Source organism: Pleurodeles waltl, chromosome 5, assembly GCF_031143425.1.
Source record: "Pleurodeles waltl isolate 20211129_DDA chromosome 5, aPleWal1.hap1.20221129, whole genome shotgun sequence".
Classification (NCBI taxonomy): Eukaryota; Metazoa; Chordata; class Amphibia; order Caudata; family Salamandridae; genus Pleurodeles; species Pleurodeles waltl.
In genome coordinates this window covers 1068304403-1068376491 of record NC_090444.1, presented here as the reverse complement: position 1 = coordinate 1068376491, position 72089 = coordinate 1068304403, and positions in this window count along the sequence as shown.

The following is a 72089-nucleotide window of genomic DNA, read 5'->3' as shown; positions in this document are numbered from 1 at the left end:
GAAACAGCAAAAACAGAGTCCAGCACACTTCAACAGGCAAAAAGTTAGGGGAGATCATGCCAAAGATGCCTAGTCTAACACATGCCCCCCCCAGCTGAAAGTGGGGAGCCACTACCCAACCTTCTGGGAATTCTCATCAATAAGGCAGAAGAATCTGGACAGACCACCAGCATTGGCGTGTTCTGTACCAGGGCGGTGTTCCACTGTAAAGTCCATCCCCTTTAGGGAAGTAGACCACATCAACAGTTTTGGATTCCCACCCCTCATCTGCATTAACCATCTGATCAGTCTGTGGTCAGTCTGAACCCGGAAGTGAGACCCAAACAAGTAGGGTCTTAGCTTCTTCAGAGTCCAGACCACAGCAAAAGCTTCACGCTCAATTGCACTCCACCTACGTTCCCTGGAAAGTAACCTCCTGGTAATGAAGGCTACAGGTTGATCTAGGCTCTCTTCATTAAGCTGTGAGAGTACTGCTCCTATACCATGCTCTGAGGCATCTGTTTGCACAGCACATTCCTTGGAATAGTCAGGTGCCTTCAGCACAGGTTCTGTTCACATGTCGACCTTCAGGGCATCAAAAGCGTTCTGGCAAGCCTCGTCCAGATCACCTTCTTTGGTTGCTTCTTGGAAGTCAACTCATCCAAGAGGGCGACAATGCTGCCATATCCCTTGACAAACCTCCTGTAATAGCCAGTGAGGCCTAAAAAGTCCCTCACCTCAGTCTGGGTCCTGGGAGGCTCCCAAGCCAGAATGATGTCAATTTTTGGCTGTACGAGTGCCACCTGGCCACTCCCCACCTGATGTACCAAGTACACCACAAAACCCTGCCCTATTTGGCACTTGCTAGCCTTAATAGTGAGGCCCGCCTTTTGCAGGGCCACCAACACTCTACAGAGGTGTTGCAAGTGTTCCTCTCAAGTGGTACTGAGCACTGCAATGTCACCCAGGTGTGCTGCGCTGAAGTCATCCAGCCCAGTCAACACCTGGTTGACCAATGTCTGGAATGTGGCAGAGACATTTTTCATCCCAAATGTCATCACTTTAAACTGGAAGCATTCATCTGGGGTAGAAAATGTTGACCTCTCCTTGGCACCCTCAGTTAGGTAATCTGCCAATACCCAGATGACAAATCAAAAGTGCTGAGGTATTTGGCAGCTCCCAACAGATCTATGAGCTCATCAGCTCGGGATGGGGTGCACGTCAGATTTAGTGACCGCATTGAGAACCCGGTAGTCCACTCAGAACCGGAGTTCTGGGGTGCCACCTGGAGCAACAGCCTTTGGGTCCAAGACCAGAGGGCTGGTCCAAGGACTGCTAGAAAACTCAATCACCCCTAGGGCTAACATCTTAGGCACCTCATCTTTGATGCTGGCCCTGACCCTTTCAGTCACCCTGTAAACCTTCTGTTTAATGGGTGGACTGTCCCCAGTGTCCGCATCATATCTACACAAGTGTGTGACCCCTGGGATCAAGGAGAACAGAGAGGCGAACTGACCCAATAGCTGGCGACAGTCCCTCTGCTGTTTTGCAGTAAGAGAGAGGGAGAGGTTCCCTCCCTCCACAGACCCATATTTTTCTCCAGCAGACAGGAGGTCAGGAAGAGGCTTGCTCTCTTCCTCCACCCCGTCATCTGTCGCCAGGAGCATGGACAATTCAGTCCGCTGAAAGTGTGGCTTGAGACCGTTCACATGCAGGACCCTTAGAGGGTTCCTAGGAGTCTGCAAGTACACTAGATAGGTGACTTCACCATTGCACTCCGCCACCTCAAATGGCCCAGTCCACTTGTCCTGAAGTGCCCTAGGCTCCATTAGCGCAATACCCACACTTTTTGCCCAGGCTGAAACTCGACCAGAGTGGCATTCTGGCCATACCACCGTTTCATGTCTGCCTGGCTTGCTTCCAGGTTCTCTTGAGCGAGAGCTCTGAAGCGGGCAGTCTGGTTACTGAAGGCCAGCATGTAACTGAATACATCCTGGGGGGAGTTACTATGGGCTTTCTCCAAAGCCTCCTAGTAAAGGAGACTCAAAGGTCCCCTCACAGGGTGGCCATATGACAACTCAAAAGGACTAAAGCCAGGCTTTTTTGAGACACCTCCCTGTAAGCGAACAGAAGATATGGTAAGAGGATGTCCCACTTACGCCTCAAGGGCTCTGACAGGCCCATAATCATGCCCTTCAAGGTGCGGTTGAACCTTTCAACCAGACCATTGTTTTAGGGTGGTAAGGAGTGCTGAACGTATGGATTACCCCACACACCTTCCACAGAGACTTCATATCTGTGGATATGAAGTTGGTACCCCTATCGGACACCACTTCCTTGGGTAACCCCATGCGGGTAAAACCCCCATCAATGTACGGCCTACCACAGGGACAGTGATCGATTTCAAAGGAATGACTTCCAGGTACCTGGTGGCATGGTCCACCAAGACCAGGACAACCCTGTTGCCAATGGCTGTCTTGGGATCCAGAGGCCCCACAGTGTCAATACAGACCCTTTTAAAGGGGGTACTAACTACAAGAAAACAATGCAGGGGGGCTTTACATTTCCGCCCACTCTTGCCACTTGCCCGAGTAGTTGGGCAAGACTTACAATGAGCATCAGAATGCCTGTGCATCTGGGGCCAACAGAAGTGGGTGACAAGCCGCTCAATGGTCTTGTCCTGCCCCAACTGACCAACTAAAGGCACATCATGAGCCAGACCCAGTAGGAAGGCTCTGAAGCAAGCACTGGGACACCACCAGCACACTGGCTGACCCAGGCTCAGGAACCTTAGGCTCGCTATATAGGAGGCCATCCTCCCAGTAAATCAGATGTGATCCAGGCTCCTTGTCAGACGCCTGGTCTGCAGCCTGCTGCCACAAACCCTCCAGAGTGGGGCATGTTTTCTGTGCCTCACAGAATGTGTCCCTGGTGGGACCCCCTTCCTGCTGCCACTGTGACAGCTCAGGGAACTCACCCAGTTCAGCCACCTGTTCCCATGTAGGCTCCAGGGCCTCCCCCTCATGTTCAGCTACCTCGTGGACCGTGGGAACTTCTGGGGCCGATTTCCCATACCCCTTGCCCTTCCTCCTTCTGGCAGACACGTGGGCCACTCTTTCAAGCTCCAGGGGCTCCTCATCACCCTGACGGGCTGCCATAGACTGGGTAGACACACAGGCACACACATGGAGATCCAACATTTCCAAGTGTGACCTGCGTTCCACCTCCTTCCAAGGGAAATCCTCCAAGTCATTGCCAAGCACATAATCTACAGGCATGGTTGGACTCACAGCTACCTTTAAGGAACCTGAGACCCCCTCATTCAAAGGGAACCTGCGCCACTCTGCACAGGCGCTCTGAGTTGGCCACTGCAACTACTTGGTGAAGCACAACAGGATCTATCTGTTCTTCAGACACCAGGTGACTTCTCACTGTAGTCACACTGGCTCCTGTGTCTCTCAGAGCCTCCACCCTCTGTCCATTGATAGTCTCCCACTGCCTGTACTTCTTAGTGTTATCAGGCACGAGGGTCCTCTGGACCATCTCACTGTCCCCTAGTGAGACAAGGGTCATCTCAGCTATCTCCCACCCACCTGGAACCAACTCCTCCCCAAACGCTACACTGGCCAAACCCTGTGACTGAGCACCAGTGGGTGCCTGTGTCCACTTGGGACATTTGGGGTCCCCCCTCATGTGACCCTCCTGATCACATGCAAAGCATTTGCTGGATCCCTTCTCTGCACGTTTCCCTGTATAGACCCATGTTTTCTTTTCTACCAGGGGCTTGGATTCTTTACTCTGGGAACTAGGTTGAAGGATTTTAGAGAACTCCCCCTGTTTACCCTTACCCCCACTTCTTCCGATGGGGATCCTGCCCATCCTTGACATGGGCTCCCCCATACCTCTTCTGGACCCTAGTGCTCTCCCAACAGTCTGCTTCCTGGGCAAGCTTCTTGGGATCAGTCAGCTTGCTGTCAATGAGGTTCTGGTACAGGTCTGGAAAATAGAAGCTGTACAAGTGCTCTCAAGCAATCAAATTGTAAAGCCCCTCATATGTTTTTACCTTACTGCCCTTCACCTAACCATCCAGTGACCTGCAAAAAGAATCAACACATTTCAACTGTGTTTGGGATTCCTTCTTCTTATAGGACCTAAACTTGTACTTATACTGATCAGGGGTGAGACCATATCTAGTGATCAGGGCGTCCTTCAAGATAGGGTAGGTGAGCCCCTGGGGATTCCCTAAGGATGTCAGAGTATCCCTTCCCTCTATCTCGAAGTGCTTCCACAGACCCGCCCCCTAATGAGCTTCATATGGAGAGCAGACTCATACCTCTTAAACCACAACAGTATGTCATCCTCCCTCTTGTAATACTTCACAAGGTCCTTAGGAACGTGCATCCTCCTCTCAGGCTGCACTGCGTTATTGCTGCTACCATACCTACTAGACTGGCTCCTCTGATCCAGCTCTGGCCTTTCTCGACGCACACTCGCCCGTGCAGCTTTACTTTGACGCTACCCAGGTACTTTTGTGAAATGACAGCATTCTCACTGTTTTCTAAAGATTAGGATTCTTATTTTATTCAAAATTCATATTTTGAATTGTGTATGTCGGATTTTTTTTCGTTTTGGTCTTGTTTTATTTAGATAAATATTACCTATTTTTCTAAACCTGTGTTGTGTCAATTTGTAGTGTTTTCACTGAGTTACTTTGTGTGTTGGTACAAATGCTTTACACATTGCTTCTGAAGCTAAGCCTGCCTGCTCGTCCCAAGCTACCAAGAGGGTGAGCGGGGTTAACCAAGAGTGATTCTCCTTTACCCTGACTAGAGTGAGGGTCTTTGCTGGGACATGGGATAACTTGACTGCTAACCAAAGACCCCATTTCTAATATTGGTGATCAGCGATGAGGATAGGACTTGCATTTGTGCAATGACATACAGTAGCTAAGTATTCACTACCTACCCACAGTTGAAGGTCAACTTGATTTTTCATCTTTTTGCTTTTGGTTCTCTGATGTCCCCCTCAATATATTGTTGATATTTTCGGACTCTGGTTTTGGGTTGCACCTCTGAAGCCTTGGCAGAATGGAAGTCAACTTTTGGCACCTATTCATCTATAAAGAGAAGGAGCTAAGAGTATTCTGCAAGGAAAGGTGACTTGTTGTAAAGATGAAATCCAGAAGGGAGGATCTTGAGTCAGCCCTGTTTCAGTATGAGTTGAAACTCTGGCAGGCAACACTAACAGATGAGTCTGAGGTGGAGGAGGAGGACTACTTGGTTGAGGAAAGGGAACCAGTGAGAGATGAATGTCTCATAGCTCAGGAGCGGTGGATGGAAGAGCTAGATGAAGAGATTGAGGGGGCTGAGGCAGAAAGAGCCTTAGCCCAGGAAAAAGAAAGGATTGCAGCTCAGGAGCTGAGCTCTGAAGAGCGGAAACTGGAAGCCATGAGGGCTGAGTCCAGTTCAGATGGTGTCAGCAAAATTCTTGTATCCAGTACTGCTGAATAAGTGCACATGCCCAGAGATGTGGTGTCCTACTTGAAGAAGGAAGTTGACACACACCAGGAGGTTCAGGAGTATGAAGTAGTTCCCGTAATGCACAGGGTCCCTGAGGCGGATTGGGGGACTGGCAAAGAGAGTCATATTCCCGCTGAGGAGAGGGACATTTTACTGGCTCTAAGTGAGAGTGACAGGGAGAAGAGTTCCCCCCAGGTAGAAGTCCTGGTTATGGAGTGGGGAAACATCCCAGAAGAGTTTGGGTTGAGTGTCAGGGACAGTCGGGTACTGTCTCACCAGTCTCAGGAGGGTGATGTGGGGTGCTTTTTCAAGGCTGAGTCACTGAATAGTGGGGTGAAGGGTACTTTGGTTTTATCCATGTGAGGGGCTGAGTGATGTAATTGCTGGAGAGCATATGTCTAGTCTTATTTGCCAGAGCTACGCCAACACCAGGTGGAGTGTGAGTTCTCTGACCCCAGGGAGCTTACAAAGGAGGCAGACCTCTGGGTGAGTCCTAGGGAGTCTGAAGAGGCATTTGGGGGTTCTCCTGAAGGGAGTGGTCTAGGTGTTTACCAACCAGGTGAGGTGGGAAAGGATTATAGTGTCCCAGGTAGGTGCCAGTGTAGTGGGATGGGTGAGGGACCCCATGTCCAGTCTCAGCAGAGAGGGAATGGGCTGATGCCCAGGGTGCCTGAGGTCCTGGAGGGTTCCATGAGGGAACGCCAGGAGGGGAGCCTAGCCTGTACCGTAGGGCCATATGTTGAGGGGGACCTCACAGTGTCAGGAGAACTTGGGGGGGTGGCTGTAGCCAGCATCACACCAGTTCTGGTGTCTAGCAGTACCACTCCTAGTGAGGGGGTGCAGAAGACCATACATAGGGTTTAGAGGGGGCTGCGGACCCCAGTGGAAGACAAGGAGGGTCAGGGGTCAGCTCTGAGAGCAGAACCCCCCAGGAATGACCTAAATGAGACCATTTCTGGTTTGGAGGGGATCGAGACTCTGCCAGATGGGCAGGGGTCAGGAGACCTGCACCAGGCAGACTCTTGTGTGGCCCTTGGGGACGGTGTGTCCCTTGAGGGGGTGAGTGTGTCCCCCAGGAAGTCCTGGCGTGCCAGGCAATAGTTCAACCTCAGGGTGGTGACTCTGGGTTGGATAACCAGGTTCAGAGGTTAAACTCTAACCTGGTGGGGGTAGGTGTGCCCCCCCCAGGAAGTCCTGGTGTGCCAGTGTAGGAGGCTGGCCTGGCTTATAGTGGGTACCTTATGGTACTTCACCTTGTGCCAGGTCCAGTTATTCATTATTAGTAGATTAGTAGTCTTCTAGCAGTTTAGGATGATAGAGGTAGCAAGCAGAGCAGCTTAGGCTGAACTAGGGGCCATATGTATGAACACTTTTTCACATAGACACAGAATGGGTAAAAACCTTTGCTACATCTGGCCCTAGGAGACATGCAAAGCTCCTACTATACCACTGAAATCGTATAGCACTATATCATAAGAATCACAATACTCAGAGTTATTAAAATAAAGGGACTTTATTTTAGTGACAATGTGCCAACAATATCTCAGAGGATATACTCCCTTGGGAGGTAAGTAAAATACACAAAATATACACACAAACCAAAATCAGGTAAGTAAACAGTTAGAAAAGTAGTGGAAACACTGTAGAATACAATAGGATGGAATAGGCCTAGAGGCAACACAAACCATATACTAAGAACGTGGAATGCGAGCCACTTAGGGACCCCAGGCCTAGTGTACTGTGTAGAGGGTCGCTGGGAGTGTAAGAAAACACTAAGGGTGTCCAAGATACGCCTCCCCAAGACCCTGAAAAGTAGGAGTAAAGTTACCCTACCTCCCCAGAAACACACTAAAGTCGTGATAGGAGATTCTGCAAAGACCACAATGGCCTACAAAGCACTGAAGACGGATTCCTGGACCTGAGGACATGTAAAGGAAGGGGACCAGGTCCATGTGTCACAAAAGTGGCCAGGGGGGCAGGAGCCCACTAAACCCCAGATGAAGGTGCAAAATGGCTGCATCCGGGTGGAAGAAGCTGAGATTCTGAGACAACGGAAGATGCCAGGAACTTCTCCTTTGCACAGAATATGCCCCATGGCATGCTGGAGGATGCAGAGTTGTTTCCACGCAGAAATACTACAAACAAGCCTTTCTAGCTGCAAAGGTCGCAGTTTAAGAAAATGGATGCTGCCTGGGCCCAGGGAGGACCAGGAGGTCGCCCCTTGGAAGAGGAAACAGAGGGGGCACTCAGCAATACAGAGAGCCCATGCAGAAGAAGGCAGCACCCACATAAGTACTTGAACACAGATTCAAGAAAACTGAGCACTGAGGTTGTCTCAACACTACAAAGGAGGGTCCCACGAAGCCGGTGGTCAACTCAGCAAGTTGAGCAATGCAGGATAAAGTGATGGGGACCTGGGCTGTGCTGTGCATTAAGGAGTCCTTGCAAAAGTGCACAGAAGCCCTAGCAGCTGCAGTTCACGCAGTACACAGGATTACTGTCTGGCGTGGGGTGGCAAGGACTTACCTCCACCAAATTTGGACAGATGCACCACTGGACTGTCGGGGTCACTTGGATCCAGCTCCTGTGTTCCAGGGACCACGCTCATCACGATGAGAGGGGACCCAGAGGACTGGTGAAGCAGAAGTTTGGCGCCTGCATTAGCAGGGTGAAGATTCCGTTGACCCCTGGGAGATTTCTTCTTGGCTTCCAGTGCAGGGTGAAGGCAGACAGCCCCCAGAGCATGCACCAGTCGAGGAAAGAGTCGAGAAAGCCGGCAGGACTACGCGCTACAATGTCGCTGGTAGTCTTCCTGCTACTTTGTTGCAGTTTTGCAGGCGTCCTGGAGCAGTCAGCGGTCGATCCTTGGCGAAGAGGGAGATGCAGAGGAACTCTTGTGAGCTCTTGCATTCATTATCTGAAGAGAAGCCCACAGGAGAGACCCTAAATAGCCCTCAGAGGAGGATTGGCCACCTAATCAGGTAAGCACCTATCAGGAGGGGTCTCTGAAGTCACCTGCTTTCACTGGACACTCAGAGGCCTCCATTGCGCCCTCACACCTCTGCATTCAAGATGGCAGAGGTCTGGGACACACTGGAGGAGCTCTGGGCACCACTCCTGGGTTGGTGATGGACAGGGGAGTGGTCACTCCCCTTTCCTTTGTCCAGTTTCGTGCCAGAGCAGGGGCTGAGGGATCCCTGAATCAGTGTAGACTGGCTTATGCAAGGAGGGCACCATCTGTGCCCTTCAAAGCATTTCCAGAGGCTGGGGGAGGCTACTCCTCCCCAGCCCTAAACACCTATTTCCAAAGGGAGAGGGTGTAACACCCTCTCTCAGAGGAAATCCTTTGTTCTGCCTTCCTGGGATTGGGCTTCCCAGACCCCAGGAGGGCAGAAGCCTGTTTGTGGGTTGGCTGCAGCGGTAGCTGCAGTGAAAACCCCAGAGAGCTGGTTTGGAAGTACCCGGGGTCCATGCTGGAGCCCCGGGGATGCATGGGATTGGCACCCCAATACCAGATTTGACATGGGGGGACAATTCCATGATCTTAGACATGTTACATGGCTATAATCGGAGTTACCATTTTAAAGCTACACATAGGTATTGACCTATATGCAGTGCACGCGTGTAATGGTGTCCCCGCACTCACAAAGTCCGGGGAAATTGCCCTGAACTATGTGGGGACACCTTGGCTAGTGCCAGGGTGCCCTCACACTTAGTAACTTTGCCCCTAACCTTCACCAAGTGAGGGTTAGACATATAGGTGACTTATAATTTACTTAAGTGCAGTGTAAAATGGCTGTGAAATAATGTGGACGTTATTTCACTCAGGCTGCAGTGGCAGTCCTGTGTAAGAATTGTCTGAGTTCCCTATGGGTGGCAAATGAAATGCTGTAGCCCATAGGGATCTCCTGGAACCCCAATACCCTGGGTACCTCGGTACCATATACCAGGGAATTATAAGGGTGTTCCAGTGTGCCAATCAGAATTGGTAAAAATGGACACTAGCCTGCAGTGACAATTTTAAAGGCAGAGAGAGCATAAGCACTGAGGTTCTGGTTATCAGAGCCTCAGTGACACAGTTAGGCACCACACAGGAAACACATTCAGGCACAACTATGAGCACTGGGGTCCTGCCTAGCAGGATCCCAGTGAGACAGGCAAAGACAAACTGACACACAAGTAAAAAATGGGGGTAACATGCCAGGCAAGATGGTACTTTCCTACAGCCAGGCAATGGTTCAACCTCAGGATGGAGACTCTGGGTTGAAGGACCAGGTTCAGAGGGTAAACTCTAACCTGGTGGGGGGTACGTGTGCCCCCCAGGAAGTCCTGGGTTGCCAGGCAGTGGTCCAGTTTGAGGGTACAGACCCTGGACAGGAATGCCAGGTTCAGGGTGTCCTTCCTGACCTGGAGGAAGGGGCTACTGCTAACAGTGCCCCTACCATGTTGTCTTCTAGGGGGGAACTCCTAGTTGGTGGGTGCAGGACCCCAGAACGGAGGGCAGGGGGAGGGAAGCCTCACCCCTCACCCTAGTCTAACCTGAAGGTACAAACCCCAGGTTGGAAGACCAGTTGCAGGTTAACACCCCTGCACTGGTGGTAGAATTGTGCAGGACTGCTTCTATATGCACTCTGACAATTTTGGACTCTGGGGCTGCCGCTCCAGGAGAGAGGGTACAGAGTGTAGGAAAGTACCATCTTGCCTGGCATGTTACCCCCATATTTCACTGTATATATGTTGTTTTAGTTGTATGTGTCACTGGGACCCTGTGCTCATAAGTGTGCCTGAATGTGTTACCTGTGTAGTGACTAACTGTCTCACTGAGGCTCTGCTAATCAGAACCTCAGTGGTTATGCTCTCTCATTTCTTTCCAAATTGTCACTAACAGGCTAGTGACCATTTTTACCAATTTACATTGGCTTACTGGAACACCCTTATAATTCCCTAGTATATGGTACTGAGGTACCCAGGGTATTGGGGTTCCAGGAGATCCCTATGGGCTGCAGCATTTCTTTTGCCACCCATAGGGAGCTCTGACAATTCTTACACAGGCCTGCCACTGCAGCCTGAGTGAAATAACGTCCACGTTATTTCACAGCCATTTTACACTGCACTTAAGTAACTTATAAGTCACCTATATGTCTAACCTTTACCTGGTAAAGGTTAGGTGCAAAGTTACTTAGTGTGAGGGCACCCTGGCACTAGCCAAGGTGCCCCCACATTGTTCAGAGCCAATTCCCTGAACTTTGTGAGTGCGGGGACACCATTACACGCGTGCCCTACATATAGGTCACTACCTATATATAGCTTCACAATGGTAACTCCGAATATGGCCATGTAACATGTCTATGATCATGGAATTGCCCCCTTTATGCCATCCTGGCATAGTTGGCACAATCCCATGATCCCAGTGGTCTGTAGCACAGACCCTGGTACTGCCAAACTGCCCTTCCTGGGGTTTCACTGCAGCTGCTGCTGCTGCCAACCCCTCAGACAGGCATCTGCCCTCCTGGGGTCCAGCCAGGCCTGGCCCAGGATGGCAGAACAAAGAACTTCCTCTGAGAGAGGGTGTGACACCCTCTCCCTTTGGATTATGGTGTGAAGGCAGGGGAGGAGTAGCCTCCCCCAGCCTCTGGAAATGCTTTGTTGGGCACAGAGGTGCCCAATTCTGCATAAGCCAGTCTACACCGGTTCAGGGGACCCCTTAGCCCTGCTCTGGCGCGAAACTGGACAAAGGAAAGGGGAGTGACCACTCCCCTGACCTGCACCTCCCCTGGGAGGTGTCCAGAGCTCCTCCAGTGTGCTCCAGACCTCTGCCATCTTGGAAACAGAGGTGCTGCTGGCACACTGGACTGCTCTGAGTGGCCAGTGCCACCAGGTGACGTCAGAGACTCCTGCTGATAGGCTCCTTCAGGTGTTAGTAGCCTATCCTCTCTCCTAGGTAGCCAAACCCTCTTTTCTGGCTATTTAGGGTCTCTGTCTCTGGGGAAACTTTAGATAACGAATGCACGAGCTCATCCGAGTTCCTCTGCATCTCTCTCTTCACCTTCTTTCAAGGAATCGACTTCTGACCGCGCTGGAAGCCTGCAAACCTGCAACATAGTAGCAAAGATGACTACTGCAACTCTGTAACGCTGATCCTGCCGCCTTCTCAACTGTTTTCGTGCTTGTGCATGCTGTGGGGGTAGTCTGCCTCCTCTCTGCACCAGAAGCTCCGAAGAAATCTCCCGTGGGTCGACGGAATCTTCCCCCTGCAACCGCAGGCACCAAAAAGCTGCATTACCGGTCCCTTGGGTCTCCTCTCAGCACGACGAGCGAGGTCCCTCGAATCCAGCAACTCTGTCCAAGTGACCCCCACAGTCCAGTGACTCTTCAGTCCAAGTTTGGTGGAGGTAAGTCCTTGCCTCACCTCGCTGGGCTGCATTGCTGGGAACCGCGACTTTTGCAGCTACTCCGGCCCCTGTGCACTTCCGGTGGAAATCCTTTGTGCACAGCCAAGCCTGGGTCCACGGCACTCTAACCTGCATTGCACGACTTTCTAAGTTGGTCTCCGGCGACGTGGGACTCCTTTGTGCGACTTCGGGTGAGCACCGTTTCACGCATCCTCATAGTGCCTGTTTCTGGCACTTCTCTGGGTGCTACCTGCTGCTGAGAGGGCTCCTTGTCTTGCACGACGTCCCCTCTCTCTCCTGGTCCAATTTGTGACCTCCTGGTCCCTCCAGGGCCACAGCAGCGTCCAAAAACGCTAACCGCACGATTTGCAGCTAGCAAGGCTTGTTGGCATTCTTTCGGCGGCAAAACACTTCTGCACAACTCTCCACGGCGAGAGGGATAAATCCACCAAAGGGGAAGTCTCTAGCCCTTTTCGTTCCTGCAGAAACCTCAGCTTCTTCTGTCCAGTAGAAGCTTCTTTGCACCCGCAGCTGGCATTTCCTGGGCATTTGCCCATCTCCGACTTGCTTGTGACTTTTGGACTTGGTCCCCTTGTTCCACAGGTACCCTAGATTGGAAATCCACAGTTGTTGCATTGTTGGTTTGTGTCTTTCCTGCATTATTCCTCTAACACGACTTCTTTGTCCTTAGGGGAACTTTAGTGCACTTTGCACTCACTTTTCAGGGTCTTGGGGAGGGTTATTTTTCTAACTCTCACTATTTTCTAATAGTCCCAGCGACCCTCTACAAGGTCACATAGGTTTGGGGTCCATTCGTGGTTCACATTCCACTTTTGGAGTATATGGTTTGTGTTGCCCCTATCCCTATGTTTCCCCATTGCATCCTATTGTAACTATACATTGTTTGCACTGTTTTCTAAGACTATACTGCATATTTTTGCTATTGTGTATATATATCTTGTGTATATTTCCTATCCTCTCACTGAGGGTACACTCTAAGATACTTTGGCATATTGTCATAAAAATAAAGTACCTTTATTTTTAGTATAACTGTGTATTGTGTTTTCTTATGATATTGTGCATATGACACTAAGTGGTACTGAAGTAGCTTCACACGTCTCCTAGTTCAGCCTAAGCTGCTCTGCTAAGCTACCATTATCTATCAGCCTAAGCCGCTGTTAAGCCTACACTAATAAGGGATAACTGGGCCTGGTGCAAGGTGCAAGTACCCCTTGGTACTCACTACAAGCCAGTCCAGCCTCCTACACAGAGCCCAAGAGGGGAGGACCAGGGTCAGGCTGTCATCCCTGACCTGGTGGAAGGGAGAGTAGTCAAAGGGTGTCCGGCACCTGGGGCTACTGCCCCCCACAGTCATAGTGGTTAGAGAGCTTTTAGAGGCCTGGGGCCTGCCTCTCATCCCTGACAGCTATCAGTGGCCAAGGTGGCTTGCAGTCCTGGTGGACAGAGTTGCCCCTGGGGGGGGGGCAAGAGTCACACCCCTGGGGTGGAGTGGGTAACACCACTGGGTTGGCCCATGTGGTACTATCCGGCCCCTGGGATACATCTCTGAGCAAAGTGAGGTTAGGTGCTGCACAGATGGTATCTGCAGGGGAGGAGAAAGGTTCCCCATGGGTTAGCTTAGGGGCCCTGAGAGTATGGACAGAGGGATCCAACTGGAGTCAGGAAGGCATAGAACTGGAACATGCCCCTGCTGTTGTGGGCCTGGGTCCTTGTTCTATTACCTCAATCAGGGAAGTACATCAGGATAGTGATTGTTCTCCCATGGCTTTAGGCTGGTGGGGGGGGTGATGTTAGACCTGGCCCTTTTTGCAGGGTCATCCCCAAACCTTTTGCCTCCTTCCTCCTATTTTTCCTGGCCTGTTTTTGTTGGCTTTTGAACTCTGAGCACTTTACCACTGCTAACCAGTGCTAAAGCACATATGCTCTCTGTCTTAATTGTACTGTTAATTGGTTTATCCATGATTGACATATTTGATTTACTGGTAAATCCCTAGTAAAGTTCACTAAAGGTGCCCAGGGCCTCTAAATTGAATGCTACAAGTGGGCCTGCAGCACTGATTGTGGCACCCACGTAAGTAGCCCTGTAATCATGTCTCAGACCTGCCACTGCAGTGTCTGTGCGTGCAGTTTTAAACTGTAAATTCGACTTGACAAGTGTACCCACTTGCCAGGCCTAACCCTTCCCTTTTCCTACATATAAGACACCCCTAAGGTAGGCCCTAGGTAGCCCTATGGACAGGGTGCAGTGTATGGTTAAGGTAGGACATATACTATTGTGTTTTATATGTCCTGACAGTGAAATACTGCCAAATTCGGTTTTCACTGTTGCAAGGCCTATCTCTCTAAGAGGTTAACCTGGGGACTGCCTTTAAACATGATTAAAGCGTAAATTCCCTTTTGGGAGCAGATAGACATGTGGAGTTTGGCACCTCTGAACTAACAATTTAGAAATACATCTTTTAGTAAAGTTGATTTTAAGATTGTGTGTTTGAAAATGCCACTTTTAGAAAGTGGGCATTTTCTTGCTTGAACCATTTTTGTGACTCTGCCTGTTTCTGGATTCCCTGTCTGGGTTAGTTTGACAGTTGGGCTGTTTGCATCTCTCTCCAGACAGTGACACAAAGAGGGCTGGGGTTTAGCCTGCATATTCCGATGAACCATCTGTGCTAGGAGGAAGGGGAGGAGTGGTCATTCGCACCTGAAAGGGCTGTGCCTGCCCTCACACAATGCAGACTGCAACCCACTGTTGTGTGTCTGAGACCTTGCCTGGGCAAGGCAGGATTTCACAATCAAGTGACACTTTTCTTTGAAGTAAGCCTACTTCAAAGGCCAAAATGGGTAAAAGAAGAGGACCCAAACCCACAGACTTTAGACACTTCTTGGGGTGGACAATCTACCTCACAGACACTTCTGAACAAGAAACCTGCTGGTGAAGAATCCCTGAACCAGACCTGCCAAGAGGAACTGCCTGGCTGTCCAAAGGACTTACTGGGACTGCTTTTCTGACAAGGCCTGCTGCCTTGCTGCTCCCTGGCTGTGCTGAGAAGTGATCTCCAAGGGCTTGGATAGAGCTTGCCTCCTATTCGCTGAAGTCTCAGGACCAAAAAGACTTCACTCCTACAACTGGACTCCTTGTGCGGCGAAAATTCGATGCACAGCCTGCTAAAAATTACGAACAGACTGCCCTGCGGTGAGAAATTCACTGCACGCCGAACCGCAACGACACAGCCTGACTTTGCAAGGAGAAGATTGACGCAGTGCCTGCATTGCGACTGGAACTTCAGCGCACGGCCTACCGGATTGACGCACAGCCGACCCGGGATGATGCAGCCCGACTTCCAGAGAAGAATTGACACAGCGCCTGCCGTGCAGGTGAAATTTGCATGCAACACCCACTGGTCCGACGCAGCGCTTGTGACTTCGCTCTGCAAACCCAGGATTCCACGCACAGTCCCCGGAGTGCCAGAAAATCCCATAACCCGAAGAGGAACCAAGTCAGCGTGCTGGAAATCGATGCAAAGCCTTCCCCTGTGTGGAAAATAACAATGCAAGTCAGTGTGTGAAGGGGCGAAACCGACGCACACCTCCCCGTTTTCCACGCATCACATCCTCTGCGGTCCCTTGCGGAGATTTTGAACGCAAACCAGGTACTTTGTGCTTGCAAGAGACCTTTATTGCTTTTAAGAGACATTTATTTGTTTTGTAAAGACTTAAGACACTTTATATCACTTTTACAGTGATATCTCAACATCTACTCATTGCATTTTAATCGTTTTGACCTGCATCTTGTCAGATGAATATTAGATATTTTTCTAAATACTGTGTGGTGTATTTTTGTGGTGCTATAAGGTGTTATTGTATAATTTATTGCACAAATACTTTAGACAGTGCCTTCTAAGTTAAGCCTGACTGCTCAGTACCAAGCTACCAGAGGGTGGGCACAGGATAATTTGGATTGTGTGTGACTTACCCTGACTAGAGTGATGGTCCTTGCTTGGACAGGGGGTAACCTGACTGACAACCAAAGACCCCATTTCGAACAATGTCCTACTCTAGTGGGTTTGCGGCAGTAGGCTGCAGACCAGGTGGCTGGCCAGGAGCCAGGATCTCCCCTGATTTATTGGGAGGACTGCCTCCTGTACAGTGAGTCTAAGGTAGCTGAACCTGGGTCAGCTCGTGTGCTGGTGGTACCCCGGTGCTTCACAGCCTTCCTACTAGGTCTGGCTCATGATATGTCTTTAGCTGGACATTTGGGGTAGGACAAGACCTTTGAACAGCTTGTCACCCACTTTTACTGGCCCCTAATGCGCAGGCACTCAGATGCTCATTGCAAGTCTTGCCAGACTTGTCAGGCAAGTTGCAAGAGTGGGGGGAAATGTAAGGATCCCCTCCAACCTCTTCCAGTGATTAGTGCCCCCTTTCAAAGGGTCGGTATTGGCATGGTGGGGCCTCTGGATCCCAAGACAGCCATGAGCAGCAGGTTCATCCTGGTCTCAGCTGACCATGCCACCGAGTACCCACAAGGCATTTCTCTGAGGTCAATCACTTCCCCTGTGGTGGGTCATGCATTGATGGGGGTTTTTAACCATATGGGGTTCCCCAAGGCAGTGGTATCTGATGGGGGTACCAATTCATATCCACCTATATGAAGTCTCCATGGCAGGACTGTGGGGTAACATATAAGTTCACCACTCCCTATCACCCACAAACAATGGTCTGGATGAGAGATTCAACTGCACCTTAAAAGGCATGATTTTGGGTGTAGGAGGCTGGCCTGGTTTGTAGTGAGTACCCTAGATACTTACATCTTGTACCAGGTCCAGTTATCCCTTATTAGTGAAATGTAGACAGTGTTCTAGCAGCTTAGGCTGTCTAGAGGTAGCTGTAGCAGAGCAGCTTAGGCTGAACTAGGAGACATGCAAAACTCCTGCAATACCACTATAGTTACACAGTACTTATACACAAGTAAAGACAATACTCAGTGTTACCAAAAATAAAGGTACTTTATTTTAGTGACACAAGGCCAAAAATATCTTAGAGGCAATACTCCTTCTGGAAGTAAGTAGTACACACAATATATACACAGGAGACCAAAATCAGGTAAGTAAATAGTCATAGAATAGTGCAAACAGTAGAAAATACAATAGCATGCAACAGGCCTAGGGGCAACACAAACGATGTACTAAGAAAGTGGAATGCGAATCACAAATTCCCCCCTAGGCAAGTGTAGTGTGCAGAGGGGCTCTGGGAGTGTAAGAAAACACCAAAAGTAAGTAAAATACCCCACCACAGAGCCCAGGAAAGTAGGAGTAAAGTACTGAAAGTTTCCTTAGGACACACTGCAAGTCGTGATAAGAGTTCTTGCAAGAACCAAGCAAGACTGTAAGCAACACATGGTGGATTCCTGGACCTGAAGACCTGTGAAGAGAGGAGATCAAGTCCAGAAGTCGCAGAAGATTCCAGGAAGGACAGGAGGCCCTGTCAACCGAGAAGATGGTGCAAAAGAGTATTCTCCAGTTAGAAGCAGTCTGCAGAAGAGCACCAAAGAAGATGACTGTGGTTTCCTGCATGGTGGAGGAGATGTCCCACGTCGAGACGTTGGATGCAGTCTGTTTGTGTCCCTGGATTCGTCCAACAAGCCTTGGTTCAAGCAAGGTCGCAGTTTGCGTCAAAATGGCGCTGCCTTGCCCCAGGAGGGACCTGGGGGCCTCAACTCGGACTGAGGAGGCAGAGGGGACTCCCAACACTGGAGAGAGCCCACAGATGACCAAGCAGCACCCCTGGGAGTCCCAGGACATGGGGACACAGAAGGTGCAAATTGTGGTTGGTGCAGCACAACAAAAGAAGGTCCCACGCCGCCGGAGAACAACTCAGCGAGTTGTGCGTCGCAGGATGGAGTGCTGGGGACCTGGGTTAAACTGTGCATGAAGGATTCTTGGAAGAAGTGCACAGAAGCCCAAGGAGCTAGAGATGACGCGGTGCGCAGCGGTACTGTCAAAAACCGGGAAGGCAAGCTCTTACCTCCTCCAAATTTAGACAGCTGGACCTTTGGACAGTCTGCATTGGACGGTTTCACCACCTGTGTTCCAGAGAGCATGCTGGTCGCCAGGAGGGGAGTCCCAGAGACCCGGTCGTCGCCTTGGAAGGTGCCTGCAGTAGCAGGGAAGTGACTCCATCACTCCACTGGAGACTCCTTTGTTTCTTCTGGTGCAAGGTGAAGACAGGGAGTCCTCAGAGAGTGCACACCTTGGAAACTGTTACAAATGGTGGCAGGAGCTCTAATTGCAGGTCACAGGAGTCATCCTGGATACTTTGTTGCAGTTACAGTGGTTCCTGGAGCAGTCTGCGGTTGATCCGACGGTCAGAAGCTGAAGCAGAGGATGCAGAGGATTCCAGTAGGAGTCTTGCAAGCTGAATCTGAAGAGGAACCCGCAGGAGAGACCCTAAATATCCCTGAGAGGGGTATTGGCTACCTAACCAGGTATGCACCTATCAGGAGGGGTCTCTGACATCACCTGCTGGCACTGGCCACTCAGAGGTCTCCAGATTGTCCCCACACCTTGGAAAACAGGATGGCTAACGCCAGGGACACACTGGAGGAGCTCTGGGCACCACACCTGGGGTGGTGATTGACAGGGGAGTGGTCACTCCCCTTTCTTTTGTCCAGTTTCATGCCAGAGGAGGGACTGGGGGTCCCTGAACTGGTGTAGACTGGCTTATGCAAGGAGGGCACCATCTGTGCCCTTCAAAGCATTTCCAGAGGCTCTGGGAGGCTACCACTCCCAAGCCTGTAAAACCTATTTCGAAAGGGAGAGGGTGTTACACCCTCCCCCCAAAGGAAATGCATTGTTCTGCCTTCCTGGGACTGAGCTGCTCAGGCCCCAGGATGGAATAACCCTGTCTGTGAGGTGGCAGCAGCTATAGGTGCAGTGCAAGCCTCAGAGAGCTGGTTTGGCAGTACTGGGGATCCGTGGTGGAGCCCCCAGGATGCATGGGATTGGCCCCACAATAGCATATTTGAAATGGGGGGACAATTCCATGATCTTAGACACCTTACATGGCCATATTCGGAGTTATCATTGTGAAGCTATATATAGGTATTGATATGTACTGCACACATGTAATGGTATCCCCGCACTCACGAAATCCGGGGAATTGGCCATTGGACACCCTGGGGGCACCTTTGCTAGTGCAAGGAGGCCCTCACACTTATAAACTTTGCATCTGCCATCAGTCAATGAAGATTAGACATATAGGTGACTTATAAGTTACTTAAGTACAGTGAAAATGGCTGTGAAATACTGTGTGCACTATTTCACGCAGGCTGCAGTGGCAGTCCTGAGGAAGGGTTTGTCTAAGCTCCATATGGGTGGCAAAAGAGATGCTGCAGCCCATAAGGATCTCCTGAAACCCCAATGCCATGAGTACCCAGGTACCATATGCTAGGGACTTATAAGGGGGGTCCAGTGTGCCAATTGGAACTGGAATATGAAGTCACTAAACTATAGTGGCTAAGTTGGAAGCAGAGAGAGCATAAGCACTAAAGTTCTGGTTAGCAGAACTTCAGTGGCACAGTTAAGCACTACTGATAACATACACATTAGGCCACAAACTATGAGCACTGGGGTCCTGGCCAGCAGGATCCCTGTGAGACAGGCAAAGCATACTGACAAACAGGCAGAAATTGATGGTAACATGCCAAGAAAGATGGTACTTTCTACAATGGGCATCTCAGAGCCCTTGAGGCGGAAGTGGGATGTCATCTTGCCATGCGGTCTGTTCGCCTACAGGGAGGTGCCTCAAAAATGGCTTGGATTTAGTCCTTTTGAGTTACTGTATGGCCACCCTGTTAGGGTGACCTCAGAGCAACAGAGGGACTGTCGTCAGGTATTGGGTCAGTTTGCCTCCCTGTTCACCTTGATCCCAGGGGTCACACACTCGTGTAAACATGATGTGACAACTTAAACAGAAAGTTTACAAGGTGACTGATAAGGTCAGGGCTATCATCAAAGCTGAGGTGTCTAAGATATTATCCCTAGGGTTGATTGAGTTTTCTAGCAGTCCTTGGGCCAGCCCTCTGGTCTTGGTCCCAAAGGCTGCTGCTTCTCCTGGTGCCACCCCAGAATTCTGGTTCTGTGTGGACTACCAGGTTCTCAATGTGGTCACTAAAACCGACGCGCGCCCCGTCCCCCGAGCTGATTAGCTCATAGATCGGTTGGGAGCTGCCAAATGCCTTAGCACGTTTGATTTGATGTCTGGGTATTGGCAGATTGCCTTAACTGTGGGGACCACAGAGAGGTCAGCATTTTAAACTCTAGATGGACACTTCCAGTTTAAAGTGATGCAGTTTGGGATGCCCCTGCAACCTTCCAAGCGTTGGTCAACCAGGTGTTGAGTGGGCTGGATGACATTGCACTGTTCAGTTCCACTTGGGAGGAACACTTGCAGCACCTCTGTAGAGTGTTGAAGGCCCTGCAAAAGGCAGGCCTCACTATTAAGGCATGCAAATGCCAAATAGGGCATGGTTCAGTGGTGTGTTTGGGTCACCAGGTAGGGAGTGGCCAGGTGGCACCCCTAGAACCAAAAATTGACACCATTCTGGCTTGGGATCCTCCCAAGACCCTGACTGAGGTGAGGGACTTTTTAGGCCTCACTGGCTATTACAAGAGGTTTGTCAAGGGATATGGCACCATTGTTGCCCCATTGAATGAATGACTTCCAAGAAGCAATCAAAGAAGGTGATCTGGACAGAGGCTTGCCAGACCTCTTTTGATGCCCTGAAGGCTGCCATGTGCACAGCACCTGTGCTGAAGGCACCTGACTACTCCAAGGAGTTTGTGGTGCAAACCAATGCCTCAGAGCAAGGTATAGGAGCAGTACTCTCACAGCTTAATGAAGAGGACCTAGATCAACCGTTAGCCTTCATTAGCAGGAGGTTATTTCCCAGGGAATGTAGGTGGAGTGCAATTGAACTTGAAGCTTTTTCTGTGGTCTGGGCGCTGAAGAAGCTAAGACCCTACTTGTTTGGGACTCACTTCCGGGTTCAGACTGACCACAGACTAATCAGATGGTTAATGCAGATGAGGGGTGGGAGTCCAAAACTGTTCAGGTGGTCCATTTCCCTAAAGGGGATGGACTTTACAGTGGAATACCGCCCTGGTACAGAACACAACAATGCTGATGGTGTATCCAGATGTTTCCGCCTTGGTGATGAGAACTCCCATGAGGTTGGGTAGTTGCTCCCCACTTTCAGCTGGGGGGACAAGTGTTAGACTTGGCATCCTTGGTGTGGTCTCCCAAAACTTTTTGCCTCTGTTTCCCAGGTTGTTGATGTATGCTGGACTCTGTTTTTGATGTTTTTGTTACTCTGCTATCCAGTGCTAAAGTTCAAGTGCTCCTATGTAAAATGTATATGCAATTGAGTTTCCATGATTGTCATATTTGATTTACTTTTAAGTCCCTAGTACATTGCACTAGAAGTGCCCAGGGCCTGTGAATCAAATGCTAATAGTGGGTCTGCAGCACTGGTTGTGCCACCCACATTAGTAGCCCTGTAAATAAGGCACAGACCTGCCCCTGCAGTGTCTGTCTGTGCAGTTTTAAACTGCCAATTTGACTTGGCAAGTGGACCAACTTGCCAGGCCTAAAGCTTTCCTTTTTATACATGTAAGGCACCCATAAGGTAAGCCCTAGGCAGCCCCATGGACAGGGTGCAGTGTATGTAAAAGGTGGGACATCTATTTATGTGCTTTACATGTCCTAACAGTGAAATACTGCCACATTTGGTTTTCACCGGTGCAAGGCCTATCTCTCTCATAGGTTAACATAGGGGCTGCCTTTAAATATTATGAAAGCGCTAATTCCCTTTGGGAGCAAATAGAAATTTGGAGTTTAGTGTCTCTGAGCTCATAATTTAAAAATACATTTTTTAGTGACGTTGGTTTTTAGATTGTGTGTTTGAAAATGCCACTTTTAGAAAGTAGCCATTTTCTTGTTAAAACAATTCTGTGACTCTGCTTGTTTGTGGATTCCCTGTCTAGGTCAGTTTGACAGTTGGGCTGTTTGCACCTCTCTCTAGACAGTGACACAAAGGGAGCTGGGGTGTAGCCTGCATATTCTGATGCGCCATCTGTGCTGAGAAAGAGGGAAGGAGTGGTTACTAACACCTGAAAGGGCTGTGCCTGCCCTCACACAATGTAGTCTCCAACCCCCTGGTGTGTGTCTGGGGCCTGGCTTGGGCAAGGCAGGATCTTACAAACAAGAGAGACTTTCCTTTGAAGTTTGCCTACTTAAAAGCAGAAAGGAGCATACAAAGAGGACTTAAAACCCCTGAAAATCTGATCACTTCTGGAATCAAAAGGAACCTCTGCCAAGAAGAAGAGCTGAGGAGAAGTGTTACCTCTGCCTATGACTGTGCTTTGTTGGGCTATCCTGTAGTCACTGCTTCTGCCTGTGAAAGGGGACGTTAGAAATGGGGTCTTTGATTGGCAGTCAGGTTACCCCCTGTCCAAGCAAGGACCCTCACTTTAGTCAGGGTAAAGGAGAATCACCCTTGGTCAACCCCAGCTCACCCACTTGGTAGCTTGGCAGGAACAGGCAGGCTTAAATTCAGAAGCAATGTGTAAAGTATTTGCACCAACACACACAGTAACTAAGTGAAAACACTACAAAATGACACAACACAGGTTTAGAAAAATAGGTAATATTTATCTAAACAAAACAAGACCAAAACAAACATATTTGCTTTTGAGATAACAAGCCAAGCTCTTGGACTAACTTATTTGTCCAACTAGGAAGTGGGATTACTTGAACGAACTACTTTCTGCAGTAACAAACAGGAAATTTTGCATGAACCCGGTTATGTAGCAACACACTTTCGGATTAATTTGGGTGGCATCACTAATTTTGTGGTTTACTAATTTGCTGAGGTTTGTAGTGCAGCTCGAATGTATACTCTTACTGAAGAAATGGTTCAACAAAAGACAATAGCCAGTTGCAAAAACTAGCATCAAAACAGCAGGAGATATGTGGGGTTCGTAGCAAGGTCAATAACATGCATTTTGTTACAGTGGTAAAATTTTGAAAAAATGTTCCAAGAAAACCAAGAGACATAGAACTTCCAGGAGCCACCTCTCAAATTGTCAGTTGTGTAAAATTCACATTGTTCCTAGCAAAAGTATAATGTTTCTACCCTACAGCTAGCCAATCACATGATAAAGCACAATGGGACAGACTGCTCACTTTAAAATCCCACACCAGTTAAGAATCCCAGATAGTAAACAACACCAATGTGAATAAACACAGATGGCTCTCTTTCTCTCCTTTCTGTCTCACAACCTTCTTTTCCTCTCAGTGGGAAGAAACTCTGTTATCACTTCAGGGATTCAATCAAGGAGTGTGCTTAATGTCAGACATTCATCACTCCTGCCCGGATTTGAGGCTAATGTTAATGTATGTGCGTGAGTTCTTAAAGAGAGAACATTTTTCTTTCTCAATAAAAAATAAACACTTTTCTTACATTTGGAAACATATGTACATATTGTTGCAGAAAAACCTATTGACTTTTTACTTGTCAGTGAATGTTTTAATACCTTGTGATTGAAAACACTTTAAACTGACACACATGCACACAAACAGTAGGATCTTCCCCCCTAACCTTGTTTTCGAAAGCCAGAGACCTTATCAATTCTAGTTAGCTGAGTAAAAACATAATGATAACACTAGGGTGACTATTTAATTAAAGACACTGTCTTCTGTGCAGTTTGATTTATCTATAAATCATTGTTTTCTGGTGTACTAATCTAATGGGTTCAAAGGAAGCATACCTATACAACAATACCTAGAATGTATTAGTTCATCATATCAAGCCACTAAGGGTAAACAGTATTCATACTGACCCTAGGAGACTTGTAGACCAAAAACTGAATTTAACAAGGCTTCAGTTGCCATTGCAAGGTGATACCTGCATTCATAGATGAGGAGGAAGGAAAATAGAAGTGAAAGAGAGGGAGAGATAGAGGGGGGGGAGGAATATCAGTGAAAAAATATTTACTTTCTAAATTGCGCAATAAAATGGACATACTGTATCAGTATTCAGGACATTTTAAGTAGTTCATGATTGAACAGTACCATAAGCATATAAAGGACTTCGGCCCTCATTACAACCCTGGCGGTCGGTGTCAAAGTGGCGGTAACACTGCCAACAGGCCGGCGGTAAAAAAAAGGAGATCACGACCATGGCAGAAACCGTCAACATAGACAGCCACTTCAACACTTCAACCGCCACGGCGGTAGCAACAAACACCGTGGCGGTCAACGCCAACACACAGGCGGAAGACAATGTACCGCCCACCGTATTACAAGGCACCAATCAAAGACATCAAAAGCACAGCGGAAACTGAACAACGAAGGGGAACCACTCACCTCTCGACACTCCACGAAGAACCAGGACGCCATGGAGCCCGAATTGCAGATCCTCCCCATGTTGGTGTATCTACTAATACACCATGAAGTAGAAAGAAGGTGGCGGTGGTGAAGATGGTGAGTACTGCACCTAGCACACAGGGGAGGGGAGTAGGGAAAAGAGACTGACACACACATGCGACATGCAACACCCCCACCCCCCACCCTCACCCAGAACTTCATACACACAAACACATCCAACAACAATACAGATACAAAAGAGAGCACCTAGGAAGAAAGTCATAGGAAAATGGGCGCTCACAGTAAGTCCATATAATGCTGTCCACTTTTTCAATAATGGCAAGGTGCTCCTGGCCAGAGGATCTTCCTTGGTCCTCCAATGTTTCCAGGGAAACTAACAGTAAAACAGACAAATGCCAGAGCACTCTTGAATATAGAAGTCAAAGTTAGTAATGTAACGGATCCTCAATGTGGAAAGGTGAACACACCATACATAGTTTAGAAAGATTTATTTCTTGAGGCACAAAGTTCATCATAGTCATTGTAAATCCTCTTTGAATTTCACATAGGTCTAGACACCACAGCCAACACGTGTTTCGTCCTATGAGAGATCCCTCTCACGGACTTCATCAGGGCTGTAAAAAAATTAAAATACAACTATGTCTGAGATATATATCAAGAAAAGACTGTTAAGAGCAGAGCATACCGTGCTGTAAGTGCTTGTCAAGAGAAACATGCCAAGTGTGACAATGGTGTGTACAAGAGAATAGGAGAAACCTCAAGGAACAAAATGACGAGCAGAGAAATACCCCTTAGAATACTATCCACATTACTATTGGAGACACGAGCACTATTGCTTGGAACACATTGAGAGGAAAAACATTCCTAAGAGTGCACGTTACCAAATTGAGAAAGAAAGAATAGAAGAATACAGAGAAAAAGAGAAAAAAGAGACAACGTAGCCCCTTTACCAAAAAATTCTAAAAAGATATAAAAATGGAGGAGGGTGCCCGGAAAACAAAGAAAATATAATAGCAGCTAATGCCTAAAAAATCCCAACCACCGCAAGATCGAACAGAGAACCAAACATAATAGCCAACAAAAGGCAACCATTCCGAAACGGGACATACCTTGAATCAGGTACGTATAAGTAAATGAAGTTCTTTCTCAAAGTAAGTAAGATCTGCGAAAACAATCATAAATACACCATTGGGTTCACTGAAAATTATGTAAAGCCAAATTAACAACCAATATCATAAAATGAAAAATGAAAATAATCCTTGGTCATAAAGACTGACCTTAGTTATTATGTAGCGATTAATTCTCAGACCAAGTCTATAGATGCCAGAAATCTATGCCGCTATCTGAAAGTAAAGAAAATCAAAATATATGCTATATTTTGATTTTCTTTACTTTCAGATAGCGGCATAGATTTCTGGCATCTGGCATTTGGCTTTACATCATTTGGCGGTGGTTGGGATTTTTTAGGCATTAGCTGCTTTTATATTTTCTTTGTTTTCCGGGCACCCTTCTCCATTTTTATATATTTTTAAACATTTTTGGTAAAGGGGCTACGTTGTCTCTTTTTTCTCTTTTTCTCTGTATTCTTCTATTCTTTCTTTCTCAATTTGGTAACGTGCACTCTTAGGAATGTTTTTCCTCTCAATGTGTTCCAAGCAATAGTGCTCGTGTCTCCAATAGTAATGTGGATAGTATTCTAAGGGGTATTTCTCTGCTCGTCATTTTGTTCCTTGAGGTTTCTCCTATTCTCTTGTACACACCATTGTCACACTTGGCATGTTTCTCTTGACAAGCACTTACAGCACGGTATGCTCTGCTCTTAACAGTCTTTTCTTGATATATATCTCAGACATAGTTGTATTTTAATTTTTTTACAGCCCTGATGAAGTCTGTGAGAGGGATCTCTCATAGGACGAAACACGTGTTGGCTGTGGTGTCTAACAATACAGATACACTCCGTCACCCCCTGGAAGAACGCAAGGACAAAAGGAAATGAGTCTAACCAGTGTTATATTGTAACATTCAGATATAGCAATATCATTTTCAATAATCAGTATATACAAATATTTACAATATGTACACAAGGCCGTACACTGTCCCTTGTAAATGTCCGTGGACGAGTGGTCCCAAAAAGCATGGGCGAAGCCCACACATGACACCTGCCTCAAAACGGAGAGAACACTGTAGGGGCATTAGGTCGAAAAAACACAGGCACCTCAGTGGGAAGGGGAGGGGGATCCTCAGCCGGAAGGTGGTATGACGTCATTGCTTCTCGAGGAAGCTCAATGCCCACTGCTTGGTCCTGGAGGGTGCAAAGCCACAGTCTCTCAAGTAGGTGGTTTGCCCACTGCTTGGTCCCAGGGAGTGCAAGGCCACAGTCTCTCAAGTGGGTGCTTTGCCCACTGCTTGCTCCCGGGGAGTGCAAAGCCACAGTCTCTCAAGTCTCTCAAGTGGGGTGGGTTGCCCACTGCTTGCTCCTGGGGAATGCAAAGCCACAGTCTCTCAAGTGGGTGGTTTGCCCACTGCTTGGTCCTGGGGAGTGCAAAGACACAGTTTCTCTAGTGAGTGTCTTTCTCCACTGGTTTTGGAGAGGGCTTTGTGTCCAGTGTGCTTCATCCTGCCAAGGATTGGGTGAGTGGATGCCTTTCTCCACTGGGTCTGGAGGGGGCTTTGTGCCCAGAGTGCTTCATCCTGCCAAGGATTGGGGGAGTGGATGCCTTTCTCCACTGGTTCTGGAGGGGGCTTTGTGCCCAGTGATGCTGCACCTGGGGTGTTGCAGTTAACATCCTCTCACCTGGGTGTCTGAGCCATGCGATGTATATGGAACAAGTAGCATGATACTCCATGGAGGCAGAGCCACACCCCATCCTGCGGCGACTTAGGCTTGCAACTGCTGGTCGTGCCAGTGCTGGTGGTGGTGCCTCAAGTGGCGTGTCCAGGACGCCACCTGCAGCCCCGGACGGCTGCCCACTGGTGATGCTGCTGACGTCCGATATAGTGGTACCGGCTGGGCATGTGGCGGTGCAGATGGTGGTGCTGGTGGCGGTGGCTGCGGCGGTGGCTGAGGCAGTGGCTGCGGCGGAGATGCTGCCAGTGCTGGCCGTGGTGCAGGTGTCTGTTGTGGTGGAGGGAGACAACATATCATCTCTGGCAGCCTCGGATGGCTGATCCTTGGGGAGGATGCTGCAGACTGACGTTGTGGCAGCAGCGGTGCAGGTGGCGGTGCAGGTGGCAGTCATTGCGGCGGTGGTGACTGTGGTACAGGTTGCTGGCATCCCTGAGGAAATGGTGGTCACCAGCCCCTCACCAGGAGGCATTGTGCCCTGAGGTGACTTGCCCTTTGTCTTGTGGCCCTTCCTCACCTCGCTGGGACCTTGGCACTGTCCTCTCTGTGTTTGGGTGAGGCCTTGCTGGGTGGGTGATGCGACTTTCCCCTGCTGGAAGCCAGCCCCTTTTTGACCTTGGCAGGTGGCGGAAGTGGGGGGTCCTTCACATCTGTAGGTGGCACACTGGCAGCTCTGACCGGTGCCCCCTTCGATCCACCCCGACTTGCACGAATCACAGCAGAAACAGATATGGTGGCTGAGGTGCTGGGCTGGGATCTAGACATCCCGGCCCTAGGGGACCGACGGGGGGAGGTGTAGGGAAGAGGTTCAAGTTAACTAGGAAACGTTTTTTAGACACACTGGGATGGGAAGATGGAGGGGGTGTGGGAGTGGAGGAAGAGGTAGTGGTTGTAGGAGTTTGGGTGAAGGTGCATGTGCTGGAGGCTGTTGTGAGGTGGATGGCTGTTGAGTGGGTGTGTGCCTGCGTTTGTGTACTTTGGGAGGAGGGCTCACAGACACACTGGGAGATGACACAGTGGACGTGTGAATGGTAGTGGGGGGTTGTGATTGCACGTGAGCGGTGTGTTGTGATGAGCGTGCTGGTGATAGAGGCAGTGGCTGATGATGTAGTGCATGCAGGTGTGAGTGGAGACGAGACTGGGAGGGAGGTGGAGGACGTGGAGGAGGGGGACACAGTGGAGGAAATGGATGTTGGTATGTGTGCATGGGTATGGTGCTTGTGTGATGTGTGGTGCTTATGTTTTCCGAAGCCACTTATGTGTGTTGATGTGTGTGCATTCTGGTCTGAAGGTGTGCTTGGGATAGGCTGAGGTAGAGGGGTTTGGGTCTGGGTAGTGGAAGTTGGACGGGGGAGGCTGGACACAGGAACAATGGCTGCCATCAGTGCTGAGGCCAGAGCCTTAAATGCTCTCTGTTGGGCCACCACGTCAGAATGAATGCCCTCCAGGTATGCATTTGTTTGCTGCAAATGCCCCTCGACACCCTGGATGGCATTCAGAATGGTTGACTGCCCAACATGAGGGATCTCAGGAGGTCAACAGCCTCCTCACTGAGGGCAGCAGGGCTGACTGGGGCAGGGCCTGAGGTGCCTGGGGCGAAGGAGATGCCCACCCTCCTGGGTGAGCGGGCACAGGAAATAAGCTGAGGGGCTGCTGGGAGGGCGGTGCCGGTAGTGGTGGTGGCGGCTGTACCTGTAGTTGGGGTGGGCACCGAGGTGTCCGCCACCGCCAGGGAGCTTCCATCAGAGGAGGAGTAGCTGTCTCTGGTATCCCCTCCTGTCCCCGTCATGGAGCTCCCCTCACCCTCTGTCCCACTGGTGCCTTCACCCTCTGTGTATTCACCCTCCTGGGCAATGTGCGATACAGCTCCCTCCGTCCCCGGTGCCTCTGGTCCTCCGCCAGATGATGCTAATGCACAGAAGGACAGGGTGACAAAACAAGAAGGGGGGGAACAGAGGACACACATGGTCAATACCAGCAACACCACTACCGTTGGTAACACAACACACACTGAGCTGCCCTGCGCACTAGGCCTTGCCCAACCAGTCACTATGGTAGTCACCACCCCATGTGGTACAATGCCTTACCCCAACACATGCACACCTGACACCCACAGGACCCTGCACACTAGTAGCTGCCCAATTGTACCATTGGGAGAGGGGTGCTTCTAAGCCTGCAAACAAAGGACCTACCCTGGCATGACCGCCCTGGACTAGGGGCACCCACAGCCCCCACCCCCCACCCAGATCCTTCCTAAACCGTGCAGAGTCAGCTTTATAACACTGTACTCACCCCCTTGTGGCTGCTGTGATGCCCTCAAGTGCCCATCCAACTCTGGATAGGCCACCGTCAGTATGTGGAACATCAGGGGGGGTCATGGTGCGAGGGGCACCCCTTTCACATTGGGAGACCAGCCCCAGGTGGGCCTCACCCGTCTTCTTGCTCAAGCAGTGCAGGTCCTCCCATCTCTTCTGTGATAGACCCCCAGGGTCCGCACTTCCTTGGCGATGGCACATCAAATACCCTTCTTCTGGTGGACGCTGACCTAGAGAGAAAGTACAGGAGGAAAGGAAATTACTCACCCATCCGGACCGTCATACTCATTGCCCACCAGTTACCACCCATGCCCTGACGCACTTACACTGACCATCCTCACATGCAGCACTCAGCCCTCCCCCAACATGTGGTTTACATCCACACCACTTCAAACAGGCATTGCCCACGCATCATGCTCACAGTCTACTCACCTGTTTGTCTGGAGGACCGTAGAGTAGCATGTACTGGGTGAGGACCCCATCCACCAGTTTGTCCAACTCCTTCACAGTGAAGGCATGGGCCCTTTCCCCAGATACTGTAGCCATTATCGCTTCCAGACTCAGGTCAAAGCAGCACTTGCAGTGTAGGTCCTCTCCTGTTGATGGTCAGGTATCAAGTGAGTGAACAGATAGAAAATGGTGGTCACGTCCGCGGCGGTGCGTACTGTCACCGCCAGTGTACTTGGCCATTGGCTCCTGGAACCCATAGGGCCCAATGTTAACCAATGCTGAGTTGCGCGGCGGTCTTCGACCACCTACCGCAACGCTGCACAACGCCAGCACAGTTACCTCATTTCCCCTTGTCCCTCCTCACAAGTCAGGCAGCCACCATTTCAGGGGTGCACATGGCATGGCACCTAACTGCGTCACAGCACATCTTGGCACATATACGGACTAACTATTTCACACACAGATTTACTAACATTACTGCAGACACAGTTGTGCTTCCTATGTGATAAATTACTCTCTGCTCACTGTTTTCCTCCATAGGCTACAACCGCTGGGGCAGATGATGAGATGGCATCATCCTCCGATGTACAGACCCCTGGTGAACCTGTTGACAATGGAAGACAGACACATCATAATCACATACAGACTTGATCGTGCCACAATCCAAGAACTGTGTGCCCAATTGGAGCCAGACCTGATGTCAGCTATCTGCCAGCCCGCAGATATCCCCCCTCTAGTGCAGGTCCTGTCAGTGCTCCATTTTCTGGCAAGTGGCTCCTTTCAAACAACAGTAGCCATGGCATCTGGGATGTCTCAGCCAATGTTTTCTAACGTGTTGACCAGAGTGTGTCTGCCCTGCTGAAACACATGTGCAGCTACATCGTGTTCCGCCAGGTGGAGGATTTGGCCACAGTGAAAGCTGACTTCTATGCCCTGGGACATATCCTCAACATCATTGGTGCCATTGATGGTATACATGTGGCATTTGTCCCCCCCACAGAAATGAACAAGTGTACAGAAATAGAAAAGCTACCATTTGATGAATGTGCAAATGGTGTGTTTGGCGGACCAGTACATCTCCCATGTGAATGCCAAGTATCCTGGCTCTGTGCATGACGCCTATATCTTGCAGAATAGCAGTATCCCTTATGTGATGGGCCAACTCCAGAGGCACCGGGTGTGGCTAATGGGTGAGCCCAAGGTCCCCACACAGTATGAGTAGGTGTCTGGGTATGGGATAGTCCCTAAGGGTTAGTGTGTGTCTAACAGATATCCCTCGAAATTTGCAGGTCACTCTGGTTACCCCAACCTCTCATGGCTACTGACCCCAGTGAGGAATACCAGGACAAGGGTAGAGGACCTCTACAATGAGGCACATGGCCAAACTAGGCGTATTATTGTGAGGACGTTCAGCCTCCTGAAGGCCAGATTCCAGTGCCTCCATCTAACAGGTGGCGCCTTATACTACTCACCGAAGAAGGTGTGCCAGATAATCGTGGCATGCTGTATGTTGCACAACCTGGCATTGAGCCGCCAGGTGCCTTTTCTACTGGAGGATGAGCCTGGTGATGGTCTTGTGGAAGCGGTGGAGCCTGTGGACAGTGAGGAAGAGGAGGCAGAGGAAGAAGATATTGACAACAGAACGAACATCATCATGCAGTACTTCCAGTGACACACAGGTGAGAGACTGTAACTCCTCCTCACATTTCAGAATACTGTAGGACATTGTACATGTCAGCCTCTTAACCTCTGTCCATGGACACTGACTATTCCCTTTGGATTTCCTTTTTGCAGATCTGGGTACCCCATTCTGCATTCTGCTATATGTACTGCTGCCCAACAACTGTCATACATTGGTATGAGTAAATGAACACTTACACTGCTATTTGTTGCTAATGTTGTAACAATAAATTTGTGAAAGATCAGACTGACTCCAGATTGGTTTTTGATTAAAGGGTGTATATTTAGGTGCTAATAGGTATAGAGGTAGGTGCAAGGGGCTGGGGTCATGGTGGAGGAAGGTCCATGGTAGAGTCCAGTCTATTTGTATCACTGGTGCATTGTCCAATGGGGAAAAGGAAGGGGAGGAATGGCAGTTCAAGTTGGACAGGGTGACATAGTGGGACAGAGGGGTGACAATCAGGAGAGTCTTATTTTCTGGCGGGGATCTTGGCAATGTTCTCTGTCTTCTGCCTGGATCTCAGGGACCGTTTGCGGGGTGGTTCTCCTTCTGCGGGGGGTGGGGTGCTGGTGGCCTGTTGTTCTTGTGGCAGGGCCTCCTGTCCACTAGCGCCGGCGGAGGTGGAAGGCTGTTCCTCGGTTTGGCTAGTGTCAGGGGCCCATTGTTGAGCCACTGCTTCCCTCATGGTCTTGCCCATATCAGCTAGCACCCCTACTATGGTGACCAGGATGGTGTAGATTTTGGTGAGGTCATCCCTGATCCCCATGTAGTGTCCCTGCTGCAGCCGCTGGGTCTCCTGAAACTTGACCAGTACTGTGTCCATGGTCTCCTGGGAATGGTGGTATTCTCCCATGATGTTGGAGAGTGCCTTGTGGAGAGTGGGTTCCCTGGGCCTGCCCTCGCCCTGTCGCACAGCAGCCTTCCCAGCATCCCTGTTGTCCTGTGCCTCTGTCCCCTGAAGCATTTGCCCACTGCCACTGACCCCAGGTTCCTGATTGTCCTGGGTTAGTGGGGTTGCCTGGGGTCCCTGTAGTGGTGGACACACTGCTGATTGACGTGTCCTGGGGACAGTGGCATGGGCCCGCTGGGTGGGTGCTGTGCTGGTGTTTCCTGAGGGGGGAGGTTCTGTGGTGGTTTGGGACTGTGGCAGGGGAACGGACTGTCCAGAGGTCCCTGATGGGCCAGGCTGGTCATCCTGATCCAGGCATGCAGAGCTGCTGTCTTCACTGTGGGCCTCTTCTGTGGGGGGACTGGATATGGCTGGCACCTCCTGTCACGTGACGTTGGGTAGGGGTCCTGTTGGGATGCAAATGCATTGTTATTGTATCTTCCATCATGTGCAATGGGTGTGTTTCCCTGTATAAATGTGCTTGCACTATCGCCTTGGCCTAGTGTGGCTGGTGATTATGTGGGCTGGGTGAGTCTATTGAGTGTGCATGCTGTGGTGATGGGTGTCCATGCAGATCTGTGATGCGTGTCCATGCATTGGTGTTGCATGCAGGGCTTGGTATTGGAATGGGTGGGTTGTCATAGTGGGGTATATGTGAGGTGTTGGAGTGATGGGGTGAGGGTAGGAGTTTGTGATGGCATGCAGGTAGGGTGGGAGGATAAAGTAGTAAAGATTTGACTTACCAGAGTAAAGTCCTCCTGCTACTCCTGCGAGGCCCTCAGGATTCATGATCGCCAAGGCTTGCTCCTCCCATGTTGTTAGTTGTGGCGGAGGAGGTGGGGGTCCACCGCCAGTCCTCTGTACAGCAATCTGGTGTCTTGAAACTACAGAACGTACCTCCCCCCGTAGGTCATTCCACCTCTTCCTGATGTCATCCCTGGTTCTTGGATGCTGTCCCATGGCGTTTACCCTGTTGATGATTCGCTGCCATAGCTCCATCTTCCTTGCAATGGAGGTCTGCTGCACCTGTGATCCGAATAGCTGTGGCTCTACCTGGATGATTTCCTCCACCATGACCCTGAGCTCCTCCTCAGAAAACCTGGGGTGTCTTTGAGGTGCCATGATGTGGTGTGAGTGATGTGTGAGATGATGTGTGGGGTGCTGTGTTGTGATGTATTATGTGATGTGCATGGATGGTGTATGTGTGATGGTGTTCTGTGCCTCTGGGTGATGGTGTGGTCTTTGCTTTTCTCTCTCTCTGCTTGTTCAAATTTGTTCGTTGAAAGGTTGTGGGTAATGTGGGTGTGTGTTTTATAGTGGTGTGAGTGTGTGGGTGTGGTGTGTGTATATGTGTCAGGTGTGTGTAGTTTGAATTGTCTAATGTGGTGGTGTTTTGTAAATGTGTGTGTATTTTGAGCGCGGGGGTGCGTACCGCCAATGGTTTACCGCGGATGAAAGACCGCTGCGGTGATTCGTGGGATGTGATACTGTGGGCATATTCCTATTGGCGTGACGGTGTGGGTTTTGCTATTGCCAGTTTATCACTGACCTTTGGTGTGGCGGACTTGTGTGGGTGTCTGTATTGTGGTGGATTTCTCTCTGTGGGTCATACTACCCATAGCAGAATCCCGCCATGGTCACGGTATGTTGGCGGCCGTTGGCATCGCGGTAAGCCGGATTTACCGCCAGGGTTGTAATGAGGGCCTTAAAGTCTTAACAGTCAGAGACCTCTATCTTAAGATCACATGTCACTCAGTATTAATCTAGATTAAAACACTCCAGTTATTAGAGACCATAAATACTGGGCCGCAAATATTACCTTGTGCAAACATATAATGACAATAAAAAATTAAACTACAAGAGATTTCATAGGTGATGGCAAACTGACACCTACATGCAATTAGAAGTGGAGAGACAGTGAGAGAGATTGTGTGTGCGACATACCTGCAAAATTAAACATGCAAGCAATATGTACATATTATTACCCTAGGACAGCTGTTGTCTGTTCATTTATTAGGGATATCTTTCAAATTCCATGAAAGGCTTCATAGATGATCAATTGTACACTGTGAAGGCCCTCTAGATTTCTTTGTCTTTGAGAAAAGGGTGACTCCTCCTGGTAACCACAGTACCATCTTCCACCTAACATACATGTGAAAGGTGTCAGTCAATTGTCTCCTTTATAGGGTCACCCTTTGGAAAAAAAGCAACAAAGGGCAGACTAATATCCTTTGCAATATTAGTAACTTTTGATTGTAGATGATAGTTAAAGAACATGTCTAAAATAAGGAATGAAAACCACCTTGACGCACGGTTCAGAAGAGTACAATTTAAGGGCTTCTGGAAGAAAAAAACTAATAAAAATCCTAATGAAAAAAGACCGCAAGAATTCAGAAACAAAGGCCCGTATTTATACTTTTTGACGCTAAACTGCGCTAACGCAGTTTAGCGCCAAAAATTTTTGCGCCGGCTAACGCCATTCTGAAGCGCCATGCGGGCGCCGTATTTATTGAATGGCATTAGCCGGCGCTAGCAGACCGGCGCTGCCTGGTGTGCGTGGAAAAAAAACACGTACACCAGGCAGCGCCGGCGTTGGGAAAAATGGCGCTAGGGCGTCTTAAAAATGGTGCAAGTCAGGTTGACGCAAAAAATCGCCTCCACCCGATTTGCGCCATTTTTAATGACGCCCAGACGCCATTTACATGACTCCTGTCTTAGTAAAGACAGGAGTCATGCCCCCTTGCCCAATGGCCATGCCCAGGGGACTTATGTCTCCTGGGCATGGTCATTGGGCATTGTGGCATGTAGGGGGGCACAAATCAGGCCCCCCTATGCCAAAAAAAATATATTAAAAAAAAAAATGTATACTTACCTGAACTTACCTGAATGTCCCTGGGGTGGGTCCCTCCATCCTTGGGTGTCCTCCTGGGGTGGGCAAGGGTGGCAGGGGGGGTCCCTGGGGGCATGGGAGGGCAGCTGTGGGCTCATTTTGAGCCCACAGGTCCCTTAACGCCTGCCCTGACCCAGGCGTTAAAAAGAGGCGCAAATGCGGGGTTCTTTGACCCGACCACTCCCGGGCGTGATTTTTGCCCGGGAGTATAAATACGACGCATTTGCGTCGCAGACATTTTTTTGGACGGGAACGCCTACCTTGCATCTCATTAACGCAAGGAAGGCGTTCACGCAAAAAAATGACGCTCTTTACTCCTACTTTGGCGCTAGACGCGTCTAACGCCAAAGTATAAATATGGCGTTAGTTTTGCGCCGAATTTGCGTCGAAAAAAACGACGCTAATTCGGCGCAAACGGAGTATAAATATGCCCCAAAATGTATCAAAAGAAGCAAGGAATATAACAAAAAATAAGGAAAGGAATGTGTTGCATTGTATTCTTCTCTGTATAAGCCTCTTTAAGTGTGTGCTAAGCAGGAAAATTACACCAGTAGAAATAGTTTATCACCAACTTGTATTGTGAATGTACAGGAACAACCTTGGCGAGATATACTATTGGCATAGATATAAGGCCATTCACAGCTACGTTTCAAGGAAAATGATGTTTCCAAGAAATGACTGACAAAGGAAGAAGTACGCCATGTTCTACATTCTTCAAGTCTCCATGTCGTGCTAGTCGCCTTATTTAGCAATCTGTTCCTTTCTCAGAACTCAAAGATGAACGCCCGCGGATACACGTGATAGCTGGGTTGTGCAGTAGATAACTCCTCATCACCTGAGAATCAAAGATATTATGCCTTTCTTTTGAAAATCATGGGACCACAGTAGAAACCACTACCTTCGGTGAGTCTTTTTCCAAGATGTAATACATCAATGCAAGCTGACAACTAAATACATTGAAAAATATGAATTGACAGAGAGAAAAAGAGAAGAGAAGAGGGTAAGAAAGAACATTTGTTTCTCAATAAAAAAAACAATGACACTCTCTCCCCATTAACAAACTAGAGATAATGCTGCAATATGAAAATAGATTACGTTTCCCTTTAGTTAAGCTTTACACAGACACAAGAAAAAGACGTGACCTCTTAACTTGAAGCAGAACCAGCTGCTAAATGTCTTCCAATATGGCTTCTGCAGCAATTACAGCATCTGAACTGCCCTGATTGCAGTCATGACAACATTCAAACCCTCCTCAAACCCTCAAGCAGCAGCTTTAATCCTCCTCAGCCTCTCTGTAGCCTTCGACAATGTATCCCACCATATTCTGATCAACAGACTCCACCACATTGTCATCCAAGGGAACACACTCAGATGGATCACATTCTTCCTCACCGGAAGAACCCAGAGGATCTACCTCCCACCTTTTATCTCCAAACCCAAGGAGTTCAACTGCAGTGTCCCCCAGAGTACATCGCTCAGCCCTATGCTTTTCAAAGTGTTAAATAACCCCGCTGGCCAACATCGTCAGATCCCACAGTCTCAAAATATTTTCCTACAAACAAAACCCTACTCATCCTCTCACTCGCCAACCTCCTTTCCCAGAACCAACTTCCACAGATTCATGACAAGCATTGCTGCCTGGATGAAGAACAGCAGCCTCCAGCTAAACACAGACAAGATGGAAGTACTGATCTTTGTCAAAAGGAGCAACACATGGAACGACTCCTGGTGGCCATCAGACCTAGGACCCACACCCACTCCCTCTGACCATGCCAAAAAAAACTCTGAATTATTATTTACAACAAGCTCACTGTAGGAGGCTGGACTGGCTTGTAGTGAGTACCAAGGGGTACTTGCACCTTGCACCAGGCCCAGTTATCCCTTATTAGTGTATAGGGTGTCTAGCAGCTTAGGCTGATAGATAATGGTAGCTTAGCAGAGCAGCTTAGGCTGAACTAGGAGACGTGTGAAGCTACTACAGTACCACTTAGTGTCATATGCACAATATCACAAGAAAACACAATACACAGTTATACTAAAAATAAAGGTACTTTATTTTTATGACAATATGCCAAAGTATCTTAGAGTGTACCCTCAGTGAGAGGATAGGAAATATACACAAGATATATATACACAATAGCAAAAATATGCAGTATAGTCTTAGAAAACAGTGCAAACAATGTATAGTTACAATAGTATGCAATGGGGAAACATAGGGATAGGGGCAACACAAACCATATACTCCAAAAGGGGAATGCGAACCACGAATGGACCCCAAACCTATGTGACCTTGTAGAGGGTCGCTGGGACTATTAGAAAATAGTGAGAGTTAGAAAAATAACCCTCCCCAAGACCCTGAAAAGTGAGTGCAAAGTGCACTAAAATTCCCCTAAGGACAAAGAAGTCGTGTTAGAGGAATAATGCAGGAAAGACACAAACCAACAATGCAACAACTGTGGATTTCCAATCTAGGGTACCTGTGGAACAAGGGGACCAAGTCCAAAAGTCACAAGCAAGTCGGAGATGGGCAAAGGCCCAGGAAATGCCAGCTGCGGGTGCAAAGAAGCTTCTACTGGACAGAAGAAGCTGAGGTTTCTGCAGGAACAAAAAGGGCTAGAGACTTCCCCTTTGGTGGACGGATCCCTCTCGCTGTGGAGAGTCGTGCAGAAGTGTTTTCCCGCCGAAAGAACGCCAACAAGCCTTGCTAGCTGCAAATCGTGCAGTTAGCGTTTTTGGACGCTGCTGTGGCCCTGGAGAGACCAGGAGATCGCAAATTGGACCAGGAGAGAGAGGAGACGTCGAGCAAGACAAGGAGCCCTCTCAGCAGCAGGTAGCACCCAGAGAAGTGCCAGAAACAGGCACTATGAGGATGCGTGAAACGGTGCTTACCCAAAGTCACACAAAGGAGTCCCACGTCGCCGGAGACCAACTTAGAAAGTCGTGCAATGCAGGTTAGAGTGCCGTGGACCCAGGCTTGGCTGTGCACAAAGGATTTCCGCCAGAAGTGCACAGGGGCCGGAGTAGCTGCAAAAGTCGCGGTTCCCAGCAATGCAGCCCAGCGAGGTGAGGCAAGGACTTACCTCCACCAAACTTGGACTGAAGAGTCACTGGACTGTGACGGTCACTTGGACAGAGTCGCTGGATTCGAGGGACCTCGCTCGTCATGCTGAGAGGAGACCCAAGGGACCTGTAATGCAGCTTTTTGGTGCCTGCGGTTGCAGGGGGAAGATTCCGTCGACCCACGGGAGATTTCTTCGGAGATTCTGGTGCAGAGAGGAGGCAGACTACCCCCACAGCATGCACAAGCAGGAAAACAGTCGAGAAGGCGTCAGGATCAGCGTTACAGAGTTGCAGTAGTCGTCTTTGCTACTATGTTGCAGGTTTGCAGGCTTCCAGCGCGGTAGCAGTCGATTCCTTGGCAGAAGGTGAAGATAGAGATGCAGAGGAACTCGGATGAGCTCTTGCATTCGTTATCTCAAGTTTCCCCAGAGACAGAGACCCTAAATAGCCAGAAAAGAGGGTTTGGCTACCTAGGAGAGAGGATAGGCTACTAACACCTGAAGGAGCCTATCAGAAGGAGTCTCTGACGTCACCTGGTGGCACTGGCCACTCAGAGCAGTCCAGTGTGCCAGCAGCACCTCTGTTTCCAAGATGGCAGAGGTCTGGAGCACACTGGAGGAGCTCTGGACACCTCCCAGGGGAGGTGCAGGTCAGGGGAGTGGTCACTCCCCTTTCCTTTGTCCAGTTTCGCGCCAGAGCAGGGCTAAGGGGTCCCCTGAACCGGTGTAGACTGGCTTATGCAGAATTGGGCACATCTGTGCCCAAGAAAGCATTTCCAGAGGCTGGTGGAGGCTACTCCTCCCCTGCCTTCACACCATTTTCCAAAGGGAGAGGGTGTCACACCCTCTCTCAGAGGAAGTTCTTTGTTCTGCCATCCTGGGCCAGGCCTGGCTGGACCCCAGGAGGGCAGATGCCTGTCTGAGGGGTTGGCAGCAGCAGCAGCTGTAGTGAAACCCCAGGAAGGGCAGTTTGGCAGTACCAGGGTCTGTGCTACAGACCACTGGGATCATGGGATTGTGCCAACTATGCCAGGATGGCATAGAGGGGGCAATTCCATGATCATAGACATGTTACATGGCCATATTCGGAGTTACCATTGTGAAGCTACATATAGGTAGTGACCTATATGTAGTGCACGCGTGTAATGGTGTCCCCGCACTCACAAAGTTCAGGGAATTGGCTCTGAACAATGTGGGGGCACCTTGGCTAGTGCCAGGGTGCCCTCATACTAAGTAACTTTGCACCTAACCTTTACCAGGTAAAGGTTAGACATATAGGTGACTTATAAGTTACTTAAGTGCAGTGTAAAATGGCTGTGAAATAACGTGGACGTTATTTCACTCAGGCTGCAGTGGCAGGCCTGTGTAAGAATTGTCAGAGCTCCCTATGGGTGGCAAAAGAAATGCTGCAGCCCATAGGGATCTCCTGGAACCCCAATACCCTGGGTACCTCAGTACCATATACTAGGGAATTATAAGGGTGTTCCAGTAAGCCAATGTAAATTGGTAAAAATGGTCACTAGCCTGTTAGTGACAATTTGGAAAGAAATGAGAGAGCATAACCACTGAGGTTCTGATTAGCAGAGCCTCAGTAAGACAGTTAGTCACTACACACGTAACACATTCAGGCACACTTATGAGCACTGGGGCCCTGGGTTACCAGGGTCCCAGTGACACATACAACTAAAACAACATACTGTATATACAGTGAAAAATGGGGGTAACATGCCAGGCAAGATGGTACTTTCCTACACTCACCACGAAATAACAGATCAGTGCTGTCTCCTTCACCTGCTCCCTCACTTTGTGCATGCTACATAAGATCTTCAAATGGCTATCACTACACACGCAACGCACCGTAACACAGGCCTTCATCACCAGCCAACTGGACTATGGCAACACCCACTATGTAGGAATCGGCAACTATCTCCTTCATAGACTTCAGACCATACAGATCACCACAGCCAGACTCATCCTCGGCCTTCCCCAATGAACCCACATCACACCCCACCTCAGACAACTGCACTGGCTAGCCATAGAGAAAAGATGCCAATTCAGACTGCTGACTCACTCTCACATGGCTCCACACATCCAAGGACCCATGCCTGAACTTCCACCAACTGTCGAGAAGATTACGCTCTGCCTCCCTTTCACTTGTCCATACTCCCTGCATCTACAAAAGCAGAAGTAGAGGACTCTCCTTCTCTCACATTGCATAAAAAACCTGAAACAGCCTCCCCACTCCCCTTCAGACGATCACCTCTCTTCCAGAATGGCCTGAATGGCCCTCAAGACCTGGCAGTTCGAATAAGCCTTGGGGACCTGCAAGCGCCTGGATACCCTAATGAGTGATTAGCCATATTTTATAAACCCTGATTGAATGATTGATTGATTGGTTGATTGAACTTTCTGATTTAGTCAGAAACATTAACCATCAGGCCCCAAATTACTCTCTTTTGTGCTGTTTAACAACACGGTAATGGCAATCACTTTAAAATACACTATAACGTGGCCTCATAGGTGACTGTAATTTACTTTCCACATAGCTTGAGAATGGTAGGTAAAGTAAGGCAAGTGAGACAGAGACACTATTTTCTTCTCAATAAGCATTTTGTTTGTGCTCAAAAACTTTTGTATTGAGTTTTAGACATTACAAAAACACAGCACAGCAGTGCAAGATACAAAAGTTGAGGCAGAAGTGCATTTGTCACAAGAAATACAGATAGTAACATAGCAAGACCTTGGTGAGAGGGTCTACTGGGTGAGCGAGAGGGAACGGGCTGCATTGGCAATGTCAAAGCATGACCTTGTGTGTCTTGATGTGTGCCATGATGATGAGTAGGAAAATACCTGCTCGAAAAGACTCCCACCAAGTGGATAACAGTTGGAGGGCCATGCATTCTACTTTTATATCTGAGTTAGGGGTGTGGGGTCCCAAGTGAAGCCCTGTAGGATCCCTCACTGCATGCCCTGGTATAAGAACGAAGAGTTCAACAACCCAACAGGTAAACATGGAAGAAAGAGGGGCAAGAAAGAATCAAACATATCAAGAAAGTCTGCAGCAGCTATGTCTATGCGGAAGTGTGATAACAGGGGAAAGAAGGGGAGGGAGCAGTAACCCTGGGTTCTGGATTGTGTCCCCGGGCACAGCTTATCAGTTGAGGTGAGGGTGCCTCAAAGTCTTCTTAGTTTAACCAAACAAGTGAAGGGTGCAGACCTTAGGTGGCTGGAAGCATAGATATTCTATCCAGGACCTGTAATCAATAAGGGGTGTCCGGAGGCACAGGCGTTTATCATCTGAGGATAGTTTATAGGTCAATTGCTCCATTGACAAGGTATCCCAGAGCCTCATAAACCAGGACACTAGAGGAGGGGCAGTGGTGGAATTCCAGGCTAAAGGTATGAGCTGTCATATGCCTTATGAGGTACCAGTCTCCATGAGTCATTGCTTTGAGCGTCTTGGGGCAAAGTTGCAGAATAACTATGTGACAGTCTGCCAGGATTGGATAGCCCAGGACTCTTTTTATGTGGCTCAGAAACTCCTTCCAAAATATGGCAATAGGCGGGCATGCCCACCATATACAGGGAGTGCAGAATTATTAGGCAAGTTGTATTTTTGAGGATTAATTTTATTATTGAACAACAACCATGTTCTCAATGAACCCAAAAAACTCATTAATATCGAAGCTGAATATTTTTGGAAGTAGTTTTTAGTTTGTTTTTAGTTTTAGCTATGTTAGGGGGATATCTGTGTGTGCAGGTGACTATTACTGTGCATAATTATTAGGCAACTCAACAAAAAAAAATATATACCCATTTCAATTATTTATTATTACCAGTGAAACCAATATAACATCTCAACATTCACAAATATACATTTCTGACATTCAAAAACAAAACAAAAAAAAATCAGTGACCAATATAGCCACCTTTCTTTGCAAGGACACTCAAAAGCCTGCCATCCATGGATTCTGTCAGTGTTTTGATCTGTTCACCATCAACATTGCGTGCAGCAGCAACCACAGCCTCCCAGACACTGTTCAGAGAGGTGTACTGTTTTCCCTCCTTGTAAATCTCACATTTGATGACGGACCACAGGTTCTCAATGGGGTTCAGATCAGGTGAACAAGGAGGCCATGTCATTAGATTTCCTTCTTTTATACCCTTTCTTGCCAGCCACGCTGTGGAGTACTTGGACGCGTGTGATGGAGCATTGTCCTGCATGAAAATCATGTTTTTCTTGAAGGATGCAGACTTCTTCCTGTACCACTGCTTGAAGAAGGTGTCTTCCAGGAACTGGCAGTAGGACTGGGAGTTGAGCTTGACTCCATCCTCAACCCGAAAAGGCCCCACAAGCTCATCTTTGATGATACCAGCCCAAACCAGTACTTCACCTCCACCTTGCTGGCGTCTGAGTCGGACTGGAGCTCTCTGCCCTTTACCAATCCAGCCACGGGCCCATCCATCTGGCCCATCAAGACTCACTCTCATTTCATCAGTCCATAAAACCTTAGAAAAATCAGTCTTGAGATATTTCTTGGCCCAGTCTTGACGTTTCAGCTTGTGTGTCTTGTTCAGTGGTGGTCGTCTTTCAGCCTTTCTTACCTTGGCCATGTCTCTGAGTATTGCACACCTTGTGCTTTTGGGCACTCCAGTGATGTTGCAGCTCTGAAATATGGCCAAACTGGTGGCAAGTGGCATCGTGGCAGCTGCACGCTTGACTTTTCTCAGTTCATGGGCAGTTATTTTGCGCCTTGGTTTTTCCACACGCTTCTTGCGACCCTGTTGACTATTTTGAATGAAACGCTTGATTGTTCGATGATCACGCTTCAGAAGCTTTGCAATTTTAAGAGTGCTGCATCCCTCTGCAAGATATCTCACTATTTTTGACTTTTCTGAGCCTGTCAAGTCCTTCTTTTGACCCATTTTGCCAAAGGAAAGGAAGTTGCCTAATAATTATGCACACCTGATATAGGGTGTTGATGTCATTAGACCACACCCCTTCTCATTACAGAGATGCACATCACCTAATATGCTTAATTGGTAGTAGGCTTTCGAGCCTATACAGCTTGGAGTAAGACAACATGCATAAAGAGGATGATGTGGTCAAAATACTCATTTGCCTAATAATTATGCACTCCCTGTATGATGGAGGTCGCCCCCCACCTCTGCAGCGCACCTCCAGCACAAGGCTGATGATGCAGGATGAATAGTGTACAAACGAGCATGTGTATAGTACCATTTCCATGGTCTTATAGGCTGTTTCTTGTTGGGGGATGCTTCAGTGAATTTTTGGGATTTTGGGCAACAGTGATTTCCACTGTTTCCACAAGATGTCCAGGGTGCCTTTGAGGGCCCATGTCAGCTGGTACAGGTGGCCGGGAGGAGGCGAAATTGCTGCAGCACGCCGCAAGTCTTGGAAATAAGACCTCGGGTGCCCTCGAAGTGACAGACCAGGGTTTTGAAAGGTGTGTGGGAGTGAGTGGCCACCAGGGTGTTAGGAGGTGCAGTGCCTAACGGTGCAATTTGAAATATTGATGTTGTGACATGTCGGGGAGCTGGAACTCAGATTTGCACTGGTCAAAAGATTTGATAGTCAGTCCTTGAATTAGGTCGAGCAGAGTTCATCATTCGTCCCTAATCCAGTCCATGAAGGATCCTGGCGAGTGCAGGCATGAAGTCAGGATTATGGCCCTCATTACAACCCTGGCGGTAAATCCCGCTTACTGCCGTGCTGAAGGCTACCAACATACCGTGGCGGAAATCCGCTACAGGTATTACGACCCACATCTCGTAATCCGCCACAATACAAACACCCACACAAGTCCGCCACACCAAAGGTCAGTGATAAACTGGCGATAGGAAAACCCACACCGTCACGCCAACAAGAATATGCCCACACTATCACGACCCACGAATCAACGCGGCGTCTTTCAACCGTGGTAATCCATTGGCGGCACACACCGCCGCGCTCAAAATACACACACATTTACAAAAGTTTAGTTTAGTTTATGCATTTTTATGGAGCGCATAGCTTCCCTAGGGAATCCCAGCGCTAAAGGTACAGAGAAATCCAGGAAACATGAAAAGACACAACTAATGACTAAAAAGAATGGTTTTCAGTTTCTTCCTAAAAAAGGATTCAGAAGGTTCATGGCGAAGCTCAGAAGGTAAGGCATTCCAAAGATGGGCGGCCTTGATAGTAAAGGAGTTTCCAGCCCATGCTCTATGGACACGGGGTATATAAATCTGCCGGGCTAAAGAAGATCTAAGGTGTCTTCGAGGGGCGTGAATATAGATGTGTTTTCTAAAAAAAGAGGGTCCTTTGTTATGTAGGGCTCTGTGAGTGATGCAGAAGGATTTAAAATGTATGCGATGTTTGACTGGCAGCCAGTGGAGAGCCACAAGAGCCGGCTTGGCAGATAAATGTCTCGGGCAGTCCATAAGGAGCCTGGCTGCAGCGTTCTGAACAATCTGCAGCTTCCTTATCACGTATTCCGGGGAGCTAAGGTAGAGGGAATTCCCATAGTCCAGGTGGGAAAGAATCAATGCCTGGACCAGGATTCTTCTGGACAAGGCAGGAAGAAGATTGAGAATCTTCCTAAGCGATCTGATAAGGCCAAAACAAACCGAGGAGATTTTCTTAGCTTGTGATTCCATCGTAAGATGGGAATCCAGGATAAAACCTAGGCTTTTTACCTGTCTTTTAGGGGACGGAAGACTGGCAAAGGTCTCTGAGTAACAAGATAAAGGGGAGGCAGGAGAGCCATTGTCTAAAATGAGTACTTCAGATTTGCCGTCGTTGAATTTAAGCTTGGATTGAATCATCCAGTCACTTATGTCCTTCATACAGCCAGATAGATTTGCAGAGGGAGACTTTGCAGTGTTGGAGAGAGAGAGACGACTAATTGAGTATCGTCAGCGTAAGTGATCACTGAAAGATTGTAGGGGGCAACCACTTTGGCCAGGGAAGATAGATAGACATTAAAGAGGGTAGGACTTAAGGAGGGTCCTTGAGGGACTCCACATACTGAAGAAACGACTTTAGACAGAAAAGAGAGGTCTAAAACTTGAAATGTTCTTCCAGTAAGAAAGGAGAACAGCCAAGAAAGTGCGGGCCTCCCATGCCTATCTTGCGGAGTCTGTCACGAAGAAGAGAGTGGTCAACCGTGTCAAAAGCTGCGCTAAGGTCCAGGAGAATAATGGCTACATGTCCTCCCTTATCTAATAGATAATGGGCAGATTCGGTCACCGTCAGAAGCGCAGACTCAGTGCTGTGTTGTGCTCTAAAACCCATTTGGGAGGGGTGAAGGAGCATATTACTTTCCAAATAGTTCATAAGCTGTAGATTTATATGCTTCTCTAGTATCTTAGCTAGAATGGGGAGAAGAGCAATGGGTCTGTAATTATCCAGGATCAAGGGGTCAAGTTTGGGCTTTTTAAGGGGAGGTTTTACCATGGCATGTTTGAGCGATTGGGGGAAGAGGCCCGCAGTGAGGGAAGCATTGAGAATTTTCGTCAAAGAAGGAATAACAACATCTGCAGCTTTTATAAGAATGGACGGGGGAGCAGGATCCAAAGGGGAGCCAGATTTAATAGCACTGAGTAATTTAAAAGCTTGCTCATCTGTGAGTGGTAAGAAGGCAGTTAGTGAGGCTCCGATCGGTAGGGGATTCCCTACTAGCTCATCAGAAGGCATCTGGGGGGAGGACAATGAGAAATCCGCGTAGATCCTCTTAATCTTGTCCTGGAAATGGGCTGCTAGAGAGTTACTATGGATAACAGACGCTTCAATCGGGGAGGCCGGTGTAGGAATAGTAGTAAGCTCTTTAAAGATCTGGAATATTTATTTCTGAGAGTTAGAGGGGTCCTCTATTTTCCTGCTATAGTAGCTGGCTTGGGCTGTTTTCATGTTCTGATGATAATTTCTAATAGCCTGTTTGTACTTTTCTTTAGCTAAAGAGCCATAGTCCTTTCTCCAGATTCTTTCTATTTTTTTACAGCTAGTTCTAATAGTAAGGGGGAGTACCATGGATTAGATTTAAGGTGGGGTTTTTGTGATCTGAGTTTGATGGGCAGTACTAGATCCAGGGTGGTGGAGATCCAGCTATCAAAATGTTCAGGGGTAGTCAAAAGAGAGTCACAGCTGAACCTAGTGAAGGCACGAAGTGCCGCGCACCAAAGATTAGGCTATAATTTAGACCAAGTGCGACTCGAGGTGGTTAGCTTAGGTTGAGGGTCTCTGGGGAGATCATAGGGAAAGTTAAATGAAAGGAGAAAATGATCGGTCCACGGTAGAGGTACTGACGGAGAGATGGCAGAATCTGGAATATTGCTGAAAAGCAGATCCAGAGTATGGCCTTTCATGTGAGTAGGACCCACGACCAATAGAGTCAAATCTAGCGCATTAAAAGAGGCCAGCAGGGATTTTGCCAAAGGGCAGTCCGGATTATCCAAATGAATATTAAAGTCCCCGAGTACCGTTAGATTGGGGGACTTACCTATGAGGCCGGCCACAGCCTCGGGGAGTGCTTCTAAAAAAGAAGCACACGGGCCAGGTGGACGGTAAAGAAGAATACCCGAAAAAGTAAAAGTAGCTGATAGGTATAGGGAAAAGGTCATACCTTCACAGTCAGGGAGCTTAAGAGGCGATGTACGACACTTAATGGTCGTTTTGTGAATAATTGCTATCCCACCACTTCTATTTTGAGATCTATCTATATGGGTAATAGAATAGGAAGCGGGCAGAGCTTCACGTATATCAGCTGATGAATCCTCATTGAGCCAAGTTTCCGTTAGGAACAAGGCATCGGGTGTAGATTGCTCCAAGAGTGTATATATGTGTAAAGCATGCGCTGGTAGAGAACGGCATTTGAGAAGTAACATGTTACCCAACTGTGGCTGAGGGGGAATAAAAGGAACAGTGGGAGGAGCCCAAAAACAATCAGGACATGAAATGCCAGTGAGGGAATGATACATGTTTATCCTAGCGGGGCATGGCGGATGACTTCTGAAGGCAAGCAGTTGAGAGGAGGAATAGCACAGCCTATTAATAGGGATAGGGGCAGCATCCCTGGGCCCTGGGCGCGTCAGGGGCCGGACGGGCCGCCCGAGCTTAAATGAATCATGTGGGCGTGCCAACCAAGCTCCACACAAACAACTAGAGCGGAGAACAAAATGGCCGCCGCAAAACGTCCAGTTAATGGCCGCCGCTTTAGTGAAATGAAAATGCCTAAAAGCCTCAAATTGAGATAGTCCCAGTTAAAAGTCAGATGGTTTAAATAAATAAAAAAACCTTAGAATGAATTACAACCCCCCCTGATTCCCCTATTTTAAAACTGCCCAAGGTAAACGAAAAAAACAATATCACAGAAAAACGAGGCACAGCAACAAGTGCTGATTTAACAAAATGATATGCAGCCCCGATATGATGTCAACCAGATTCTAAAAATTCGTAAGTGAGTACAATAAAATGCAGCAATAGAAGAAACAGATAGTGCCAAAATAAGGAAGTTCTATACCTTATGGAGCCGGCGGCCGCCCGAGCTTAAATGAATCATGTGGGCGTGCCAACCAAGCTCCACACAAACAACTAGAGCGGAGACCAAAATGGCCGCCGCAAAACGTCCAGTTAATGGCCGCAGGTTTAGTGAAATGAAAATGCCTAAAAGCCTCAAATTGAGATAGTCCCAGTTAAAAGTCAGATGGTTTAAATAAATAAAAAAACCTTAGAATGAATTACAACCCGCCCTGATTCCCCTATTTTAAAACTGCCCAAGGTAAACGATAAAAACGATATCACAGAAAAACGAGGCACAGCAACAAGTGCTGATTTAACAAAATGATATGCAGCCCCGATATGATGTCAACCAGATTCTAAAAATTCGTAAGTGAGTACAATAAAATGCAGCAATAGAAGAAACAGATAGTGCCAAAATAAGGAAGTTCTATACCTTATCAAAACACAACCACATTGGACAAATCGAAATACACAGACCTGATACACATACACACACCACACCCACACACCCACACCACTATAAAACACACACCCACATTACCCACAAACCCTTACAACAACATTTTTGTGAAGAAGCAGAGAGAGAGAATAGCAAACACTACACCAGCATTCACAAGCACACCACACCATCACTCATACAACATCCACGCACCTCAAAGAACACACACCAACACAACATTTCACACAGCACAACAAACATCACCTCACACATCACCAACACCACAACATGGCACCTCAAAGACAACCCAGGTTTTCTGAGGAGGAGCTCAGGGTCATGGTGGAAGAAATCCTCTGGGTAGAGCCACAGCTATTCGGATCACAGGTGCAGCACACATCCATTGCTAGGAAAATTGAGCTATGGCGAAGAATCGTCGACAGGGTCAACGCAGTGGGACAGCATCCAAGAACATGGGGTGACATCAGGAAGAGGTGGAACGACCTACAGGGGAAGGTGTGTTCCGTGGTATCCAGACACCAGATTGCTGTACGGAGGACTGGCGGTGGATCCCCACCTCCTCTCCCACAACTAACAACATGGGAGGAGCAAGCCTGCATCCTGAGGGCCTCGCAGGAGTAGCAGGAGGACTGGACTCTGGTAAGTCATATCTTAATTACAATATCCCTCCACCCCACCTGCATGCCATCACATACCTCTACCCTCCCCCTCACTCCAACACCTCACATATGCCTCGCTATCACAACCCAGCCACCCAATTCCAAGCCCTGCATGCAACACCAAAGCATGGACACCCATTACCAAAGCATGTCCAATACAGATACCCACACAGACCCCAAAACACTAATCACACAATGGCAAACACAACAATGCAAGCACAGGAGTAGAGGGTAACTCACCAAATGCACAAGATGGCACACACAGATACAATAAGTATGCATTTACACCCCAACAAGACCCATACCCAACACCACTGGACAGGAGGTGCCAGGCATATCCAGCCCCCCTCAGAAGAGGCCCACAGTGATGACAGCAGCTCTGCACGTATGGATCTGGATGACCAGCCCGGCCCATCAGGGACATCTGGACAGTCGGTTCCCCTGCCACAGTCCCAAACCACCACAGAGCCTCCCCCCTCAGGAGACACCACCAAAGCACCCACCCAGCTGGCCCATCCCTCTGTCCCCAGGACACGTCAGTCAGCAGTGTGTCCACCACTACAGGGACCTCAGGCAAACCCACCAACCCAAGACAATCAGGGAGCAGGGGTCAGTGGCAGTGGGCACACGGTTCAGGGGACAGAGGCAAAGGATAACAGGGAAGCTGGGAGGACTGCTGTGCGACAGGGGGAGGACAGGCCCAGGGAACCCACTCCCTATGAGGCACTCTCAAACATCATGGGAGCACACCATCATTCCCAGGAGACCATGGACACGGTACTGGCCAAGTTTCAGGAGAAGCAGCTGATGCAGGAGGAACACTACCTGGGGATCATGGAGGACTTGAAGTCCATTAACACCACACTGGTCACCATTGTAGGGGTGCTGGCAGACCTGGCCAACACCATGAGGGACACTGTGGCACACAAACAGGCCCCTGACACTAGCCTGGACGATGAACAGCCCTTCACCTCCGCCGGCGCTAGTGGACAGGAGGCCCGCCACATTAACAAAAGGCCACCAGCACCCCACCCCCTGCAGAAGGAGAACAACCCCGCAAACAGTCCCTGAGATCCAGGAACAAGACAGAGAACATTGACAAGACCCCCACCAGGAAATAAGGCTCTCTGATTGTCACCCTTTTGTCCCACTTTGTCACCCTGACAACTTTGACCTGCCATCACTCCACTTTCTATGCCCCCTTGGACAATGCACCTGTGAGACCACGAGACTGAACTCTACCATGGACATTCCTCCACCATCATCCCAGCCCATTGCACACCCCCTCCACTTATTAGCACAGAAATAAAGACCCTTGAATCACAAATCAATCTGGAGTCAGTCTGTACTTTCACAAATGTGTAATTGCCACCTCTCAGAAATATAGCAATGTCAATGTTCATGTTCACATACCTATGTAACACAGTTGTTGGGCAGCAGTAAACATAGCAGAGGGCACAAAGTGGGACCCAGATCTGTGAAATGGAAAGGCAAAGTGACATGTCAGGGTCCATACACAGAGGTAAAAAGGCAGATTTATGCTATGTCCTACAGTAGTATGAGATGTGGGAATCAGTGCCATCCTCTTACCTGTGTCTCAGTGGAAGTGTTTGCATGATGATGTTGTTTCAGTTGTCTATATTGTATTCTTCTGCCTCCTCTTCTTCACTGTCCACAGGCTCCACAGCTGCCACAAGACCAGCATCAGGCACATCCTCCTGCAGAAAAGGCACCTGGCATCGCAAAGCCAGGTTGTGCAACATACAGCATGCCACGATGATCTGGCACACCTTCTTTGGTGAGTAGTATAGGAAGCCACCTGTCAGATGGAGGCACCGAAATGTGATTTTCAGGAGGCTGAAGGTGCGCTCTATTAACTCCTAGTTCACCCATGTGCCTCATTGTAGCGTTCCACTGCCCTTGTCCTGGGATTCCTCACTGGGGGTCAGTAGCCATGACAGGTTGAGGTAACCAGAGTCACCTGCAAATATCGAGGAAAAACTGTTAGAACACCTCCAACCCTTAGGGACTCTCACATACCCGGACACCTATATCAACTGTGTTGGGACCTTGGGCTCACCTATTAGCCACACACTGTGCCTCTGGAGTTGGCCCATCACATAAGGGATGCTGCTATTCCTCAAAATGTAAGCGTCATGCACAGAGCCAGGATACTTGGCCTTCACATGGGAGATGTACTGGTCTGCCAAACACACTATCTGCACATTCATAGAATGGTAGCTTTTGCGGTTTCTGTACACCTGTTCATTACTGCGGGGGGGACAAATGCCACATGTGTACCATCAATGGCACCAATAATGTTGGGGATATGTCCCAGGCATAGAAGTCACCTTTCACTGTGGGCAAATCCTCCACCTGAGGAAACACGATGTAGCTGCGCATGTGTTTCAGCAGGGCAGATAACACTCTGGACAACACATTAGAGAACATTGGCTGTGACATCCCTGATGCCATGGCCACTGTTGTTTGAAAGGAACCACTGGCCAGGAAATGGAGAACTGACAGGACCTGCACTAGAGAGGGGATTCATGTGGGATGGTAGATAGCTGACATCAGGTCTGGCTCCAACTGGGCATACAGTTCCTGGATTGTGGCACGATCAAGTCTGTAGGTGATAATGATGTGTCTGTCTTCCATTGTCGACAGGTCCACCAGAGGATGCCGCCATCTCATCACCTGCCCCAGCGGAAGTGCCCTATGGAGGAGAAGGGTGAGCAGAGGGTCATACACCACATAGGTTTCACAAGGCTGTTTAGCACAATCGTGATCTAATCATTGTGTGCCTTTGTCTGTCCGTATTCCTGGCCAAAAGTGCTGTGACGCAGTTAGTTGGCCTGCCATGTGGCCACCTGAAATGGCGGCTGCCTGACCTGTAAAGAGGGACAAGGAGAAATGAGGTAACTGCACTGGCGTTCTGCAGAGTCGTGGTAGGCGGTCGAAGACCGCTACGCAATTCAGCATTGGTTATCATTGGGCACTATGGATTCCAGGAGCCAGTGATGATGTTCGCTGGCAGTGACGGTACGCACCGCCGTGGACGTGACCGCCATTTTCTATCTCTTCACTCACTTGATACCTGACCTTCAACAGGAGAGGACCTACACTGCAAGTGCTTCTGTGACCTGTGTCTGGAAGCGACAATGGCTACAGTGTCTCGGGAAAGGGCCCCTGACTTCACTGCGGAGGAGTTGGACAAACTGGTGGATGGGGTCTTCCCCCAGTACACGGTGCTCTATGGTCCTTCAGACAAACAGGTGAGTAAACTGTGTGCATGGTGGATGGCACATGATTGTATGGAGTGTCGTGGATGGAAGAGACAGGGGGCACAGGCCAGCATGTGAGGATGGTGAGTGTATGTTTTTCTGGGCCAGGGTGGGAGGTTTGTGGGCAGTGAGTGAGAAGAACTGGACGGGGGAGTAACATCCATTTTTACTTCACTATTCCTCTAGGTCAGCGCCCACCAGAAGAAGGGTATTTGGCATGCCATTGCCAATGAAGTGCGGACCCTGGGGGTCTACCATAGACGGAGCACCCACTGCCGGGAAAGATGGAAGGACCTGCACCGTTGGAGCAAGAAGACGGCAGAGGCCCAGCTGGGGATGGCCTCCCAACGTGGAAGGGGTGCCCGTCGCACCATGACCACCCTGATGTACCGGATCCTGACGGTGGCATATCCTGAGTTGGATGGGCACTTGAGGGCATCACAACAGCCACAAGGGGGTGAGTACAGTCTCATTCAGGTGGCTCTGCACGCTTTATGAGGTGTCTGGGTGGGGGAAGTGGGCTGTGGGTTGCCCTAGGACAGGGCAGACGCGCCAAGGTACATCCATTGTTTTGCAGGCTCAGTGCCACTCCAACCCCAAAGGTGGTAGTTGCCCTCTACACCTAGTCAGGCTCCTGTGGGTTTCAGCTGTGCATCAAATGGGTCTAGGCAGAGTCCCCTATTGGCATGTGCTTTTCCCCTGGACTGTTAGTGCATGCGCTAGTGCATAGGGCTGCTCCCTGTGTGTTGTGTTCACCAACGGTAGTGGTGTTGCAGGCATTGACCATGTATCTCTTCTGTCTTTCCCACCCTTTTTCTTCTGTCACCCTGTCCTTGTGTGCATTTGCATCATCTGGTGGAGGAGCATTGGCACTGGAGCAGGAGGGAGCTGCAACCCACATGGCCCAGGAGGATGAATTTACAAAGTCTGAAGGCACCAGTGGGACGGAGGGCGAGGGAGCTCCACGACGGGGACAGGGGCAGACACCAGCGACAGTGACTCCTCCTCTGATGGGAGCTCCCTTGCTGTGGCGGGCACCTCTGTGCCCATCGCAACAACAGGTACAGCCGCCACCCCCCCTACCAGCACCGTCCTCCCAGCAGCCCCTCAACGAGTTTCCCATGCCCGCTCACCCAGGAGGGTGGGCATCTCCTTCGCCCCATGCACTTCAGGCCCTTCCCCAGTCAGTCCTGCTGCCCTCAGTGAGGAGGCTATTGACCTCCTGAGATCCATCACTGTTGGGCAATCAACCATTTTGAATGCCATCCAGGGTGTCGAGAGGCATTTGCAGCAAACAAATGCATACCTGGAGGGCGTGGCAGCCCAACAGAGAGCATTACAGGCTCTAGCCTCAGCACTGATGGCAGCCATTGTCCCTGTCTCCAGCATTCCCCTCCAACCTCCACTACCCAGACCCAATCCCCTGTACCTCAGCCTATCTCAAGCACACCATCAGACCAGCATGCACACTCATCAACACACAAGAGTGGACATGGGAAACATAAGCACCACACATCCCACAGGCACTCACACAAGCACCATCCCCTTGCAGACACACCAACATCCATTGCCTCCACTTTGTCCCCCTCCTCCACGTCCTCCTCCTCCCTCCCTGTCTCGTCTCCACTCACACCTGCATGCACTACATCCTCATGCACTACATCCTCAGCCACTGCCTCCATCACCAGCACGCCCATCACCACACACCGCTCACATGCACTCACCACCCCACTACCATGCACACGTCCCCTGTGTCCTCTCCTAGTGTGTCTGTGAGCCCTCCTCCCAAAGTACACAAACACAGGCACACACCCACCCAACAGCCATACACCTCACAACAGCCTTCACCCCATGCGCCTTCACCCAAATTCAGCAGACATACACCTCCTACAACCACTACCTCTTCCTTCACTCCCAAAGCCCCTCCATCTTCCCGTCCCAGTGTGTCTAAAAAACCTTTCCTGGCTATCATTGACCTCTTCCCTACACCTCCCCCCGTCCTTCCTCTAGGGCCAGGATGTCCAGGTCCCAGCCCAGCATCTCAGCCACTAAATCCAGCAAGTCCTGTCACATCGCGGGCGGCACCCATCCGGGCTGCCAGTTTGCCACCTAGCGAGGCCAAGGATCAGCCCATTCTGCCACCTGCCAAGGTGAACAAGGTGCCCTAGGGAAAAGCCGCACCAACCACCCAGCAAGGCCTCCTCCAAACCAAAAGGGGCCAGTGCCAAGGGACCAGCAGCGACATCCAAGGTGGGGAACGGACACAAGGCTAAGGGGAAGTCAGCACAGGTCACGGACCCTCCAGTTGAGGGACTAGAGTCACCCCTTCTGGCAACCAGAACAGCAACCTGTACGGCGGTGGACACCGCCACCTGCACTGCCACCTGCACCGCTACCTGCACCTTCACCTGCACCGCCAGCTGCACCGCCACCTGCACGTCTGCTGCCTCAGCAACAGTCCCCAGCATCATCCCCAGTGGACAGCCGTCTAATGCTGCAGGAGACGTCCTGCTGTCTCCCTCCACAGGTGCTGACACATTCACCACTGGCAGCATCTCCACCACAGACACCGCCGCAACCACTGCCACCAGCCCCGCGACGTGCTCAGACAGTGCCACCACAGCTGACATGGCAAACGTTCCCAGTGGACAGCTGTCCAATGCTGCAGGAGATGTCCTGGTCCCTGCACAGCGTACATGAGGCACGACACCCAGCACTGTTAGTACCAGCAGGTGGCAGGCAAAGTCGCAGCAGGGTGGGTTGTGTCTCTACCTCCATGGTGTATCATGCTACCTGTTCCCAGGCAATCTCATGGCACACACACCCAGGTGAGGGAATGGGACCTGCCACACTGCATGTGCAGCACTCTGGGCACCAAGCCCCCTCCAGAACCAGTGGAGAAGAGCATCCACTACCCCAGTCCTTGGCAGGATGAAGCACTCTGGACACCAAGCCCCCTCCAGAACCAGTGGAGAAATGCATCCACTATCACTATCCTTGGCAGGGTGAAGCACACTGGGCACAAAGCCCCCTCCAGAACCAGTGGAAGAAGTCACCCTCTTGAGAGACGTTGGCCTTGCACTCCCCAGGACCAAGCGGTGGGCAAACCACCCACTTGAGAGACTGTGGCTTTGCACTTCCCAGGACCAATCAGTGGGCAAACCACCCACTTGAGAGACTTGAGAGACTGTTGCTTTGCACTCCCCAGGACCAATCAGTGGGCAAACCACCCACTTGAGAGGCTTGACAGACTGTGGCTTTGCACTCCTGAGGACCAATCAGTGGGCATGGAACCCCCTCGTGGAGCAGTGGCGTCGTCCGTTCATCCGGCTGAGGTGCTCCCCCTCCCCCTGAGGTGCCTGTTTATTTTCGATCTGATGACCCAGCAGTGTTGTCTCCGTTTCGAGTCAGGTATCATGTGTGGGCTTCTCCCATGCATTTTGGGACCACTGGTCCACGGACAATGATTGCAACACTATCCGGACTTGTGTAGTTGCTGTACATATTTGTATATACTGATGATTTTAAGTTATCTTGGCCTATCTGATTTTTCGATGATTACACTTCTTACAATCATTTCATTTTGTCCTTGCGTTCTTCCAGGGGGTGTCAGGGTGTAAATGTCATGTTGCTACATGTATTTGTGTGTATGTTGTTGTGGGTGAGGGTGGGTGTGGGTGTGTTACTTGTTGTGTGTGTCACTCTCTCCTCCCCCCTCCCCTGTGTGCTAGCTGCAGTACTCACCGTGGTCGTCGCCGGCGTCTTTGCTGCTCCTGGTAGAAGAGGAGGTAAACCAACATGGGCAGGACCTGTAACTCGGGCTCCGTGGCGTCCTGGTTCCTTGTTGGGTGTCGAGAGGTGAGTGGTTTCCGTTCCAAGTCCTGTTTCCGCTGTGCTTTTGATGGCGTTGGTACTGCCCCGGAAAAGGTGGCGGATAGGCCTGTTGTAATACAGTGGGCGGTACATTGTGTTCCGCCTGTCTGTTAGCGGTCACTGCTGCGGTGTTTGTTTCTACCGCTGTGGCGGTCGGAGTGTTAAAGTGGCTGTCTATGTTGGCAGTTTCCGCCATGGTCGTCATTCCATTTTTTTAACCGCCGGCCTGGTGGCGGTATTACCGCCGCTTTAACACCTACCGCCAGGGTTGTAATGAGGGCTTATGTCCTATTGGAGAGTTCAGGGAGGGGATCATAATTAAGTCCCTCCAGTGGCTTGTTTGTCCCATATCTTGAGGACTGTCCGAGTCAGGGTAGCTATGTGTGCGCTTTGGGGACAATGTTGCTTCAGAAGCCAAGTTAAGTCCCACAGTGGCCTACAGGTCACTGCCCAGTCAATGTGCACACAGTGTTTTTTGCTTTCCAACAAAAACCACTCCAAGATAAAGTGTAGGTGGGCAGCCCACTAGTAGTCTTGGAGGCTACAACAGGCAAGGCCGGCCCGACTACTAGGGAGCATAAGCAGAGCTTTAGCTCTGCAACGCTGCTTCCCCCTCCAATTGAAGGAATGGAGATCTTCTTGCAGCCCTCAAATGTCTTCTGCTGATATGGGCATAGGCAGTGACTGGAAAATGTACTGAAGCCATGGAAGAATGTTTATTTTTTTCCACTGTGATGCGACCCAGCCAGAAGATGTGGAGCTGTTTCCACCTCCGGAGGTCCTCGAGAATTTATTTTCAGTAGTGAGGCCAATTGACTTGTGTCCATGTAATGAGGGAGCTGGTAATGATAAGACCAAGATATTGGCTGGAGTGTGGCCCCCAAAGGAATGGGGCTTATGTCTGGAGATGCTGGATGCGTTGCTGTGGGATGGTCAGGTTGAGTGATTGTGATTTATCCATGTTGATCCAGTATCCAAACATCATCTCAAATGCTCGGAGGGTGCGAACCACTGCTGGGAGGGAAGATTTGGGCTCGGTCAGGGCGAGCTGGAGGTTGTCAGTGTACAATAGGACTCTGTGGTCTCAACCTCCAAAGGGGATGTTTGTGATGTCCTGGGATTGCCTGAGGCAGATAGCCAAAAGCTCCACTGCATCGGCAAATAGTAGGTAAGACAAGTGGAAGCCCTTCTGAGTGCCGAGAGACAGTGGGAAGGAGTGGGTCGATTGGCCATTCATCCAAATGGTTGCAGTGGGTACCACGCACAAGGCAATTATTTCGCTGATCATGTTGGAGCCTAAACCTATTTTCAGGAGTACTGCTCATAGATAGGGCCAACTCACTCCATTAAAAGCTGTCTCTGTATCGAGGGAATTGAGGAGGGTGGGGATATTATGCCAGTGGACCTCTTAGGTGGGCAAGTCGCTGAATATTGCCAGAACCCTGTCTACATTTCACAAAGATGATCTGATCAGGGTCAACTAAGGCAGGTAGAAGGGATTCTGGGTGATTGGCCAGCGTTTTGGTGTAGATTTTGGCATTAGTGTTGAACAGTGTTATCAGGCGGTATGATGAGCAAAGGGTCAGATCTTTGCCTGGCTTGGGGATAAGAGTGATCTCTGTGTTGGACATCCTCAGCATAAGGCTGGTGGTCTGGGTGAAAGATTTGTAGAGCTCAAGCAGGTGGTCCTGTAGTTGAGGAAAGAAGACTGTGTAGAATGCAGGTGGAAGGCTATCTGGGTCGAGACTTACCCTTGGGGAGTTCCCTAAGAGCCCTACGGAACTCTTCTATTGAGAAGGGCTCCTCCAAGGTGCGAGCGGAGTGGGCGTCCACAGGTTGCCAAGGGCAGTCCCGCAGGTAGGAGTCAATAGTAGCTTGATTCCTGACACAAGGATAAAGGTGTTGATAGTAGGCCTGGAAGGCATCCTATTAATCTGGTTCCCTGGTGGCCCAGTTGTAGCCCTCCGTGTAGATCCTAGAGGTATGGTATTGAGCATGTTGATGGTGTAACCTACCTGCTGGGAGGGTGCCCACCTTATCTCTTTATAATACCTTTGTTTGAGTGCTAAGAGGCAGTGCAAAGTTTTGTTAACCCTGTGCGCTTAAAGTTGGCCCCTCAGTATTGCTAGCTGCCACTTAACGAGTAGGGTGGGGTGTTGTTTGTGTGCGCATTCCATGGAGTGAATATCCTTACTGAGTTTGGTTTCAAACAGGCGCACTTCCCAGAGCTCTGTCTATGGAAGTGGATGACATAACGCCTCATATGGTCACTTTAAAGCCATCCCAAAGCATATGGGTGGAAGTGTCTGGGAGGGAACTAAGCATAAATTATTAATTGAGAGCGTCTTTGGTGGTGGCCTTATCTACTAGGTAATGCAGGAGTTGGGGAGAGAGACGCCAGTGTATAAGGTTGCCTGTGTTTGATATATGCATAATCGGAAATGAAGATGTTGGATATCTGAGCAGAAGTTAAGCCTCTTAAGATTGAGTGGGTTATTAACAGATGATCAATGCAGGAGTATGAAAGGTGCACATGGGAGTAAAAAGAGTAGCCTATTGTGCTGGGTGCAAGTAGTGCCAAATACCAACTAGCCCAGCATCCACCATATCTTGAGCAGGCTGGACATGGCACCCGGCCCCTAAAACTGTGCCGCATTCCTGTCAAGATCAGGGTTCCACATTAAGTTAAAGTTGCCTCCCAAAATGAGATGGTGGGGCCCAGCTGTTCTCTGAGTATCTTCCTAAGTTTTGGAAATTGGGTCTGTAGTTGGCAGAGGCTTCCGTCCTGTCCAAGTAGGGACACCAATCCTAGTCAGGGTAAGTTAGATACACACCCTAAATTAACCCGTGCTCACCATCTGGTAGCTTGGTGCAGAGCAGTCAGGCTTAACTCAAGAGTTAATGTGTAAAGTATTTGTGCAACACTTAATTACAGTAATACAGTGAAAGACACCACAAAAAGGATACTACACCACCAGGTTAGAAAAATAGAGATTTTTTTTCTGAGTAACACAACACCAAAATGACAAAAATACAATCAGTAGAAGTTGAACTATGAATTTTGAAATATTAAATGTGAAAACAGTGTTAAAAGTCTATAGTGGTCAAAAGGTTAGTTGAGGTAAAGAGGGACTGGTGCAAGCCCTAAATTCAAGCTGACCACCATGGAGGGTAGGCCAGCTACAGAAACCACACAGGGTGCCCTGAACAGTACCTTTGTTGGACCAATGCATTGACAGTGATGACGTGATGCATCAATATTTCTACCACACTCAGGGTGATGCATCACTTTTTGGTGTTTGTAGTTGCAGAAAACACACTTCTGAGGCCCGGGACTGGATGGAGACCCTCAGGCAAGAGTAGGACTCACAGATGGAAGACTCCAGCAGAACCAGGAAAGTTGTAATCAGTCTTTGATGTCCCTTAGACTGCAGAAGAATAGGGGACAAGACTGAAGCCTTTGGAGACTCTTGGGTTCAAGGATGTAGAGAGCAAGTCCAATCCATCTCACTCCAGTACAGAAGCAACAGGCAGTAGACCAACACAGCAGTGGAAACAGCAAATTGGCAGTCCATTCTACAGTAGAGCACAAAACAGCAGTAGGCCAACACAGCAATGCAGCTGCAGAGTTGCAGTCCCTCCTGCCAGCACAGAAGTACTTCTTCTTGGCAGAGCATCCATGATTCTAGTAGAGATCTGATTTGGTGGGGTTTCGGGTCCAGTAATCATACTTCGGTGCCCTGGTTATGGAAGGTCAGAGAAACTTCCAGGCCTTCCTTTGAAGTCCACAATGTCCCTGTCGTGTCCTTCCAGGCTCCCCACACTCTGCAAGGGGTTATACAGCCCTTTGTTTGAGGAGATGCACCGTAATATTCAGGAATAAGTAAAGCAGTGCTAAGCTCCACCACCCCAATCAAGCCAGTTAATGGCCCATCAGCCTGGTGATGGGCCTTCAGGATGCACATGTCACACCCAAGCTCCCTTTGTGTGTGACAGTCTAGAGGGAATACACAAAGCCCAGATGTCAACAACCCCTGACGTGTATTCAGAGACAGGCAAGGGCACAGAATGGGTAAAGTAAGAAAATGCCAACTTTTTAAAAGTGGATTTTCAGATTTATAATTTAAAATCTTTACTTCACCACAAGTTTTGATTTTAAATTGTTAGTCTAGAGACTCCAAACTCCTTATTTCTATTTTTTTTCCATTTGGAAGTTACACTTAAAAGATGTTTAAGGCAACTCCAGTGCTATCCAATGGGAGAGATAGGCCTTGCAATAATGAAAAAACAAATTGAAGAGTTTTTCACTATCTGGACATGTTAAGCTTAAAAGTACATGTCCAACTATTTAAATACACTACACCCTGCCCTTGGGACTAAATAGGGCCTACCTTAGGGGTGATGAACATGTAATAAAAAGGAAGGTTTGTGCCTTGCAAGTGGGTACACGTGCCAGGTTGGATAGGCAGTTTAAAACTGCACATATATACTCTGCAGCAACAGGAATAAGTTATGTCTGAAAGACTACTGTAGTAGGTGGCACAATCAGTGGTGCAAGATCACTAGTAGCATTCAACATACAGGCCCTGGACACATATAGGACACTTTACTAGAGACTTACGAGTAAATTAATTATGCCAATAATAGAGAAGTCAATGTTACCAAGTTTAGAGTACGCAGCACCTGTACTTTAGCACTGGTCAGCAGTGATAAAGTGCCCAGAATCCTAAAAGCTAGCAAAAATGAAGTTAGACAACAGGAGGCCAGAGGGCAAAATGTTAGGGGAGACCACGCCAAGGATATTCTTAATACAACGGGAGAGGTGGGGAGAGAGAATTGAGACCCCATACTGCCTCCCCTAAGCGCACTTCAAAAAACACAAAGAGTATGGGGTTTCGCGTAGGGGCAAAATATGTTTAGATTGTCCCAAACCGTTGGTGAGTCCCCGACTTCCGGACTGATTTGTGTGCTATCTGCGGTTCTGAAAAGGGGCTAGGGAGAAGTTCTCCTTATGGACTAGGTGGTCTCACACACTATATAGTGTCATGCTTCATCATATAACCACTTCCCCCATCCAGGTAGGACAATACCACCTGGACAGACTCGACCTCCTAGTTAAAGGAACTTGGAGGGAGTGTGGAGATAAAGATTGTCTGGATAGTATCGGGATCCAGTTGTACTATGGAAAAGTTAAAATCACCAAATCAATCACCTATTACACCTCTATTAGCGGTGATTGTTGGTGAGATTAAAAACACAAAGGGAGCGCTTCTAGAGAATAATGACTGGAAGATTCACCAGTGTTCTACTGGCCAACATGTTTCTGGCCACTAAACTCTGCCAAAGAGGGTCTGGGGCATTCGTCAGGGCCTTGGATCCCTTTAATCATGCACTAAGGGTCATGCACTGTGGAGGATGCCTAACCTCAGTAGGAGGTGGCTGGATTAACAAAATGGCCTACCTGTAGGATGCTTAACCCAGAAGGCCTGTAAGTGGAGGAAACCAATTAATTTTGACCTAGAATGCAAATTACATATATGTGAAACTAAACACGGCAAACCACTGCACACAAAAAAGTAATACAACATGCTTAAACTGGCAAATAACCATGCACTACATCACAACAGTCCAACTAAGTATCCTGTTCAGTGGGGCAACGGCCCTCCAAATACAGGGTGAAAATATTGTGAAAATAGGCAGTCTCTTACCCTGTCATTGAGGGTGGATAGCCCCTGGTCAGGGGAAGAGGTGAGTCCCCTTGTAGTCACACTCTATTTAAAACAGAAAGCCGTCCGGGATGGGGAAAAATACAATCAGTCTAACAGGAGGCAGGTAAACGCTGTTAGCATCTGTGGTGTGCTAGAGGAACTAGGTAAAGGCCTAGAGTGGGGCCTAGGGGGTATCATACATTAATAGTATATCATGTAAGCCCAGTAAAATGGAGGGCTAGCTATCGGGGATCTACTTGCATCGGTTAAGAACAGTGTGCTGCATTAATAGAGGGGCCCCCTTCCCATGTTTGCTTCAAGAATACAGAACACAGACGGGGCAATAGTCACAGTAATGATAATATGTCCAATGCAAATATTAGACAAGAGAAATCAAGTAGAATCAACACAACATGAATTTGTAGAAGGTCTTATCTGTGTTGCGGGTCCGTGATTGCCACCCAGGGGTGCCGCTGGTGGTGTTCACTTGCTGCATCAAAGAGGGCACTCACTGGCGCACCTAACCTGGTTCCTTCCCCAGCCCTAAATGGTAACCAGCTGGAGAACTGCCGGAGATTAAAAGCCTGCCGCCTTGCGTCTCAGCCCGTGTACAGGAGTGCGTTATTGGTGGGGGCGCGGCACATGACAACACTCCGGGCGCCCACCCCAAAGGACCATGGGATGTGTAGTCCCCTGTATCCCTGGGTTGCAAGGTATAAACTGCGTTAGCGTATAAACGGAGTGAGCGGGGGAAAGAAAAGGGGAAGGATGTAATGAGAGGGGAGGGTGGGGAGATTTAGGGGGTGTACTGGCATTTTTGTCCACGTTTTCTTCTATACCTTTTTCCACCTATAGCCGTTATGTCTGCTGGACTATTCTGGTTGTGGGGATGCATAGGGATCGTAGGTTCATCATTAACCCTTTGTACCCAGAGCCAATAAATGAGCTGCACCTTGCAATGGGTTTTAATTGTATATCCGGTATACAGCAATTCATTTGGTGAAATATAAATAGTGAAAAATAGGTATCATGGAAACCTTTGTATTTCCAAAATGGGCACAAGATAAGGTGTTGTAAAGCAGTGGTTATTTGAACATCTCTGAATTCCAGGGTCCCCATACTAGCTTGTGAATTACAGGACATTTCTCAAATAGACTTCTTTTTTACACACTGTCTTACATTTGGAAGGAAAAAATGTAGAGAAAGACAAGGGGCAATAATACTTGTTCTTCTATTCGGCATTCCCCCACGTCTCTTGATAAAAATGGTACCTCACTTGTGTGGGTAGGCCCAGGAAACGCAACATAGACACATTACATTTTTACATTGAAATCTGACATGTTTTTTGGAAAGCGCCTAGCTGTGGATTTCGGCCTCTAGCTCAGCCGGCACCTAGGGAAACCTAGCAAACCTGTGCATTTTTGAAAACTAGACACCTAGAGAATCCACGTTGGGGTGACTTGTGGGGCTTTCATCAGGTTCTGTTACCCAGAATCCTTTGCAAACCTCAAAATGTGGCAAAAAAAACACTTTTTCCTCATATTTCGGTGATGGAAAGTTCTGAATCCAGAATTCCAAGTCTCCTAATAAAAATGGTCCCTCATTTGTGTGTGTAGGCCTAGTGCCTGCAACAGGCAGTGCCCCAAAACACAACGTGGACACATCACACTTTCCTCAATAAAACTGACCTGTTTTTTTCAAAGTGTCTAGCTGTGGATTTTGGCTTCTAGCTCAGGCAGCACCTTGGGAAGCTAGTAGACTTATCCATTTTTGAAACCTAGACACCTAGGGAAATAGGGAAATTCAGATTGGGGTGAACTGGGGGGCTTTCATCAGGTTCTTGCACCTAGAATCCTTTGCGAACCTCAAAATTTGTCTAAAAAAACACTTTGCCCTTACATTTTGGTGCTGCAAAGTTCTGGAATCTGAAAGGAGCCACACAATTCCTTCCACCCAGCACTCCCCCAAGTCCCTCAATAAAAATGGTACCTCACTTTTGTTGGTAGGCCTAATGCCCGCAACAGGAAACGTCCCAAAACAAAACATGGGCACATCAGATTTTTACATTGAAAAGTGAAGTGTTTTTGGAAAGGGCCTAGCTATGGGTTTTAGTCTCTAGCTCAGCCCGCACCTAGGAAAACCTACCAAAACTGTGCATTTTTGAAAACTAGATACCTAGGTTAACCCAGAATGGGGAAACTTGTGGCGGTCTCACCAGGTTCTGTTTCCCAGAATCCTTTGCAAACCTGAAATGTTGGCAAAAAATACACTTTTTCCTTACAATTCGGTGACAGAAAGTTCTGGAATCTGAGAGGAGCCACAAATTTCCTTCCACACAGCATTCCCCCAAGTCTCCCGATAAAATTTGCTACCTCACTTGTGTGGGTTGGTCCTAGTGCCCGTAACAGGGAAGGGTCAAAAACACATCATGGGCACATCAAATTCTTCTTATAAAAACTGACCTGCTTTTTGCAAAGTGCTTAGCTGTGGATTTCGGCCTCTAGCTCATCCGGCACCTAGAGAATCCTAGAAAACCTGGGCAATTCTGAAAACTAGACACCTAGGGGAACCCAGGATGTGGGTAAGTTGTGGCGCTCTTACCTGGTTGCCCAGAATCCTTTGCAAACCTCAAAGTTTGGCAAAAAAAAGCACTTTTTCCTCACATTTTGGTGCTGCAAAGTTCTGGAATCTGAGGGGAGCCACAAACTTCCTCCTACTCAGCATCCCCCCATATCTCCAGATAATAATGGTACCTCACTTGTGTGGGTAGGCCTAGTGTCTGCGACAGGAAATGCCCCCGAACACTATGTGGACACATCAAAATTATCAATTACAAAATTACCTGTTTTTGCTGGGGTCACCAGCGTTTTTGGTCCTGGGCTAAGCAGCCATCTAGGGAAAGCTACCGAACCAGACATTTCTGAAACCAAGACACCCGAGGGATTCCAGAGAGGTGTGACTTGCGTGGATCCACCAGTGTTTTCTTACCCAGAATCCTCAGCAAACCTAAAATTTAGCTAAAAAAATCACATTTTCTCCATATTTCTTTGTTGGATCCCCAGACCAGCACATATTTCCCACCACCCAATGTTCCCCTCAGTCTCCTGATAAAAATGGTACCTCACTTGTGTAGGTGGGCCTAGTGCCTATGATAGGGAAGAGCCAAAAACATGTAGAAATTGAGGGGTAACCAAAGCGGGTTCAAAAGGTCCAGTTTGAAAAAAAACATTTTTAGGCTGACAAGTGGGACAGAATTTTTATCGGTATAGATGCAACAATGCTGGGTGGTAGGAAATTTGTGGATTCCTGCAGATTCCGGAAGGTTCTATGAGAAAAATGTGGGGAAAATGGGTGATTTCAAGCAAAGTTGGAGGTTTGCAGGGCATTGTGGGTAAGAAATGGTGCGGGGTGCATGTGATGCACACCACCGTGGACTCACCCAGGTGTTTCGTTTTTAGATGTGTCTAGGTCTCATAGATTTTTCTACACAGCTGAATCCGAAAGTCTAAAATGTGCAGCCCTCACCATTCCAAGTGGGACGATTTTGAGAGTTAACCAAGCTCTCATGGCCCAAATGTAAAATCAAAACCCAAATAATCAAATATCCTCTTGCTTGCCATTGGGATAAAATCTTTTGGTGTGCAAGGGTAAGAGCTAAAAGACTGCTACCCCCTTCAGTTGGAGTGGGGGCATAACCATGCCCATGCTGGTTGGTAGCCACCACCCCACTATTTTTGTTTTTATTTCCTGGCATCTAGTAAGCTTTCTGCTCCCCCCACCACCCGAGGAGTGGATCGGGGGTAACTGCCCCATCTGCCCGCCGGCAGAACAAATATTTCCCCATTTATTTTGGGTGGGGGTATGGTGTAGGGAAGTTCCATCTCTCTTGGCATGTTACCCCCATTTTTACCTGCATGTCAGTATGTTTTTGTCTGTCTCACTGGGATCCTGCTGGTCAGGACCCCAGTGCTCATAGTTTGTGGCCTAATGTGTGTGTGTTGTCAGTAGTGCTTAACTGTGTCACTGAAGCTCTGCTAACCAGAACCTCAGTGCTCATGTTCTCTCTGCTTCTAAATTTGGAACTATAGGCTAGTGACTGCATTTACCAATTCCAATTCCAATTGGCACACTGGAACCCCCCTTATAAGTCCCTAGTGTATGGTACCTAGGTACCCAGGACACTGAGGTTCCAGGAGATCCTTATGGGCTGCAGCATTTCTTTTGCCACCTATAAGGAGCTCAGACAACCCCTTACACAGGACTGCCATGGCAGCCTGCGTGAAATAGTGCACACACTATTTCACGGCCATTTTCACTGCACGTAAGTAACTTATAAGCCACCTATATGTCTAATATTCATTTACTGAAGGCTAGGTGCAAAATTACTAAGTGAAAGGAAACCCTTGCACTAGAAAAAGTGCCCCCACACAGTCCAGGGCCAATTCCCCAGACTTTGTGATTCCTTCGGGAGGAGGTAGCCTCTGGAAATGCTTTGAAGGGCACAGATGATGCCCTCCTTGCATAAGCCAGTCTACACCGGTTCAGGGAACCACAGCCCCTGCTCTGGCACGAAACTGGACAAAGGAAAGGAGAGTGATGACTCCCCTGTCCATCACCTCCCCAGGGGTGGTGACCAGAGCCCCTCTAGTGTGTCCCAGACTTCAGCCTTCTTGTTTTCCAAGGTGTGGGGACACCCTGGAGGCCTCTGTGTGGCCAGTACCAATGGATGACGTCAGAGACCCCTCCTGATAAATCCACACCGGATAAGGTAGCCAATCCCCCTCTCAGGACTATTTAGGGTCTCTCCTGTGGGTTTCTCTTCAGATTCCGCTTGCAAGTTTCCATCAGGAATCCTCTGCAACTACTACTTCATCCTCTGACCTCGGATTGACCGAAGACTGCTCCAAGAACCACTGTAATTGCAATAAAGTATCCAGAAGGGCTACTTCGACTCTGCAACTTCAGCTCCAGCCAGCAACTGCAACAGTTTCCATGGTGTGCATGCTCTGGAGACTCCCTGTCTTCACCGTGCACCAGAAGGACCAAAGAAATCTCCTGTGGAGTGACAGAGTCACTTCCCTGTTCCAGCAGGCACCTTCTAAGATGACAACCGGTTCATTTGTACTCCTCTCCTGATGACGAGCATGCTACTTGGAACACAGGTGGTGGACCCCTTAAACACAGACTGTCCTAAGGTCCTGCTGTTCAAACTTAGAGTAGGTAAGATCTTCCCTTCCCCGTTTGCAACAGTACCCCTGTGCACAGCTTCATCTTTACCTCCTGAGGCCTCTGTGCACTATTTGCAGGGATCCTTCATGCACAGCCTGGCCCAGGTCCCCAGCATTCCATCCTGTGATGCTCAACTCGCTAAGTTGTTCTCCGGTGGCGTGGGACCTTCTTTTGTAGTGCTACAACAACCGCAATTTGCTCCTTCTTTGTCCCCATGTCCTGGGACCTCCGTGGGTGATGCCTGGTCATCTGTGGGTTCCCTCTAGTGTTGGGAGCCCCCTCTGCCTCCTCAGTCTGAGTTGAGGCCCCCAGGTCCCTCCTGGGTGCAGGCAGCGCCATTTTGATGCAATCCGTGACATTGCTTGAACCAAGGCTTGTTGGATGAATCAAGCACTGCAACTCGCCTGCATCCAACATATTCACGTGGGACATCCTTCACATCATGCAGGAACCCGCAGCCATCTTCCTTGATGCTCTTGTGCAGTCTTCTTCCAACCGGAGACTCCTGTTCTTCACCATCTTCTAGGTTGGCAGGGGCTCCTGTCCTTCCAGGAATCTTCTGTGACTTCTGGACATGGTCTCCTCTCTTTACAGGTCTTCAGGTCCAGGAATCCACCATTTGTTGCTTGCAGTCTTGCTTGGTGCTTGCAATAACTCTAATCACAACTTGTAGTGTGTCCTAAGAAAACTTGCATTGCTTTACTCCTACTTTCCTGGGCTCTTGGGTGGGGTATTTTACCCGCCTTTGTGGTTTTCTTACTCTCCCAGCGATTCTCTCCATGCTACACTTGTCTAGGGGGGAATTTGTGATTTGCATTTGTTGGAAAATGGGTTATTGGTAGGGCAGGTAGGTACCTACACCTAGCAACAAGCCACAAACCTCCACAAAAGTACAGTTAGGTCTCAGTAAATTAATCCCAGCTCTACCCTTGGTAGCTTGGCATCGAGCGTCAAGGCTTAACTTAGGAGACAAAGTGTAAAGCATTCAAATATCACACAACAGTAATTAAATAAAACACAGGAAACAGTTTAAAAATCCAAAACCAATTTATAAAAATAGCTTATATTTTTATCTTTAAAATGACACAAAAACGATTAAAATCGGTTCAGGGGAACCGGAGATATGAATTTTTAAAGTATTATTATTTTCTAGCGCATAGAAACAAAAAGCGCCAATCGGGTCATCTGGTTGCACCAGGACCGGGACAAAGTCAAACTTTCAGGCCGACCGCGATGGAGCCCTGCTCGGATACAGGTCGCGGGAAGCCTCGGTTAAAAAGTTACCTTCTGACTTAGTCTTTATTTTGAAGTTTTTCTTCACCGGGACGAACCTGCCAGTTGGATCCGACCTCCTGGAGCCCTTGTCCGGATACGCGAAGTCGGTTTCCTCGGTGGTGATTTTTACCTTCGGACTTAGTCGTTTTTTCGAGATGAAAATCCTTCGACCGGGGTAAACCTGGATCTTGATCCGACGTCCGTGGAGCCCTTCTCGGATACGATGGCTGGAAGGTCCCGGTCAACTTTTTACGTTCGGACTTAGTCTATTTTTTGGATGTTTTTCTTTACCGGGACGAACCACGAAGTCAGGCCGGGTCGCGGTTGAGGCAAGCCGACTAGAATTTCCGCGTCGGGTCGGTCACTTTATGGAGCTTTTTTCCAAAATTTCTCCAATCTTTTCCAAACTTCTGGGGCTTCACCCAGATGTTCTTTTAAGGTTCTTTTGGGGTCCACAGCTCACCCCAAGGGTCCAGAAGTTCTGTGATGGTCCTTGGGAAGTGCGGACTTCAACTCCCAGAATGCACCTGGCGCAAACTCCTTTTTGGCCACTGGACAGTGGTCAGCTGGTCACTTTTTCAGGAGTTGGTGCAGGGGACTCTGGTTAGCAATTTTTCACCTGTAGCAAACAGGGAGTCCCTCCTTGAACCAGTGGAAGCCAGGCAAAGTCCTTCTTGTGGTGAAGCCCAAGTGTGCAGCTGGTGCAGTCTTTCTGAGTACAGGGTCCAGGTGCAGGCCAGGGGTCCAGCAGGGCAGTCCTTCTTCTTCTTTAGTTCCTTTCTTGTTGAATTCTGGAGGGGATCTGAGGCGTGCGTGCAGGTCTGCCAGTTTTATCCTTGCTCCTGGGTGAAAAGCAGGGGGGCCCTGGTCCTCCAATCAGGGACAGGGTCGTCCCCCTGTGATGACCACTTCCTGGGAAGTGTGGCAAAAATCCATCCCAGAAGGCAACAGTCTCTAAAAATCCAAAATGGATGAATCTGATTTTTAGAGGAGAGATCTGGCTGAGCCCACCCACTGGTGTGGCTAAAAATCATAAACACACCCCTCTCCTGCCCTCTCCTAATCTAATCAAGGGGGCACCTAGCTGTCTGGGGTTGCAGGATGTGGGGGTGTTGCTGGGTGCTCCAGATGTCCTTCTCTGCCTTTGAAGACCAGTTTGGCAGCCCTCCCCCTTCCTGCTTCCCCATCTGCTGAGGGGAGATTCTCTCCCCCAAGCACATTCCTTTGTGTAAAGTCAGGCCACTTCACACCTCATCAAAGTAGCCTGGCAGAAGCTGCTGCAGGCTGGCCAATCAGAGCACAGCAGCAAAAACAATGCAGAGCTGAAATTGGCAACTTTTTAGGTAAAGTCTAAACTTTTTACCTGCACTAGTTATATTAAATCCAACAACTGGAAGTTGTGGGATTTATTATAACAATCAATTTGATACCAAATTCTTGGTATGTAACATTTAAGGAGACTTTAAAATTTAAAATAAAGTCTGCCCATTCTAGCCTATGAAGGCCATTTACTTCAATGAGGGAAAAACGAATTTGGCTGTTTTTACCTCACCAGGGCTTATAAATCTATTTTTATAAAGTCCCTGCTTATAGTTACATGGCACCCAGCCCTAGGGGCACATAGGGCACACCTTAGGGGTGACTTATATGTAAAAATAAGGTAGTTTAAGACTTTGGAAGTACCTTTAATTCCAAAGTCGAATTTGCATATAACTTTAATTTAAAAGCAGCCAGCAAGGCAGGCTTGCTTTTAAAATGGCACTGGGCACCTCAGCAATGCACCTAGGTGTGCACCACCTATGCTGTGGTCCCTAAACCTACATGCCCTACCATATACTAGGGACTTATAGGTAGGTTAACTTAGCCAATTATAATTAGCCTAATTTGCATATCCATTTTACACAGAGCACAGGCCCTGGGACTGGTTAGCAGTACCCAGGGCACCATCAGGGTCAGGAAAACACCAGCATAAAGTGGAAAATGGGGGCAAAAAGTTAGGGGGCCTCTGCAATCAGCCCCAGTTTCTCACACAACCCCCCCCCAGCCCACACGCCCAGGAGACTCAGCCCAACCCTGGGAGAGTCTTCCTGGCTTGTTAGGCGAGGAAGACAGTGAAGAAAACTGGCTGTCTCTTTGCAGGGCCTACTCTGCCTTACATCCTCCTGTCAGGGTCTCTCCCTCTGGGTAGTGAACCCACCCCAACAATGAAAGGACCCATTTCAAACTGAAACTTCCCTCTAGGGGGGTCTTCCTCCTCTCTCTCTGCCAACTTGGGTAGTGAGGTGCCCACCTCCCCTACTCCAAACTTTGCTAGGGCAACACCTAGCTTACCCAAAGAGGTCACCCAACACTTGAGCAACCCCACCATGACCAATAGGGTCAGGGGGCCTACTTTGCTATTGGCTCTGGGGTCTGCCTCCCAGGCCAAGTACAGTGCTGCCAGGAAGGCTAGCACCCAGCAGAGGCTACTGACAGCTGTCAGTACCCAGAACCACACCCTAAGCTCTCCACTGACAGGTGGCTGAGCTTCTTTAGGGGCATCTTTGGGGTCCTGGCACCCCTCTTGCTGTCTAGAGTGGGGGGCTACCACCTCCTGTGGCAGACACCCTCCTTCCACTCTCCCTTCTGTCAGTGCAGGGGCAACACCTTGCATCTGGACAGCTGCCTGACTACTCAGGACTTCCTTGGGGTCAGGTGAGGCCTCACCAGTGCCAACTCTGGGCTCCCCCCCTAGTGGGGCAGAAGGCCTTTGGCTCCTTGGAACTCTCTTTAAGAGTGGCCTACCCTTCCTTTTCTTTTTTCCTTTTCTTGGGGACCCCTGTCTCCTAACTGTAGGGACTGACTCCCCAGGACTTTGGGTTGGGGGGGCGCCCTGGGCGACCACCCCATCTGTGACCAGACTCACCTCTGGGAGGTCATTGCCCAGGATACAACCTAGGGGTAGGTCAGCACTGACTACCACCCTAATCCAGTCAAGGATACCCTCCCTCTCTAGGGGCACTATGGCTACAGGTTTGGAGGTGACCTCCCCTGTGGCTATCCTGACTTTCCTTGTCTTTCCTGGGACATACATGTCTGGGGTCACTAACCGGTCACTCACTACAGTGTGACTGGCACAGGTGTCTCTCAGGCCAGTGGTAGGGATCCCATTCACTTGAATGTGGTGGAAGTGCCTACTCCCACCCTCAGGGATCACCAGCTTACCATCTGGTCCTGTCTCCCAGCACAATGCTAGGAGGACTTCATCATCTGAGGAATCCTCCTCTATGGCTACACTGGACAGCCCAGTGCTAACCACCTTCTTTGGACAGGCTGCATCTCCTCTGAAGTGACCTGTCTGCTGACAGTCAAAGCAAGCCCTACTGTCCAAGAGCTTTTTTAACCATGGGTCTCCCTGTCTCTGCATGTCAGATTGGGAGTGGGATTTACTCTCCTCCTTCTTAGGGTTCTGGGGTACAGAGGGAGTCTCTGTGGTGGGCTTACCACCTCCCTCCTTAGGTTTTTGGGGACCTGTCCCCCCCTTCTTGGAGTCTCCCCCCTGGGACTTGACAACCACCCTGGTTCTCAACCACTCATCAGCTGCCTCCCCTAGCTCTCTAG